Source organism: Rhinopithecus roxellana, chromosome 9, assembly GCF_007565055.1.
Source record: "Rhinopithecus roxellana isolate Shanxi Qingling chromosome 9, ASM756505v1, whole genome shotgun sequence".
NCBI classification, from domain to species: domain Eukaryota; kingdom Metazoa; phylum Chordata; class Mammalia; order Primates; family Cercopithecidae; genus Rhinopithecus; species Rhinopithecus roxellana.
In genome coordinates, this window is record NC_044557.1 from 45,155,976 (window position 1) to 45,228,064 (window position 72,089).

Below are 72,089 nucleotides of genomic sequence, written 5' to 3' on the forward strand. Positions count from 1 at the left end.
TGCTAAATTGGGCTTAGAGCCAAGGGACTTGGGAGGGTGCGTGATCTACTGAGATACCAGTTGTGGTAGCTAGGGGAGTGCTGGCACCACACCTCACCCAACTCCATGCAGCACAGCTTGTAGCTCCAAAAGAGACACCTTCCTTCTGCTTGAGGAGAGGAGAGGAAAGAGTGGGGAGGACTTTGTCTTAGAAAGACTTTGTCTTGCAAAGACAAAGATATGTAACCGTTTAGACAGAATTCAAAATATCTGTTTTGAGGAAACTCAACTAAATTCAAGATAACACAGAAAAAGAATTCAGATTCTATCAGATAAATGTAACAAGACATTAAAAATAATTAAAGAGACTTAAACAGAAATTCTGGGGCTGAAAAATTCAACTGACATACTTGAAGAATACATTAGAGTCTTTTAATAACAGAATTGATCAAGCAGAAGAATTTATGAGCTTGAAGATAGGCTATTTGAAAATACACAGTGAGAAAAAAACAAAAGAAAAAAGAATAAAAACAAGAAAGCAGGTCAACAGGATCTTGGATACCAGCTCAGCCTCAGCAAGACAGGGCACCAGTCAGCGTCATGAAATCCCGCTTCCAGGCCCTAGCTCCCAAATGATATCTGTAGACACACCTCGGGTCAGAAGGCAACCTGCCGCCTTCAAGGGAAGGACCTAGTCCTGGCATGATTTGTCACCTGCTAAGACGAGGCCTTGGCCCCTGAATAGTCAGCAGTGATACTTAGGTAGTATGCTGTGGGCCTTGGGTGAGACTCTGAGACTCTCTGGCTTCAGGTGAGACTCAGCACATTCCCAGCTATGAAGGCTATGGGAAGAGACTCCTTCTTCTTGGGAAAAGCAGAGGGAAAAGTAAAGGGGACTTCGTCTTGCACCTTAGGTACCAGCTCAGCCACAGAGGGGTAGAACACTAAGTGGGCCCTTGAGGTCCTTGATTCTAGATTTTGGCTCTTACACATCATTTATGGACCTGCCCTGGGCCAGAGGGAAGCCCACCACCTTAAAGGGTGAGTCCCAGGTCAGACATTTATCATAAGCTGACTGAAGAGGCCTTGGGCCTTAAGGGAACACTGGTGGTAGTCTGGCAGTACTCCTTGGGGTCCTATGGTGGTGGAGGCCATGAGGCAAGGCTCCCCTGCCTTTGGAAATGGAAGGAAACAGTAGGAAGCACTGTGTCTTGCGGTTTGAGTGCCAGCTCAGCCACAGTGCAATAGAACACTAAGCAAACTCCTAAGGTTTTTGACTCTAGTCCCTGGCTTCATCACAATACCTCTGGACCTGCCCAGGGACTAGGGGAACTCATTGTCCCAAAAGGAAGGACATAGACCTGGCTGGTTTCACCACCTGCTAATTGTGGAGACCCAGGACCTTGAGCAAACATAGGTGGTAGCAAGGGAGTGGTTACAGCAGCTCTAGGGTGAGACTCAGTGCTGTGCTAGCTTCAGGTCTGATCCAGCACAGTCCTGTGGTAGTGGCCAAAGGGGAGCTTATGTCACACCACCTCCAGTTCCATGTAGGTCAGAATAAAGACAGAGACTCTTCATTTGAGAGAAATTAAGGGAAACGAGCAAGAGTCTCCATCTGGTAATCCAGAGAATTCTTTCAGGTCTTGTTTAAGACATCGAGATGCTATCTCTAGTCTGCAAGAACCACAGTGTTACTGGGCTTGGGGTGTCTCTTAATGCAGATACAACTTAAATCACAATTCCAAGTCCTTTCAAATTTCTGGAAAGCCTTCTCAAGAAAGACAAGTAAAACAAGCCCAGACTGCGATGACTACAATAAACACCTAACTCTTCAGTGCCCACACAGACTAACATCCACAAGTATCAAGATCATCCAGAAAACATGATCTCACCAAATGAATTAAATAAGGCATTGTGGATCAATTCTGAAGAACCAGAGATATGTGACCTTTTAGACAGATAATTCAAATACCTGTTTTGAGGAAACTCAACTAAATTCAAGGTAATATAGAGAAGGTATTCAGAATTCTATCAGATACATTTAACAAATAAATTAAAATAATTAAAAAGAATCAAGCAGAAATTCTGGAGCTGAAAAATGCAACTGACATACTGAAGAATGCATTAGAGTCTTTTAATAGCAGAATTAATCAAGCAGAAGAAAGAATTTGTGAGCTTGAAGACAGACTATTTGAAAATACAGTCAGAAGAAACAGAAGAAAAATAATTAAAAAAATAAAGCACACCTACAGGATCTAGAAAATAGCCTCAAAGGGGCAAATTGAAGAGCTATTGGCCTTAAAGAGGAGGTAGAGAAAGAGATGGGGCAGAAAGTTTATTTAAAGTAATAATAAAAGAGAACTTCCCAAACCTAGAGAAAGATATCAATATTGAAGTATAACAAGGTTATAGAACAAGCAGATTTAATGCATAGAAGACATCCTCGAGGTATTTAATAATCAAACTTCCAAAGGTCAAGGATAAAGAAAGGATCCTAAATGCAGGAAAAGAAAATAAATAACATAGAATGGACCTTTGATACGTCAGGCAGCAGACTTTTCAGTTGAAACTCTACAGGCCAGGAGAGCATGGCATGACATATTTAAAGTGCTGAAGGAAAACAAAACAAAACTTTTACCCTGGAATAGTATATCTGGTGAAAATATCCTTCAAACATGAAGGAGAAATAAAAGACAAAAGCTCAAGGATTTCATCGACAGCAGACCTGTCATACTACAAATGCTAAAGGCAGTACTTTAATGCAAAAGAAAAATATGTCAATGAGCACTAAGAAATCATCTGAAGGTACAAAACTCACTAGTAATAGCAATCACACGGTGTTTAAACTACTCTTATCTTAAGTATGGTGTATAAACTACTCCTAAGTAGAGAGACTCAACAATGAACCAATCAAAAACAATAACTACAGTAGCTTTTCAAGATATAGTACAATAAGATATAAATAGGAACAACAAAAGGTTAAAAAGCGGGCAGATGAAGTTAAGGTTTGGAGTTATTAGTTTTCTTCTTGCTTGCTTGTTTGCTTATGCAAATAGTACCAAAAAAAGTAGGAATAGCTATAGTTATATCAGAAAAAATAGACTTTAAGACAAAAACTATAAGAAGGGGGTCAATTTAGTAAGAGGATATAACAATTGTAAATATATATGTACCCAACACTGGAACACCCAGATATTTAAAGAAAATAATGTTAGAGCTAGAGAGAGAGAGAGAGAGACAGAGAGAGAGAGAGAGAGGGCCCACTATGATAAGAGCTGGGGACTTCAACACCTCACTTTCGGCATTGGACAGATCTTCCAAACAGAAAATCAACAAAGAAACATTAGACTTAATCTGCGCTGTAAACCAAATGGAACTAATGGATATTTACAGAATATTTCATCCAATGGGTGCAGAATACACATTCTTCCTCAGCTCATGGATCATTCTCAAGGATAGACCATATGTTAGGTTACAGAATAAGTCTCAGAACATTCAAAAAATTGAAATAATATCAAACATCTTCTCTGACCACAATGGAATAAAGCTAGAAATGAATATTGAGGAATTTTGAAAACTACATAAATACATGGAAAGTAAACAATATGCTCCGGAATGACCAATGAGTCAATCAAGAAATTAAGAAGAAAATTGAAAAATTTATTGAAACAAATGATAATGGAAACACAATATACCAAATCCTATGGGATATAGGAAAAGCAGTACTAAGAGAAGAGGTTATAAGTGTCTACATCAAAAAAGAAGAAAAACTTCAAATAAACCTAACAATGCATCTTAAAGAACTAGAAATGCAAGAGCAAATCAAAATCATAATTAGTAGAAGAAAAGAAATATAAAGATCAGAGCAGAAATAAATGAATTTGAAATGACGAAAAAAATACAAAATATTAATGAGACAAAAATTTGGTTTTTTGAAAAGTTAAACAAAACTGGCAAACCTTTAGTCAGGCTAAGAAAAAATGACAGAAGACCCAAATAAATAAAATCAGGGATGAAAAAAAGACATTACAACTGATTCTGCAGAAAGTCAAAGGATTATTAATGGCTACTATAAGCAACTATATGCCAATAAATTGTAAAACCTAGAAGAAATGGAGAACTTCTTAGATACATACAACCTGCTAAGATTGAACCATAAAGAAATTTGAAACCTGAACAGACCAATAATAAGTAATGAGATAGAAGCCATAATAAAAAGTCTTCCAGCCAGCAAAAAAAGTGTGGGACTCAGTGGCTTCACTGCTGAATTCTATCAAACATTAAAAAAAAAAAAAAAAAAAGTAACACTAATCCTACTTAAACCATTCTGAAAATTGGAGAAGGAGGAAATACTTCCAAATTAATTCTACAAGTCCAATATTACCCTGATACCAAAGCCAGACAAATACACATCCAAAAAGACAAATAAAAAAACCATAGGCCAATATCTCTAATGAACATTGATGCAAAAATCCTCAACAAAATACTAGCAAACAAAATTCAACAACACTTAAAATGATCATTCATCAACACTTAAAAAGATCATTCACCATGACAAGTGGGATTTATCCCTGAGATGCAAGGATGGTTCAACATAGGCTAAACAACCAATATGACACATCATATCAACAGAGTGAAGGGCAAAAACCATATGATCATTTTAATTGACGCTGAAAAACATTTGATAACATTCAATATCCCTTCATAATAAAAACCCTGAAAAAACTGGGTATAGAAGGAACATACCTGAACATAATAAAAACCATATACAACAGATGCACAACTAGTATCATACTGAATGGGGAAAACCTGAAAGCCTTTCCTCTAAGATCTAGAACATGGAAAGGATGTCCATTGACACCACTGCTATTCAAACATAATACTGGGGGATCCATCTAGAACAATCAGACAAGAGAAAGAAATAAAGAGCATCCAAATTGGAAAGGAAGAAGCCAAATTTTCCTTGTTTGCAGACAATATAATCTTACATTTGGAAAAACCTGAAGTCCTTACCAGAAAACTATTAGAACTGAATAAACAAACTCAGTAAAGTTTCAGGATACAAAATCAACATACAAAAATTAGTGGCATTTCTATATGCCAACTGTGAACAATCCAGAAAAGAAATCAAGAAAGTAATTTCATTTACGATAGCTACAAATAAAATATCTAGAAATTAACAAAAAAGCGAAAGACCTCTACAATGAAAACTATAAAACATTGATGCAAGAAATTGAAGAGAACATAAAAAATGGAAAGATACTCTATGCTCATGGATTGGAAGAATCAATATTGTTAAAATGCTCATACTACCCAAAGCAATCTACAGGTTTAATGCAATCTTTATCAAAATACCAATGATATTCTTCACAAAATACCAATGATATTCTTCACAGAAATAGAAAAAATAATCCTCAAATTTATATGGAATGAAAAAGAATTGGAATAGCCAAAGCTATCCTAAGCAAAAATAACAAAACTGGAGGAATCACATTACCTGACTTTAAATTATACTATAGAGCTATAGTAACAAAACAGTATGGTACCGGTATAAAAACAGACATATAGATTAATGGACCAGAATAGAGAACCCAGAAATAAATCCATACATCTAGAATGAACTCATCTTTGACAAGCATTCCAAGAACATATACTGGGGAAAGAACAGTCTCTTTAATAAATTGTGCTAAGAAAACTGGATATACATATGCAGAAGAATGAAACTAGACCCCTATCCCTCACTGTATACAAAAATCCAATAAAAATGTATTAAAGACTTAAATCTAAAACCTCAAACTATGAAACTAGTAAAAAAAAAAAAAAAAAAAAAAATCTTTGGGGAAGCTCTTTAGGACATTGGAGTAGGCAAAGACTTCTTGAGCAATACCCACAGGCACAGGCAACCAAAGCAAAAGTTGACAAATGAAATCACATCAAGTTAAAAAGCTTCTACACAGCAAAGGACACAATCAAGAAAATGAAGATACAACCCACAGAATGGGAGAAAATATTTGCTAACTACCAATCTGACAAGGGATTAATAACTAGAAGAGAGTTCTGGGCCAAGATGGTCAACGAGAAGCAGCTATGGTGAGTGGTTCTCATGGAGAGGAATGAAAGGGGTGGGTAAATACAGCACTTTCAACTGAAACATCCAGGTATTCATATTCAGACTGATCAGAGAAACAGCTTGACCCATGGAGAATGGAGAAAAGTAGGGCAGGGCAATGGCCCACCTGGAAGTGAAATGGAGCCAAGGGATCCTCCCCCTGCCCAGGGAAATAGTGAGTGAATATGCAACCCTGAGAAACCATGCTTCTCCTGTGGATCTTTGCAACCCTCAGTCCAGGAGATCCCCTCATAAGCCCACTCCACCAAGGCCTTCCATTTGACACACAAAGCTGCTTGCAGTCTTGGCAGAGCAGTTGCTCAGGTATGCACAGGGACCCAGGAGCTTTACATACTCTGGCTCTGAACTCCCCAGCAAAGGTGACTGCAAATCAGCAAGGTGGGAGATTGGACCTCTGTACATACCCCTAGGAAGGGGGCTGAATCCAGGGGGCCAAGCAATGATGGCCTCTGGGCCCCACTTCCATGGCACTTCACAGGATAAGACCCACTGGCTTGTAATTCCAGTCAACCACCGGCAACAGTGTTGCACCTACCTGGAATTAGATGGATTTCCTGGAGTGAGGAGTGGGCCAGCATCTTTGGGGTTTGGGTGACTCAGCCTTTCCAGCCTGTGGGCTTTGGAGGGTCCAAACTGACTGGGGGCAGAAGAGATCCCCCAGCACAGCATAGCTGCTTTACCAAAACATGGCCAGATTGCTTCCTTAAGAGGGTCCCTGATCCATTCCTCTTCACTGGGTAAGACCTCCCAACTAGAGCCGACAGCCACTCCTGCTGATGTTTTCTGGCCAATAAAGATTTGAAACTTTCCTGGGACAGAGCTCCTAGAAGGAGGGGTAGGCTACCATCTTTGCTATTTGAGCAACTTAGCCATCCCAACCTCCAGATTTTGTAAAGCCCAAGCCAACCAAGGGTGGAAGTGGTACCCCAGCACAGCACAGTTGCTCTACAAAAGCTTGTCTAGACTACTTCTTTAAGTGAGTCCCCAATCCCATTTCTGCTGACTGGGTGACACCTCACATCTAGGGTTTCCAGCCACCTCCTACATTTGGGCCAGCAACCACTTTGTACCCCACTGGGATAGAACTCCAGAGGAAGAGGTATGCTGCCATCTTTGCTCTTTCCCAGCCTTTACTAGTGATACTTCCATGTATTGGAAAATCCAAGATGACTAGGGTCTGGAGCAGACCCTCAGCAAACCACAGAAGTCCTATGATAAAGAGGTCAGACTGTTAAAAAAAAAATCCAAAGGTCTACAGCCTCAAATATTGAAGGTGGATCATCTCACAAAGATGAAAAATAATAAGTGCAAGAATGCTGAAAACTCAAAGAGCCAGAGTGCCCTCCTTCTTCCAAATGAGCATCACCTCTCCATCAAGGGTTTAAAACTGGGCTGGGGCTGACATGGCTGAAATAACAGAAGTAGAATTCAGAATGTGGGTAAAAACTGAACTTCACTGAGCTCAAGGAGCACATTGTAACCCAATGCAAGAAACTAAAAATCATGATAAAACATTGCAGGACCTGACAGACAAAAAAGGCAGTATAGAGAAGAATGTAACCAATCTGCTAGAGCTGAAGAACACACTACAGGAATTTCATAATTCAGTTGCAGGTATTAATAGCAGAAAAGACCAAGTGGAGGAAATAATCTGAGAACTTGAAGGCTGTCTTTCTGATATAAGACAAGCAGACAAGAATAGAGAAAAAAGAATGACAAAGAATAAACAAAACCTGCAAGAAATATGAAATTATGTAAAAAGACTGAATTTATGACTGATTAATGTGTCTGAAAGAGATGGGGAGAATAAGACCAATTTGAAAAACATATTTTAGGATATCATCTATGAGGAGTCCCCAACCTACCTAGACAGGTCAATAAGAAATTTAAAAACCTAGTAAGATATTCCATGAGAAGATCATCCCCAAGACACATAATCATCAGATTCCCCAAAGTTGAAATGAAAGAAAAAAATGCTAAGGGCAGCCAGAGAGAAAGAGCAGGTTACCTACAATGGGAAGCCCATCATACTAACTGCAGACCTGTCAGTGGAAACCATATAAGTCAAAGAGATTGAAAGTCAGTATTCAACATTCTTAAAGAAAAGAAATTCCAACCCAGAATTTCATATCTGGCTAAACTAAGCTTCATAAGCAAAAGAGAAATAAGGCTCTTTCCAGACAAGCAAATGCTGAGGGAATACATTACCACCAGACCTGCCTTACAAGAGCTCCTGAAGGAAGCACTAAGTATGGAAAGGAAAAACAATTACCAGCCACTACAAAAACACACTGAACTACACACACCAGTGACACTGTAAAGCAACCACATAAACAAGTCTGCAAAATAACGAGCTAGCATCATGATGACAGGATCAAATCCACACATAACAATACTAATCTTAAGTGTAAATTGGCTAAATGCCCCAATTGACAGACACAGCGTGGTAAGCTGGATAAAAAATCAAGACCCATTGGTAGGCTGTCTTCAAGAGACCCATCTCACATACAGTGACACAGATAGGCTCAAAATAAAGGAATGGCAGGAAGTTTACTGAGCAAATAGAAATCAGAAAAAAAAAAAAAAGCAGGGGTTGCAATCCTAGTTTCTGACAAAACAGACTTTAAACCAGCAAAGAGCAAAAAAGACAAAGAAAGGCATTACATAATGGTAAAGGATTCAATTCAACGAGAAGAGCTAACTATCTTAAATATACATGCACCCAACACAGGAGCACCCAGATTCATAAAACAAGTTCTTGGAGACCTACAAAGAGACCAAGATTCCCACAAAATAATGGTGGGAGACTTTAACACTCTGCTAACAGTATTAGACAGATTATCAAGGCAGAAAATTAACAAAGATATTCAGGACCTAAACTCAGCATTGGACCAAATGGATGTGATAGACTTTACAGAATTCTCTGCCCAAAACAACAGAACATACATTCTTCTCATTGCCACATGGCACATACTCTAAAATTGACCACATAATTGGACATAAAACAATCCTCAACAAATGTAAAAAACCAAAATCATACCAAACACACTCTCAGACCACAGTGCAATAAAAATAGAAGTAAGCATATTAAAAATCACTCAAAACCATACAATTACATGGAAATTAAATAGCATGCTTCTGTATGACTTTTGGGAAAATGATGAAATTAAGGAAGACATCAAGAAGTTCTTTGAAAATAATGAGAACAAAGATAAAACATACCAGAATCTGTGGGACACAGCTAAGGAAGTGTTATGAGGAAAATTCATAGCACTAAATGCCCACCTCAAAAAGTTAGAAATATCTGAAATTAGCAACCTAACTTCACAACTGAAAGAATTCAAGAAGCAAGAACAAATCAACCCCAAAGCTATCAGAAGACAAGAAATAACAAAAATCAGAGCTGAACTGAGGGAAATCGAGACACACAAAAAACATTCAAAAGATCAGTGAATCCAGGAATTAGTGTTTTGAAAAAAAAAAAAAAAAGATAGACCACTAGCTATACTAATTAAGAAGGAAAGAGAAAAACATAAAAAAACACAGTTATAAATGGTGAAGGGAATGTTTCTACTGACCCCACAGAAATAAAAACAACCATTAGAAACTACTACAAACACCTGTACTCACACAAACTAGAAAACCTAGAAGAGATGGGTAAATTCCTGAACACACACACCCTCCCAAGACTGAGCCAATAACAAGCTCCAAAATTGAATCAGTAATAAATAGCCTACCAATCAACCAACCAAGGAAAAACAAAACAAACAAAAACCAAAACCCATGACCTGATGGATTCACAGGCAAATTCTACCAGATGTACAAAGAAGAGCTGGTACCATTCCTACAGAAATTATTCCAGAAAACTGAGTAGGAGAGATTTCTTGCCAACTCCTTCTATTAGGCCAGCATCATCTTGATACCAAAACCTGGCAGAGACTTCATGCCAATATCCTTGATGAACATCAGGGCAAAAATCCTGAACAAAATGCTTGCAAACTGAATCTAGCAGCACAACAAAAAGCTAATCCACCATGATCAAGTAGGTTTCATCCGTGGGATGTAAGGTTGATTCAACACATGCAAATCAATAAATGTGATTCATCATAAACAGAACTAAAGTCAAAAACCACACGATTATCTCAATGGATGCAGAAAAACCTTTTGATAAAATTCAACATCCCCCTATGTTAAAAACTCTCAATAAACTTAGTAGTAAGGGAGCATACCTCAAAATATAAAAGCCATCTATCACAAACCCATAGCCAATATTATACTGAATGGGCATTCCCCTTGAAAGCTGGCACAAGACAAGAATGCCCTCTCTCACCACTTCTGTTCAACATAGTATTGGAAGTCCTAGTCAGAGCAATCAGGCAAGAGAAAGAAAGAAAGGGCATCCAAATAGGAAGGGAGGAAGTCAAACTATCTCTGTTCCCAGATGACATAATTCTATATCTAGAAAACCCCACAGTCCAACCCCAAAAGCTCTTGCAGCTGATAAATAACTTCAGCAAATTTGAGGGATACAAAATTAATGTACAAAAATCACTAGAATTCCTAAACACCAACAACCAGAAAGCCAAATCAGAAAGGCAACCCCATTCACAATTGCCATTAAAAAAAAAATAGCTAGGAGTACAGCTAACAAGGGAGGGGAAAGATCTGTACAATGAGAATTACAAAACACTGTTCAAAGAAATCAGAGGTGACACAAACAAGTGGAAAAACATTCTATGCTCATGGATAGGAAGAATCAATATCATTAAAATGGCTATACTGCCCAAAGCAATTTATAGAGTCAATGCTCTTCCCATTAAGCTACCATTGACATTCTTCACAGAATTAGAGAAAACTATTTTAAAATTCATATGGAACCAAAAATGAGCCTTGAATAGCCAAGGACAATTCTAAGCTAAAAACCACAAAGCTATAGGCATCACTCTACCCAACTTCAAATTATACTACAGGGCTACAGTAACCAAAACAGCATGGTACTGATTCAACAACAGACACACAGACCAATGGAACAGAATAGAGAACCCAGTAATAAGACCACACACCTACAACTATTTCATATTTGACAAAGCTGAGAAAAACAAGCAATGGGAAAAGGATTTTCTATTCAATAAACAGTGCTGGGATAACTGGCTAGCCATATGCAGAAAATTGAAACTGGAATCCCTCCTTACTCCATATACAAAAGTTAAGTCAAGATGGATTAAACACTCAAACGTAAGACCCAAAACTACAGAAAGCCTGGAAGATAACCTAGGCAATGTCATTCAGGACAGGCATGGACAACGATTTCATGATGAAGACACCAAAAACAATTGTAACAAAAAGAAAATTTGACAAAGAGAATCTAATTAAACTTAAGAGCTTCTGTACAGCAAAAATCTATCAACAGAGGAAACAACCTACAGAATGAGATAAAATATTTGCAAATTATGTACCTGACAAAGGTCTCATATCCAGAATCTATGAGGAACTTAAATTTACAAGAAACAAACAACCCTATTAAAAAGTGGGCAAAGAATATGAACAGACACTTCTGAAGAAAAGACATACATGCGACTAAGAATCATATGAAAAAAACCTCAGCATCACTGATTATTAGAGAAATGCAAATCAAAACCACAGTGAGATACCATTTCACACCAGTCAGAATGGCTATTACTAAAAAGTCAAAAAATAGCAAATGCTAGCAAGGTTGAGAAGAAAAGGGAATGCTTATACACTCTTGGTGGGAGTGTAAATTAGCTCAACCATTGTGGAAGATCATGTGGCAATTTCTCAGAGACCTAAAGACAGAAATACCATTTGACCCAGGAAGCCCATTACTGGGTATATACCCAGAGGAATATAAATTGTTCTATTATAAAGACACACGCATGCATATGTTCATTGCAGCACTACTCACAATAGCAAAGAAAGGGAATCAACTTAAATGCCCATCAATGATAGACTGGATAAAGCAAATGTGGTACATGTACACCAAAAAATACTATGCAGCCATAAAAAAGAATGAGATCCTGTCCTCTGCAAGGACATGGGTGGAGCTGGAAGCCATTATCCTTAACAAACGAATGCAGGAACAGAAAACCAAATATGACATGTTCACACTTATAAATGGAAATTAAATGATGAGAACACATGAACACATAAAGGGGAACAACACACACTAGGGCCTATTGGAGGGTGGAAGGTGGAAGGAGAGAGAGGATCAGGAAAAATGACTAATGGATACTAGGCTTAATACCTAAGTGATGAAATAATCTGTACAACAGAACCCCATGACATATATTTACTTATGTGACAAACCTGCACATTCTGCACAGGTACCCCTGAACTTAAAATAAAAGGTTAAAAATTAAATAAATATAAAAACAACTAGATTATATACAAGGAGCTCAAACAACTCTATAGGAAAAAAATCTAATAATTCAATTAAAATATGGGCAAAACCTCTCAATAGACATTTCTCAGAAAAAGACATACAATTGGCAAACAGGTATGTGAAAAGATGCTCAACGTCATTGATTTTCAGAGAAATTCAATCAAAACTATATTGAGATATCATCTCACCTCAGTTAGAATTGTTTTTATCTGAAAGTTAATCTATAACGAATACTGGCTAGGATGTGGAGAAAAGGGAACCCTTGTACACTGTTGATGAGAATGTAAATTAGTACAACCACTATGGAGAACAGTTTGCAGGCTCCTCAAAAAACTAAAAATAGAGGTACCATATAATCCAGCAATGCCCCTCCTAGGTATACGGCCAAAAGAAAGGAAATCACTATGTCAAAGAGATATCTGCACTGCCATGTTTATGGCAGCACTATTCACAATAGCCAAAATGGGGGACAACTTAAGTGCCGATCAACAGACAAATGGATCAAGAAAATGTGGTACATATACAGACAAGAGTACCATTCATTCAGCCTTGAAAAAGAATGAGATTCTCTCATTTGAAACGACATGGAGGGAACTAGAGGTCTTTATGTTAGATGAAATAAGCCAGGCACAGTATATTAGTCCATTCTCATGCTGCTATAAGGACATACCCGAGACTGGGTAATTTATAAAGGAAAGAGGTTTAACTGACTCACTGTTCTGCAGGGCTGGGGAAGCCTCAGGAAATTACAGTCATGGTGCATGGGGAAACAAACATATCCTTCACATGGCAGCAGCAAGAAGAAGTGCAGAACAAAGGTGGGTAAAAACCCTTGTAAAACCATCAGATCTCATGAGAACACACTGACTATCACAAGAACAGCATGGAGGTAACCACCCCCATGATTTGATTACCTCCCGCTGGGTTCCTCCCACATGTGGGGATTATGGGAACTACAGTTCAAGATGAGATTTGGGTGGTGACACAGCCAAACCATATCACACAAAAAGACAAACATCACATGTTCTCACTTATCTGTGGGTGCTCAAAATTAAAACAATTGAACTCATGGAGATAGAGAGTAGAAAGGTGGTTACTTGAGGCTGGGAAGGGTAGTGAGGGTGGGAGGTTAGGAAGGATGATTAATGAGTCCAAAATTAGTTGGAATAAATAAGACCTAGTATTTGCTAGCACAACAGGGTGACTATAGTAAAAAATAATTTAAATGTGCATTTAAAAATAATTAAAAGGGTATAATTGGATTGTTTGAAACACGAAGGATAAATGCTTAAGGTGATGGATACCCCATTTACTCTGATATAATTATTATACATCTCATGCCTATATCAAAATATCTCATGAAACTCATACTATATGTCTACTATGTACCCACAAAAAATAATGCAAATGCAATTAATAAAAAATAAAGAAGCTGATTTAAAAATGCAATTTAATAATCGTATTTGATAGGCAAATGAAAAAACTTGGTATTTGATTGTAGTTGTAAGTAGTTGTAAGCATTAGCTTTCAGGAAGCTTATCAAATTCAAATTCAAGACTCACTACTTACTAGTTGTGTGACCTTGAACAAGTTTTTAACCACTCTATGCCTCAGTTTCCCTATCTGTAAATACAAATAAAAAAATCGACTTTCTAGGTTATTTTAGTAATTAAATAGGTAATACAAACAAAACACAAAGAATGGTGTCTAGCTTATAGTAAAAGCTCAGTAAATAGTGGTTAACTTTTTTTTATATAGGAAAGTGACATAGTAGAGAGTAATTGTCAACTGAAATGGAACTTTATGTAACTTAGAACTAAAGTAAATTTTCACAACTTTCCCCCAAAGAACTGTTAAACAACATTTCAATCCATTAAAAAATTTCTTTTCTCTCTCTTTCATGACATATATGCTGATATAGAATCACTTTGTTGGGCAATAGAGGATCAAATCATCTGAGTTAAACAGCTGCCTGAGCTGCTACTTCCCAGAGTGCTATGAATTCTGTCAAGGTATTTGCACTTAATTGCTTTAAACCCTAAGGCAGTAACAGAAATCTTTGTTTTGCTTTATCCAGTGCTTGACAATAGGATATAAAAGAAAATAATATAGTCATACACCGCTTAATGATGTCCCTTAGCATTACTTAGCTACAAGATGTTTTGAGACATGTCTTGTTAGGTGATTTTGTCATTGTGTGAACATCGTAGAGTGTACTTATGCAAATCCAGATGGTATAGCCTACTACACACCTAGGCTATTTGGTATAGCCTATTACTCCTCAAATCTGTACAGCATGTTACTGTACTGAATACTGTAGGCGATTGAAACATAATGGTAAGTATTTGTGCATCTAAACATAGAAAAGGTACGGTAAAAATGTCATATAAAAGAGGGTACATCTGTACAGGGCAACTCTCTTATAATCTTTTGGAACCACTGTCATATATGGGGGCTGATGTTGACCAAAATGTTATGCAGGGGCGTGACTGTATTTTTAAAACATTGAAAAAAAATACCAACTAAAACAACTTATTTTATATTGGTCTATAAAACAACTTTAGTTCATTTCCAGAACTTACCCTATGAATAAGGTATGGTGTTACCAAGGGATGTAGTTAACGTAGGTGTAGGTTTAAATTAAATTCTTTGGAAATTTTTAAAACATATTTTGCGATTTGGTTCAGCCTTCTTCAGACTCTCTCAATTCATGTCTTCCACTAGTCATGTGGACTATTATAAAAGAAGAAGCAGAATTTGACCTTTGTGTTTACATGGCTTTCGAGACAAAAGTAATTTGCTAGAAACAGCTAAGACCCGTACTGAATGTCATGAGAGCTTTTAGTTCACCACAAAATGGGAACTGCCAGATGTCCTCTTTTAACACATGAAGATTTTCTCACGTACCTTGTATAGCCTTTACCTTGCTGGACTTGTTTGATTATGATTGGCTACAACTGCCGACATAGTAAGAGATAATTGTGAGCATTAAGTCCCTGGTGCATGCTAGGCTATGGCTGTGAGCACAGGGCAGGGAATTTACACTGCTCATCAGACCTGCCTGGGCTACACCACACTTGCAGTCATAAGGGAAAGTTGATTTAAGGTGTATTATGGATGCTCAGGCTGTGGAAACGCCAATGATATAACTTATAGGAAGTCTTCCTTTGCCCTTCAGGTTAAATTCTTAGTGACAGACAGTGGATAATATAGCATGGAACCACTCCATATCCATGCCTGAGATCATATCCAGTGCCTTCCTTAAATCCACTGTCAAAGAACAGCACCAAATTCATTATATATATATATTTGTTGTTGTTGTTGTTGTTCACAGCATGTTTCTGTTCTCCACCTCTGATCTGGTCCCCCCACTTGATGGCAGGACCTGTTTTCACTCATCATTCTTTCTTAGTAATATTTATTCAGTGAAAGTCTCTGCCCATTGAATTAGGGCTGTGATTTGCCAAGCAAGTTACTTGTTTAAAGTGATGTTTAACATGCTTTTTAAAAATTATTTTTAACAATTACTGTGTAGTAGAAATAGTACGTTGTTTCCCACTCTATTTATTGGGATCAAGAAAGCGGGTAGCAGGGGAGTACAGCAGACCCAACTGATAGGAATAATTTAAGTATGCCCTGAGAATGCATATGCACCTGATCCTTATTAACTTTATGCTTTTTACAAATGGGAGTGGCTCTCCTGTCAAGCCCACTGCCACTGGACCATCTCTATGTCTCACTCGTTGGATCTGGGCCTCTTCTTTGGCCTCCTGGACATGCCATCCCTGCTGAAGTCTGTAGGGATTTCTCAGGACAACTGGTGAGCCAGGCAGGAGGTGGAGAAAACCCCAAGAGTACAGAGATGACAGGATTAGGGAAGGGGTAATCCCTGGGGAAAATCCGGGGTAGCTGTCCACTTCAATGTGGGGCCTGATAGCCACTATCCCTGATGGATGGGGCCCACCATGTGAGTACAGGGACACCCTGAAAATGCTGAAGTCTGGAAGAGCTGTTACAGGGGACAGATCTAACTGAGTGAAGGTCACATTCTGAGTTGACTGGTTGCTCCTGACTGTGCTCCAAGCTAAGGCTGAGCTCACAGTGCAGGCAAGAGTTCGTCAATTACAAGATGAGCTTTGACAAGATAGAGGTGCCAGATGAGTTCAGGCTGTAACATTGGAAATGTTACTGTCCTGCCTGAGGGAACAGGATGGCAAAATGGAGACCCTGGCTTATTGGCTAGCCTGTTTGAAGGGTCACCAGCTCCCATGCCAACAGGATGGAGCTATGATGACTTAAATCGTCCTGGGACCCTAAGTCCTGGGACCCAATGGAGAGCTCTAGTGGGGAGGAGAGTGAAGACTGGGAGGTGCCTATAGAGGTTCCTGTTCTCTCTGCCCACCCATGGTCACTACTGGAATGGAGGCAGCCTGGCCACACCTACAGGAAGTAGACCAGTAAAACTTGCCCCATCCTGGAAAGACTACACTGCTTGTGGAGCTGGTGGAGGTAAGAAGTGGGTTCAGGCAGTGGAGGAGGGTGTTGATCGTGGCGTGGCTTCTCCATCTGTGGGACATGGGGGCATAGGGTAGTGTACTCTCTTGATTTGAGATGAGTAAAATGGCATCTATCATAGATCACTTGGTCCTGAGGCAGGGCCTCTATAGTGCTGAAAATGAGGATCGGGCCATCCCCTTCCTCAGCTGGGTAGTTGTGGGTTATAAGGCAGCCTGGCCAAGTGAGGGGGACGTCCCCACATCTCCTTTGCTATGACAGACTATGGAGGAATTGCAGTACATCCCCTAGGAATTAGTAGGGGAAGCATATTATCTATGCTGACCATTGCTGAGGTCCCGACAATGAGCTTTCCACTGCTAGCGTGAAAGAGCCATCTTAAAGTCAGCACCCAACCAATGCTATGGTGCATGGGTACCCAACATGAGCCCCTTGGTAGAACAATCAGTGTCTCGAGCAGCCCTAGCGGCCTCTGACTTAGGAGAGATGGAGAAACTCTATGGGCAAAGGGTGCTTTTGCATCTGGTTGCAAGGCTTCTCTGCATACCTGGCCCCAGGGAAATTGCAGAATGAGTGAGAGGAATGTGAGGGCCATTCAAGGGTATGCTGGGATGGAGTGTCTGGCACCTGACAGCAATAGCTTAGCTTAAGCATACCCCGATAGTGCAGATGCACCTGATCTGTATAAATCACATGCTTTTTACAAATGGGAACAGTTCTCCTGTTCAGCTCACAACCACTGGGCCGTCCCTGTATGTAAGTCCTCAGTAAACCCTATGTGTTGTTTGCTGACTCTGGGTCTCTTTAACAGCCTCTTGGATCTGGTGCCATTTCTGTTGAAGTTTATAGGGGTCCAGCAGGACAGTGGTATTATTTAGTGTTCCTGTGGCTTTGAACCATAATTTTACTTTCTGGAGTAATGTCATAAATAGTGATAGCCCTGATTTAATATTTGATGGTATTGCCTTCTTTCTACTTTCTCCAGGGAGGAGAACCTTTCATCAGGATAGATTTACATTCCTTTCTGTTCACCTAGAAGTTATTTCAGTTTCTACCTGGGAATTATTTCAAATACTTTCCCTCATTTCTCACCCACTGCCATGCTGATGATCAGATCATTTTGGCCGAAAGCAGGCAAATGTGCTTTAATGTAGGCATTTGCTGACAGTAGAATGGTCTGAAAGTGATCTCACATTTCTACCAGCTGAATCTGCAAAGCGGATATAAATCAGCAGGAAGGCTGTGTGGATCTCTGATGGACCCCCCAGGAATTCTGGGATTCAATGAGCTATAAAGACGGTTCACAAACACGCAGAACCAAAGGAGTTTTCTAGCGTGCTTTTCTAATAATTCCCTGTGTCCTCCCTACCCAAATGTTTTTGCACTCCCATGAACATTTCAAAAATCTAAAACCAACATGAATTCTATGCAAGATAAATACAGAGATTACAATTGGAAATGATCTCAGAACTGCTGTAATCTATTTTGTTCGAGCAGAAATAAATCTTAATCATACTACTATTTCACAGACTCATTCATTCATCTGTCTTTCATGATTTTTAAATAAGAAAATCCCTGGCTTTCCTGTGGAATTATTTTAGGTACCATCTCTGGGCTATGCATGTGACTTACCAGAGAAACAGAGAAGCAGACAGATTTCCTGTTTATAGTTTAACATTTCAGGCCTAACCGTTTCAAAAGGAAAGAAGGGGAAAATTAGACATGACAGCATACTATAATGGCCTTTCATTGTTCCTCTTCATCTGAAATTTCATGGAAAAGAATTTACCTTGACTAACCTTTGGGAAATTTATCCATCTGTTTGTTTTCTGACTCAGCACGGATGGGCCCTCTGTGTATAGGATGCTGTGGCCAGAATTGGTGAACTGGTACTCACTCATGCATTCCTTTACTCAGCAAACATTTACAAAGACTCTTCTATAAATCGAACACTGTAGGCTGGAAATTTTTTAAATTTACAATTTAAATTTTTTTCAGTTGAGCTCTCATTCTAGTATTAGAGGTTTAAATAAATTGTTATATTGCAGTGCTAACAAAGTGAAGAGAATTATTAAATGTACCTACTTCTGTGCAGGTCAGAGAAGTCAGAAATGGAATTTTTGTCTGTTGAAGAATGATGATCTATGGGATGGGAAAGAAGGTGGGGTGTGAAAGGAAATATGTGAAATGCATATCTCTGTTCACATAGAACTTCTGGAAATGTTGGAAAGCAGACAACTATTAAACAGAAAAGTTCATAAAATAATGTTATTTCAATATCAAATAGCCAATTATATTAGATACAGCAGTATCACATTTATATCCACATAGAACTTCTGGAAGTGTTGGAAAGCAGACAGCTATTAAACAGAAAAGTTCACAAACAAAATAATGTTATTTCAATATCATTATTGAAATAGCCAATCATTATAAAAATAGCCAATTATATTAGATACAACAGTATGTAACTTATAACTAATTAGGATCTATCCAGATTAGCCCCTCCTTTAAAGATGGAGAATCTGGGGCTATGCAATGATGGAATGAGCTGCATGAGGTCACCTGGCTGGCGGGAAGCAGGAGTGGATAATAGAACTAAGGTCCAAGTCTGTGATTTCAGATACTGAATAAAACTCGATTTAACAGCATCTTACCTAATCTGTTTCCCTTTATTAGTCAGAACAAATCAAGGCTGTGTAATATATTTAATTTTATTCACTCTATGTTTTACAACCAATTCAGGAACCTGATAGACAGAAAACGCTCTATATACAATCATTATTTGGAGCACTCATACAAGAAAGCCACTCAAAACAAAAAATCTCCACGCTGGATAAAAGGGTTTGTATTCATGTGTGCTTAGAAACACAGGCATAATAATATTTTATGTACGAATAACATCTTACAGTTTACAAAGTGCTTTCACAAGCGTCATATATTTTTCTTCCATATCAACTGTGTGGGGTAGCTATTATGGCCCCATTGTACAAATTAGGAAATTGCAAGTTAGAGTTTGTGACTTAATGCCACACAGGTAATAAGTGGCAAAGCTAGAGTTCAAATCTTTGTTTTCCCACTATACTTTCAGTATTCTTGCTTCTCTAATACACAGAATAGGCAATAGATGCCATGCACCTTCCTGTGTCAGCCTGATATTTCAGTAATACTTGGGGTGACCTAGACTTTCCTGGGAGTTTTCATGGACACAAAGCAGTTTAGGTAGCTGTGTTCCACCTTCAACAGCACACAATCTATCTGAGGAAGATGTAACTGAAATGAATAAAATGAGGCATAATACAAGATAGTTTTCAATAAAAATCTGAATTTGTGCTGGCTTTAAGGGCAAGTGTTCCCCAGACGCCATATTACGTTAAGAAATAAAAGTCTATTGGTGATTTATTTTGGAAACCACCAAACTGAACTATCATCAATTTACACTATACTACTTAATTTGTTTAATGCAATTTATATGCGTTAATGACGCACTAATAATCTGGAAAAATGTAATTATAGAAGATCAAGAATAATAGTACTATAATGCCAAATGCCAGGTTGTGCAAAAAAATTTATGTCTGTCTTAAATTCCAACAAGGGAATAATACTGTCTACTTTTCTTAATGGATGAAAAACAGCCTTGTTGCAGATGGAGTTTTCAAAACCTTTCCTGGTAGAAACATCAATCCTTTGGTACTACTGGGAAATTCACTCTGTACCACTAGGCCAATTAAAAGAGTTGCACAGCAGTTAGCTGCAGGGAGGATCTCATGCTCCAGAAAGACTGCCAAAATTCCAACCCAGATAACTGGGACCTGAAAACTTTGCATTCCATTATTGATTTTTTTAAGTAGATAGCAAAATGTGGGAAATGCCTTTTAAATAATTAGTTCCATACTCCTTTTTTTTTTTTTTTTGAGTAATTTGACCTTTAAAATTCTGCTGAAAGATGATTTATATTTTGCTAAGGTGTATCATTATTTTATAGATCTGTTTTCCTGGTTGATCCACATTTGGCTAATTTTAAACTTTCACTTTTCCATATGCTTTGTCATGAGTAATGGCCAATTGTGTGGCTGCCTGTGGAAATAACAAAGATAAGACGCAAACAGTTGCTTCCTTAACAAAGGACTTGATTACATCTAAATTGCTTTTAAGGTAGTATTTTTACTATCTACTATTATTTAATATCACATTGGAAACCCTTGGTACTCCTGACTTTGATAACATTTTACTCCATTTTATTGATAGCAACACAATAGACTGTATTAAATTTCTAACTACGGAAGACTTCGGCACAATGGTGCTTACACTGGTCACACATTGTAATCACCTGGGAGATTAAGAAAAATAGTGTCAAAAATAGTAATTAGGAGGTTATTAAGCTGAGTGCTTTGGGTTCCTACCTAAGCAAACCAAAACAAATTTGGCGTAAACAATAAAATGAAACTTAAGCTTCTCCAATCAGAACTGCCAATTAACATCTAAGTAGAGAATCTACCAATCAGAAACCACGAAACCACAAACCAACCTCTAGATAAAACTAGAAATTTTATCAATAAGAAACTGCCAACTAATCTCCAGCTGGGGATGTTCTACTTTAACCAATTCAATATTTTCTGTCTTACTTCTGGAAATACCTTGTAAAAATTTTCCCCGATTCCTACCTGGTTAGAGCCCACACAACTTGTGGTTTGGGGCTGCCTGATTTTTGAATCACTGTTGGCTCAAATAAACTCTTTAAAATTTTTGTGTGCCTAAGTTTACCTTTTAACTATATTGGTGCCTGGGTCTCACCCATCACCCATAATTTGTAATTCAGTGGATCTGGGGTGCAATCTTGGTATTCATATGTTTAAAAACTTCCAGGGGATTCTAACGTGCAGCTACGCTTAGGGAGTTACAACTTGGACTAGAGAAAATCACTCTAAAAGCTAAGCAGAAGTGACTTTTTTCTTAGACAGAAGGTCTCACTCTGTCACCCAGGCTGTAGTGCCGTGACATAGCCATAGCTCACTGTGACTTCAAACACCTGGGCTCAAGCGATCCTCCAACCTCAGCCTCCCAAAGTGCTGGGCTTATCGGCAGGAGCCACCATGTCCTACCAGAAGTGACTTTTTAAGAAATTGTAAATTAAATCTTTAGTTAAAAATTAGTAATATTATGGCCAGCATGCAAATAGGACTCTTGTTAATGAAATCCAAGTACTATGCTACTTGTAGGTGGTGATGTGTTAGTAAATGTTTAAAACCAGCTCCCTAAGAAACAAAGCTATGTTTAGTTGTGTTTGTCTATTTCTCTGGTTCTGTTTGTCTGTTTCTCCCATCATAGCTGTTTCAAGCTACCAATGGTTTTACAACTGACTTGCCAAGTTTCTGAAAATTTAGCTCTTAAGCCAATTTTAGCCAGCTTCATTTTACTACCACATCTGAAAGAACTAGATCAGGTATGCCAATCATCACCTGATTAATATTAGATAAGTTATTTATTCTTTGGGGATAAAATGCATTTATTTAGGCCTTACCTAGATTAGAGAAGATAATAATCAATTCCCATTTTTTGAAGTTGCTTAGACTAGCAGTATTGTTGGTTTGTCTAGGATTCATTTTAACAAGTTTCTTGATTGTTTTTACTTCTGTGAAAATAATATTCTTAATAAATTTAGTCACTTGGTATGCGAATCACTTAAAACATCAACAGTTATGAAATCTTGTGATGTTCTCTTCATTTTGAGGTATAATAACATGTTCTACTTGAACATCATATATATTACTAGATAAACAATAATAACAAGACATTTCTATAATGTTTTTTCTGTGCCAAGAACTGTTCTAAGCACTTTACATATATTAACTTATATGTTAATATATGTTTAAGGTAACTTATAAGTTAAATATTTACTCTGTATTTAACTTATATTTAACTTATAAGTTAATTTAAACATATGTTAGACATATAAGTTAAATATGTCTAATTGATATTTAACATATAAGTTAAAATAAATATTAACTTTTTTTTTTACAGTTCTTTGAGATATATTCTGTTGTCCCCATTTTTACAGAGGAAGGAACTGGGGGTGAGAGAAGTTATGTAACTTGCCTAGTGACACACAGCTAGTAAATAGCATATTGGAATTAGAACTAGACAGTCTGTGGTTTTTTTAAATTAATTTTTTTATTTCAATAGGTTTTTGGGAACCAGTGGTGGTTTGGTTACTTGAGTAAGTTTTTTAGTGGTGATTTCTGAGATTTTGGTGAACGTATCACCCTAGCTGTGTACACTGTACCCAACGTGTAGTCTTTTATTCCTCCCTATACCCCACCCTTTCTGCCAAATCCCCGAAGTCCAGTGTATCATTCTTATGCCTTTGCATCCTCATAGCTTAGATCCCACATATGAATGAAAACATACAATGTTTGGTTTTCCATTCCTGAATTACTTCACTTAGAACAATAGTCTCCAATTCCATCCAGGTTGCTGTGAATAACATTATTTCATTCCTTTTTATGGCTGAGTAGTATTCCATGGTGTGTGTATATATATATATATATATCATATTTTCTTTATCCACTTATTGATTGATGGGGATTAGGGCTGGTTCCATATTTTTGCAGTTGCAAATTGTGCTGGTATAAATATGTGTGTGCAAGTACCTTTTTCGTATAATGACTTTTTTTCCCTCTGGGTAGATACCTAGTAGTGGAATTGCTAAATCAAATGGTAGATCTACTTTTAGTTCTTAAAGGAATTTCCACACTGTTTTTCATAGTGGTTGTACTAGTTTACATTCCCACCAACAATGTAAAAGTGTTGCCTTTTCACTGCATCCATGCCAACATCTAATATTTTTAAAATTTTTTTGATTATGGTCATTCTTATGGAAGATCTAGGATTCAAGGGCTGCTGTTCTTGCAAGAGTGAGGTAGTATTGCACTGTGGTTTTAATTTGCATTTCCCCAATAATTAGTGATGATGAGCATTTTTCCATATGCTCATTGGCCATTTGTATATCTTCTTTGGAGAATTGTCTATTTGTGTCCTTAGCTCACTTTTTGATGGGATTGTTTTTTACTTGCTGATTTGTTTGATTTCTTTGTAGATTCTGGACGTTAGTCCTTTGTCAGATGTACAGACTGTGAAGATTTTCTTCCACTCTATGGGTTGTCTGTTAACTCTGCTGATTGTTTCTTTTGTTGTGCAGAAGCTTTTCATTTCATCAAGTCCCATCTATTTGTCTTTGTTTTTGTTGCATTTGCTTTTGAGTTCTTGGTCATGAAGTCCTTGACTAAGCAAATGTCTGGAATGGGTTTTCCAATGTTATCTTCTAGAATCTTTATGGTTTCAGGTCTTAGATTTTTAAGTCTGATCCATGTTAAGTTGATTTTTTTTGTATAAGGTGAGAGATGAGGATCCAATTTCATTCATTTACGTATGGCTTTCCAATTTTCTCAGCACCGTTGGTTAAATAGGGTGTCCTTTCTCCACTTCATGTTTTTGTTTGCTTTGTTAAAAATCAGTTGGCTGTAAGTATTTGGTTTTATTTCTGAGTTCTCTATTCTGTTCCATTGGTCTATGTGCCTATTTTTATACCAGTACCATGTTGTTTTGGTGACTATGGCCTTATAGTTTGAAGTGGGGTAATGTGGTGTCTCCAGATTTGTTCCTTTTGCTTAGTCTTGCTTTCATGTGTGGGCTTTTTTTTGGTTCCATATGATTTTTAGGATTTTTTTTCTAGTTCTGTGAAGACTGATGGTGGTATTTGGATGGGAATTACATTGAATTTGTAGATCGCTTTTGTCATATTGTCATATTCACAATATTGATTATACTCATCCATGACCATGGGATGTGTTTCCATTTGTTTTTGTCATCTATGATTTCTTTCAGCAGTGTTTTATAGTTTTCTCTGTGGAGGTCTTTCACATCCTTAGTTAGGTATATTCCCAAGTGTTTTATTTATTTTGCAGCTACTGTTAGAGGGGTTGAGTTCTTGATTTGGTTCTCAATTTGGTTGCTGTTGGTGTATAGCAGGGCTACTGATTTTTTACATTAGTTTATATCCTGAAACTTTGCTGAATCAAGTTACCAGTTCTAGGAGCATTTTGGATGAGTCTTTAGGGTTTTCTAGGTATACAATCATCGTCAGCAAACAATGAAAGTTTGACATCCTCTTTACCAATTTCGATGCCCTTTATTTCTTTCTTATTGCTCTAGCTAGGACTTCCAGTACTATGTTGAATAGAAGTGGTGAAAGTGGGCATCCTTGTCTTATTCCAGTTCTCAGGGGGAGTGCTTTCAACTTTTCCCCATTCAGTATAATATAGACTGTGGGTTTCTCATAGATGGCTTTTATTACCTTAAGGTATGCCCCGTGTATGCCAATTTTGCTGGGAGTTTTATCGTAAAGGAATGCTGGATTTTGTTAAATGCTTTGTCTGGGTCTGTTGAGATAATCAGGTAATTTTTGTTTTTAACTTTTTTTATGTGAGGTATTACATTTATTGACTTACATATGTTAAACTATCCCTGCATCCTTGGTATGAAACCCACTTGATCATGGTGGATTAGGTTTTCGATATGCTGTTGGATTTGGTTTGGTAGTATTTTGTTAAGGATTTTTGCATCAGTGTTCATCAGGGATATTGGTCTGTAGTTTTCTTTTTTTGTTATGTCTGGTCTGTTATGTTTGTTGTTTGGTTTTGAAACTACGGTAATACTGGCTTCATATAATGATTTAGGAAGGATTCCCCCTTTGTCTATCTTTTGGAACAGTGTCAATAGGATTGGTACCAATTCTTCTTTGAATGTTTAATGGAATTTAGCTGTGAATCCATCTGGTCTTGGTCTTTTGTTTGTTTGTTTTGTTTTTGAGATCTGTTGCCCAAGCTGGAATGCAGTGGCACGATTTCAGCTCACTACAACCTCTGCCTCCCAGGTTCAAGCGTTTCTCCTGCCTCAGACTCCCGAGTAGCTGGGACTACAGGCGCCCACCCCCATGCCCGGCTAATTTTTTGTATATTTAGTAGAGATGGGGTTTCACCATGTTGGCCAAGCTGGTCTTGAACTCTTGACTTCAGGTAATCCACCTGCCTCGGCCTCCTAAAGTGCTGGGATTACAGGCGTGCGCCATCGTGCCTGGCTGGTCCTGGCCTTTTTTTTGTTGGCAATTATTTTATTACCATTTCTATCTCACTGCTTGTTCTTGGTCTGTTTAGAGTTTCTAAGTCAGCCTGGTTTAATCTAGGAGGGTTGTATAGTTCCTGGAATTTATCTGTCTCCTCTAGGTTTTTCTAGTTTATGTGCACAAAGGTTTTCATAGTAGCCTTTAATAATCTTTTGTATTTCTGTGGTATCAGTTATTATCTCCTGTTTCATTTCTAATTGAGCTTATTTGGATCTTCTCTCTTCTTTTCTTGATTAATCTCACTAATGGTCTATCAATTTTATTTATCTTTTCAAATAATCAGCTTTTTGTTTAATTTGTCTTTTATATTTCTTGTTTCAATTTCATTTAGTTCTGATCTAATCTTCATTATTTCTTTTCTGCTTTGTTTGAGTTTGGATTGTTCATGTTTCTTCTTCAATTCTGTGAGATGTGACCTTAAATTGTCATTTGTACTCTTTCAGAGTTTTCAATGTAGGCATTTAATGCAATGAACTTTCCTTTTAGCACCGCTTTTACTGTATACCAGAGGTTTTGATGGGTTGTGTCACTATTATCATTCAGTTCAAAGAATTTTTGAATTCCATCTTGATTTCATTGTTGACCCAATGATCATTAAGAAGCCGGTTATTTAATTTCCATGTACTTGCATGGTTTTGGGGTTTCCTTTTGGACTTGATTTCCAATTTTATTCCACTATGATCTAAGAGAGTACTTGATATAATTTTGATTTTTTAAAATTTACTGGGACTTGTTTTGTAGTCTGTCTTATGGGCTGTCTTGGAGAATGTTCATATGCATATGAATAGAATGTATATTCTGCAGTTGTTGAGTAGCATGTTCTGTAAATATCTGTTACGTCCATTTGTTGTCAGGTATAGTTTAGGTCCATTGTTTCTTTGTTGACTTTCTGTCTTGATAAGCTGTCTAGTGCTGTCAGTGGAGTATTAAAGTCCCCACTATTATTGTGTTGCTGTCTATCTCATTACTTAGGTCTAATAGTAATTGTTTTATAAATTTGGGAGCTCCAGTGTTAGATGCATATATTTTTAGAATTGTGTTATTTCCCTGTTGGACTAGTCCTTTTATCATTTTATAATCTCCCTCTTTGTCTTTTTTAACTGCTGTTGCTTCGAAGTTTGTTTAGCTTGATATAAGAATAGCTACTCCTGCTCACTTTTGGTGTCCATTTGCATGGAATATCTTTTAGCACTTCTTTATCTGAAGTTTATGTGAGTCCTTATATGTTAGGTGAGTCTCCTGAAGACAGCAGAAACTTGGTTGGTGAATATCTTTTTTTTTTTTCTGAGATGGAATCTTGCTCTGTCACTCAGGCTGGAGTGCAGTGGCATAATCTCAGTTCACTGCAACCTCTGCCTCCTGGGTTCAAGCAATCCTCCTGTCTCAGTCTCCTGAGTAGGTGGTACCACAGGCACATGCCACCACACCCAGCCAAATTTTGTACTTTTAGTAGAGATGGGGTTTTGCCATGTTCCCCATGCTAGTCTCGAACTCCTGACCTCAGGTGATCCACCCACCTAGGCCTCCCAAAGTGCTGGATTACAGGCAAGAATCACTGTGCCCGGCCAGGTTGGTGAATCTTACCCATTCTACCATTCTGTATCTTTTAAGTGGAATATTTAGGCCATTTATATTCAATGTTAGTACTGAGATATGAGGCACTTTTCTATTCATCATGCTATTTGTTACCTGAATACTTTGGTTTTGTTCATTGTGTTATTATTATATAGGTCCTGTGAGATCTGTGTTTTAATGAAATTCTATTTTGGTGTATTTCAAGGATTTGTTTCAAGATTGAGAGCTCCTTTTAGCAGTTCTTGTAGTGCTGGCTTGGTAGTGGTGAATTCTCTTGGCATTTGTTTGTCTGGAAATATTGTTATCTTTCCTTCATTTATGAAGCTTAGTTTTGCTGGATACAAAATTCTTGTCTGATAATTGTTTTTGTTTAAGGAGACTAAAAATAGGACCCCAATTCCTTCTGGCTTATAGGGTTTCTGCTGAGAAATCTGCTGTTAATCTGATAGGTTTTCCTTTACAGGTTACCTGATGCTTTTGCATCACAGTTCTTAAGATTCTTTTTGCCTTGACTTTAGATAACCTGGTGATTATCTTTTTGTGATGAATTTCCCAGATGTTCTTTGAGCTTCTTGTATGCGGATGTCTAGATCTCTAGCAAGGCCAGGGAAGTTTTCCTCAATTATTTCCTGAAATATGTTTTCCAAACTTTCTCTTCTTCCTTGGGAACACCAATTATTCTTAGGTTTAGTCCCAAACTTCTTGGAGGCTTTGTTCATTTTTTAAAAATTCTTTTTTCTTTGTCTTTGATGGATTAGGTTAATTCAAAAGCCTTGTCTTCATGCTCTGAACTTTTTTCTTCTGTTTGTTTGATTCTATTGCTGAGAGTTTCCAGTGCATTTTGCATTTCTCTAAGTGTGTCCTTTATTTCCAGAAGATGTGATTTTTTTTATTTATGCTATCTATTTCACAGAAGAATTTTCCTTTCATATCCTGTATCATGTTTTTGATTTCTTTAAGTTGGACTTCATCTTTCTCTTGTGCCTCCTTGATTAGTTTAAGAATTGACCTTCTGAATTCTTTTTCTGGCAATTCAGAGATTTCATCTTGACTTGAATCCATTGCTGGTGAGCTGGTATGATCTTTTGAGAGTGTTAAAGAAACATGTTTTGTCATATTACCAGAATTATTTTTCTGGCTCCCTCTCATTTGGGTGGACTATGTCAGAGGGAAGGTCTAGGATTGAAGGAATTAGCATATTCTTTTGTCCCAGGGGGTGCTCCCTTGATGTGATATTCCCTCACTTCCCCTAGAAATGGAGCTTCCTGAGAAGCAACCTGTAGTGATTGTTTTTGCTCTTCTGGGTCTAGCCACCCAGTGGAGCTACTGGGTTCTGGGCTGGTACTAGGGAGTGTCTGCAAAGAGTCCTGTGATGTGATCTGTCTTCAGGTCTTGCAGGTGTGAATACCAGCACTTGTTCTGGGGGAAGGTAGAAAGGAAGTGAAGTGGACTCTGTCTGTGCTTTTGTTTTTGTTTATTGTGCTGGTTTTGTGTTGGTTGGCTTCCAGCCAGGAGGTGGTGCTTTTGAAAGGGAGGATGCAAACTTGCTCTAGGAACCCCTGGTTAAGGGTTCAGGTTTCCCAGGTGGTGGGCAGGGATATAGGGCTCTTCAAAGATTATGACCTTTGTTTTGGACTACCAGGGTAGGTAGAGAAAGACCACCAGATAGATAGCAATAGGTGTGTCTGAGCTCAGACTCTTCTTGGGTGGGACTTGCTGTGGCTGCTGTGGGGCATGGGTGTGTGATTCCCAGGCCAATGAAGTTATATTTCCAGGGAGATTATGGCTGCCTCTGCTGAGTCATACAGGTCACCAAGGAAGTGGGGGAAAGTTGTCAGTCACAGGCCTCACCCTGTTCACATGCAGCCCACAGTCCCAAAGGTCAACCTCACTCCCCTTTTAGCCTTCCAGTAGCACCGAGTGTATTTCCAGGAAGCCTGTGGCCAGGGCTGAGAAGTTTTCCCAGACCACGAGCCACCCCATTGAGAAGGCAAGTAGACTCACAGTTTTTTGGCATCTCAGGGAGCCTGCAGTTCCTTCAAAGGGTCTGTGGATTCTCTCAGCTTTCCTGGTATGTTCCTGTGGTAGATCTTGAAGCAAAAGTCTTAATGCTGCTCTGTCCATTGGAGCAGGAGCTGCAAGCTAGTCCTGCCTCTAACTGTGTTCTTAACCACCATGTTATATTAAAAAAGAATTAGAGAATGAAAATTATATTCTGATTCTATTTTTGAATAATACAGAACCCAAGTACTATGGTCTGAGTGTTTGTGTACCTCTAAATTTATATGCTGAAATCCTAACTCCCAAGTTGATGGTATTAAGAGGCGGGACCTTTAGGGAGGTGATTAGGTAACGAGAGTAGAGCCCTCATTAATGGGACTAGGGTCCTTATAAAAGAAGCCAAAGACATCTCATTTTCCCCTTCTACCAAGTGAGGATGCAGCCAGAACATGCTATCTATGGACCAGGAAACCAGGCCTTGCTAGACACTTAATCTACTACACCTTGATCTTGGACTTCCCAGCCTCCAGAACTGTGAGAAACAAATTTCTGTTGTTTATTAGCTATTCAGTTTTTTTTTGTTTTGCTGTAGCGGCAGCCCAGATTTACTAAAACTTCAAATTTTGTTTTATTTTTCCCCTCTTATGGTTGTTTTAAAATCTTTTTCAAATCTAACAAATATACTGTTAGCTGAAATGATTATTTTGCCTTCCTTCTTATCAGTGCAGTTTGACATTTTCTGTTATGAAAATAAAAAGCACTCATAATTTTTGCATAATGGAGAAATTATCTTTATTGAGGAATGCATTTTATAACAAGTTGTATTATCACAAATCTCTAAAAATAACAATGCAGTTTTTAAACTCTTATTTTTTGAGTTGGAGCCTGGAGACAAAACAATAATAACAGCAAACAACAACAATAAACAAAAAAACCACTTAACACAGACATTTCTAGGCTGAAAAAGAGATGAAGTTGCCAAGGGCAAGGTTTTTTTTTTTTTTTCAATCATGTTTGGAAGTAAATTCCAACTTACAGAAAAAGTTGCAAGAATCAGACTATCTCAAAGAAAACACATATACCTTTTACTCAGATTACTCAATTGTTAAATTTTATCTCATTTGCTCTGTCAATTGCTCTCTTTCTCTATTTATGTGTATCATATTATTGTTAAATTTTACCTCATTTGGTTATCAATTGTTCTCTTTATGTATGTTTGTGTGTACTGTTGCACACACAAATGCACACAAATATATGTTTCTGAATTTTTTGAGAGTAGATTGCATATATTATGGCCCATTACCTCAAAATATTTTATTGTGTATTTTCCAAGAATAGGAATATTCTTTTACTTAATCAAAATATACTTGTTATCTGATTGACTGTCTATATTCCAATTTGCCAATTGACCTAACATTGTCCTTTGGAGCATTCGTGTTACCTCTAGTACAGGATCCAGTCTAGTATCACTTACTATGTTTAGTTCTTAGGTGTTTTTAGTATAATTTAATCTGAAACATTTCCACAACTTTTCTTTGTCTTCTATGGTATTGACGGTTTTGAAGAATTCAGTCAAAACTCCTTGTCTTTTTCTGCTGTTTTTGTTAAAGCCATGTTGTTTCCTTCTCAGTGTGTCACATTTGAAAGCACATGTTAAACATCCACGGTTTATTGGTGAGGTTAATTTTGATAACCCAGTCAAGAGGTTGTCCATTTTTTTTCCATTGCATAGTTATTTTTCTTTCCCCAGAAACTAACAAGCAATCTGTAAGGATATACTTTAAGCCCAGAATAATATCCTAATATCCTGCTCCTAATCAAAATTTCCCCCTAGCTTTAGCATTGATTGATAATTCTTGCCTGAGCCGTATTTACTGTGATGGTTGAAAAATGATGGTTTTCCAATTCCAGAACTCCTTTCACCCACATTTACCAGCTGGCCCATGACATTCTGTTGTAAAGGAGACACCTTCTCATTTGTCAGTCTATCTGTCTATCTATCTATCTGTCTATCTATCTATCTGTCATCTATTAGTCATCTATCTATCTACCTATCTATTGATTGTGTATCATTATATCAGTATGGATTCATGGATTTCTATTTTTTCCCAATGGTTTATAATTTATTATTTTTCTCAACTATTTTGCTCTCAAACTGGCTCAAGTTTGGCCAATGGGAGCCCCTTCAGGCAGGCTCTATGTTTTGGCAGTATATCTATTATTTTTTTGAACGTTACTTTCTGACATAACAAGATATTTCAGGCTCATCTTGTTCCTACCTTGCCCTTGCTTTGGAATCAGCCATTTTTCCAGGTAGCCCTGGTTTCTTTTAGTGGCAAATTATATTAGACAGGAAGATCTGAGTGCTAGGTGTATTCATTTCTGCTGAGGTGTTTTTGTGTCTAAGCCCTTTTGGCAGATAGAATTAGTAAATATATGCATGTGTATACACACACACACATATATACACACACATAGATGCATGTCTATTATCACACACATATATGCATGCAGGCATGTGTATGCAATTATAATACATATAAATGTACATATACATGGTTTAGAAATTATGAATGTATATCAATTCTATTCCATTTCCACATGGTTCTTTCTTGCCTTCCCTCATTTCATATTTGTATGTTCATTTTTCCACAGTGAACATCCTGACTCCCATCAACATCAACATCAACATGTTTTCTCATTTGCTCAATCATATAATACATTTGAAATAGTTTTATTATTACTTGGGCACAATGCAATTGTCCCCCATTCCTGCCTGTCACAAATTACTGGACCTAGTGATTATATGACTAGTTATTTATTTAAAATAAAGGAACTCCTATGTTTACAAAAACTCTTGTACAAAAATGTTTGTAGCAGCTTTATTCATAGCAGCCAAAAATTAGAAATAGCCCAATTGTCTTAATAGTAGAATGGATAAACTGTGATATAGTCATACAATGGAATAGTACTTGGTAATAAAAAAAAAAAACAAACTACAGCTGCATGCAACAATATGGATGTATCTCAAATACATTATGGTGAATTTTAAAAAGGCAAACAAGAAAGAATGAATGATGTATAATTCCCTTTATATGAATGGGCAAAATGAATCTATGTGATGGAAACCAAACCAGTACTTGCTTTTGGTAGGGGTGGAACAGAAAAGGACACTGATTGGGAAGGGGCAGAAAAAAATGTACTAGATTAAGAAAATGTTTTGTATCTTGATTGGGATGTGAGTTATATGGGTGCATGCATTTGTCACAGTGGACTGAACTCTACCCTTAATATCTGTGCATTTAACTATCTATAAATTATCCATTAATTTTAATATGTTGGCTGGAGTAGAGGCTACCCCTTTTAGCTGAGACTACAATTCTTTACATTAAAATAGCTCATTCTCCTAGCTTGCCTCATTTCTGATGCTCCTTCCCCATAACTCCCCTGGCCCCTGTCAGCATTTGAGTTTGCTACTGTGATCAATACTTTGATTTCCTTTTACTAACAAACTATATCCTTTTTATTCTCATTTCAAGTATACAAAGTTCAACATAGGTTAGAATTTTGTAGTTAATTAAATGACATCATCTACTGATCATGTCTGGCCAACATATATGCTTTAATGTAGTAATAACATGCATGCACATTAAAACTGTTTAAATAACACTGACTTCTAGATTAATTCTCAGTTTAGGCCTTTGCCTATCTGATATATTAAGACAAAAGCAAAAACAAACATTTGCAGTGTATTCAGGTTTTGTCAATGGAAGCAATTGATTTCCATCATTAAATGATCAAAAGCCACTTCAATGAGGAAACGATTTTTCAGACCTTCTCATAGATTCTGGTGCACACCACGCCCTTCATTTTACATTCCTTAAAAAAGAGAGAGGTTAATTGAGTATCTCAAGTTCAAACCAGAGAACAGAAAATATGTAATAAAAATAGAAATTCAAAATAAATTCATAAGATTAATTTAGAAAGGAATAAAATATTAGTTTGTTAGTCTCCAGTAATTCAGAATTATGACCATTGAAATAGAAGAAACAATTTAGAAGTTGATCTATGGTACTGTAAAGGAATTTTTTTAAGTGGCAAGTTTTTATGTATAATTCACTTGCATTTAAATCTAATAAGACAGTGATTTTCAAAAATATCTACATATTTGTGTTACCTGGGGAACATTTAAATATAGTGATGGCTCCTTCTCCCCCAAGAAATGTACATTCAGTTATCTGTTTGGGGGCCTCCATATTGGTATTTACTCCCCATGTAAATCTGTTGTGCAGCAAGGGGTAAGAACCACTGTACTAAAGAAAGAAACATTCGGAAGAGTACATGAATCTGTTTACATTCAATGTATGTGTTGATTAGTGAACATAAAGCCTTAACTCTTAAAAAAAATCGTCACAGTCATCACACACAAGCTTTGTCATTATTTTCATCTGCCAACTAGAAGTCTCCAATGAGTTCAGCTTGCTTTATTGATATGATTGATTCTAAGTTAGTAGGGGCTCTTGAATGAAAAATGTGGGTTATCTGCAAATAGTCTACAAATGACTTTGCAAATAGTCTACAAAATACACCTTGCAGAGTGTATTTTGCTTTTAAAATTTAGACTTGCCTTCTTCTTTGTGAGTCCAAACTAGTAAGATTTACCTAAACTTTGTCTAACCTTACTACCATTTTTAGGTATTTTTATTTGTAAAATAACAAATGGCCTTTTTTATTTCTAAAATCTTGGGTCAGTACTTGAAGATGAGTCTGTAATAGTTTAAATATCACTTAAGCATTAGCTATTACTTTATTCTTAGTCATTTTTATCCATTCATATTCCAAAGAACAAAGAATGTTTTGAAAATAATATAATCAAATTATTTATATAGCATGATTTCTCTATTTAGAAGTAAAAATACTCTTACCACTACCATTTTCCCATTCACTAGCTTTCTCTTTATGGTTGTCTCTTTGCCATCCCATCTCTGCACTTGATTCAGTGATCCTCTCTGCAGGGTTACGATGCTCTGCAAAGACAAGGTCATGCAATTGACTTGCCTGAAATTTGTTGATCAAAGAAGCAGTTCTTTCAGTACTGAACCATTTTCATAATAGATGTCTCAGGAGATACACTCCTTTTCAACAGAATGGAGTTTATCCTTTTAAACACTGGCAGGAATATTCCTCTCTCTCAAGCAGCCTACTGGGCCAACTTTGAAGAGAAACATTAAATATTACCTTGGCCTTTCTATTGTCAGCTGTGGTTTCTTCAAATTCCTGGCCTAGCTTGAAGGAGATCTCTGTATTTTTAAAGGTGCTTTCAGTTCGTATAGTTATAATATCTCCTTTCTTGCTGATGATCACAGTAGGTTTGGCCAAATTTCCCAGTTTTCTGGTGGCTAACCCCACACCTAAAAATTGAGATAGTGTTAGAACTATGGTGACCAAGAGAGCATAGCCAAACAGACTGTGGTGGCCACATCCTTTGCTCAGTGCTGCCCCAGGTGTGTCGATGGCAGGTAATATCACTTACTACTAAGCGTCTCCTTCTATGTTTCACTTCCAATGGAAATACATGCCCAGGACTCATACATTTTAGGTTTTGTTGTTCCAAAAGTAATGTCTGCAGATTTTCTTTTCTTTTGTTTTCTTTTTCTTTTCTTTCTTTCTTTCTTTCTTTCTTTTTTTTTTTTTTAAGATGGAGTCTCACTCTGTGGCCCAGGCTGGAGTGCAGTGGTGCATCTCGGCTCACTGCAAGCTCCGCCTCCCAGGTTCACTCCATTCTCCTGCCTGAGCCTCCCGAGTAGCTGGGACTACAGGTGCCCACCACCACGCCCGGCTAATTTTTTGTATTTTTAGTAGAGACAGGGTTTCACCGTGTTAGCCAGGATGATCTCGATCTCCTGACCTTGTGATCTGCCTGCCTCGGCCTCCCAAAGGGCTGGGATTACAGGCGTGAGCCACTGCACCTGGCCAATGTCTGCAGATTTTCAAGAGTAACAGTTTCCAGCTGAAATAGCTAGTGCAAGTCATCTATTTTTATCACATCCAATCCTATTCCCCATTGAAAATTACTAATTATAGATTTGCATAAATCATTTTAGAGATTTTAGTTTGTATGTACAAATGCTCTAGATATATTTTTTAAATGAGATTATAGCATATACATATTGTTCCATGATATTTTCCCTCAATACCATATTATGGATATGGAGAAGTATTCCCCTCATAGTTTTGATGGAATTTCACTTCTGAAATTTTGTGGCTTCTTTATCTAGCTGGTAGGAAAAAAATTATCCATCTACCTTTGAGATCTATACTATTATAAATGATCACAGAGAAATAAAATATTAAAAAAAAAACTCTTCTACGTTTCAAAAATGAAACACAATTAGACTCTTAAGTTTACTACCATTATTACCAAGACTATAAAATATATGGAAAAAGGAAAATGTCAAATTAAAAAAATATGAAAGAAAAACTAGTTTTCCAGGAAGTCTCAATGCTTGGATATACTTTTTCCGGTTAAAACGATCTCAAATTTTTATATACTGAATAAGAAGTTAAGAGTTATAGTCAATAAACTATAAACTATATTCTTTCTTCAAATTCTGATTAATCTTTTGTTATTTTATACAGTTTAGGACAATGTTTTTCAAGTTAAATCGTAATCTCTGGGACGGAGCCTGAGAATTTATATTTACCAAATCCCAAGGTGTTATTTTGCACACTAAACTGGAAAACAATGAAATTAGAGAATCCTTCACGGAGACTTTCTTTTATTTGGCTTCTTCCTCAGCTGTAAAGTGAAGTCTTTAAATCTAACTGGTCTCACAGTATGAATTCATCCCCATAAGTTCTCTTAGTGTTCCAGGCAACAATGGCATGACTTTGCTCATTTTATCTAAAATAGAACGTTTTATACAAGCTTTCTGAACAGTTAAGTAAAGCTGTAGGCACTTTGACAAGCACAGCAACCTCAGGTCACTGGCATCACTCTTTGTTATATTCATATAGTTCTGAAAATTCCCAAAGACTCTTCATATCTATTGTGTTTATATTGATGGGACATACTCTAGAAATAGAATAAAATAAAGTTGTTGTAACTAATGACTCAGTTTTCCATCTCCATTCACTGCTCCAACTCCAGAAACATCTGATGTTAGTGAAATTGAGTTTGAGTTTACTGCCACAACTCCAGTTCTTTTTCTCTCAATAACTTCCCTAGGCTATGAACATAGTATTTTAGGAAGTATTTTTGTTTTTCAAACTCTCTGTATCTACATTTGTGTAATAAAGGACAACCTAGAGGTAGAGAGAAAAAACTATTAGTTTAGCTAAAAATTAAAATTTTAAATTAAGGTTTTCTAGGATTTGCAACATATTCAATTCCTTATTTTGTGAACACTTTAGTTGCTATGAACATAGCTCTCAGAAAAGCCAGAAAATGGGTTGACTATGCTTTTAAGCTTTCTTTCCTCTGGATCTGCAACCAAAATTCTCTTGGTATGAAATTGCCCTTGAAATCAGTGGGAATTCCATGCATTTAAGCAGGTCTCTCATTTAAGTTAAAGTCTATTAAAAGTTACCACAAATAAAATTCAAATAAATTATCTGAATGACACAAAGAAGATTAATCCTAAAAGAGGAATGTACTGTGGCCTGTGCAAACCCCCCAAGTCTCCTGTTAAAGGTGTTAGATGAAAATGTCATGTAGCTTTCTTAAAAAGGAGCTTTTCAGCAGAACAACAAAAAGCATTTCTTACCCAGAGCTTTCATGTAATCGTCAAAGTGCTCACTAGAGACAAGTTTCCAGGTGCCCAGGAATTTGTTGCTCATCTTGATGGGTGAGAGCTCAACGCAGTTCTAAGTGAGATTCAGGAGACTCAGATAAGATGCTGAGGCCTGAGAAGATTCTTTTCAAGGACGCCCAAAGCATGTGACTCTTACAGAGACCCAATGGGGAAAGGCAGTGTCGGGACTAAGCAATGAATGGCTCTTCAATGGCCAGCTGCCCGCCCAATAGGATAAAAGAAAACCCCACATAATACTCCCTTTTGTCTCCAAAAAAATTTATAAAATGAATGAGATTACTATTTGAATCTTCAAAAAATTTTTGATCGATCTTAATTTATAAGAAGGCTTAGGCCCTTCATGCTTTGGAAAAGACTGCATGAATTATGTGATCGTGTATGAATGTGTGTGTGTTTAGGCATGTCGGTCACTCTCAATCCTGAGTCTGCACAATTAAAAATTCTTATTGAAAGGGAAGAAAAAGAGGAAAATGTCTGTAAGTATTATGATAACAGTCACAAATATGTTGTGGGAGAGAAATGTAGGGGAGCAGTGTGAGGAAGTATTCATAGGTAAGAAGGCTTGGCATAGTTCACATATCCCAGGCAGGCAGAGTAGGCAGACAAAGAAGTCAGTCTATTGCAGCAGAGCACAGAAATTGTATTCATGTGATGAAACAAGAAGTAGCACTATAACATGTTCTTTGAGCACAACAAAGATTTTCAGCTAAAAATACTCAAAATCTGAACTAAGCAGGTTCCTGGATACTATAACCATTTGTGTTTAAGTCATTTAAAATGAATCTACAATTTTATAAAGAGGATTTCCTATAGAAAGAGTACTAATGTATATTCAGAACTCGCTATGGGCCAGACACTGTGCTAAGTGCTTAATACAGGTGATCTCATTTAATTATATCAGTGACTCCAAGAGTTAGGAACTATTATTATATCCATTTTACCAATGATAAAAATGAGCTTGGGGACATTAGGTAAATTGCTTCCAAAAGTTGAATAAGAAGAGGACGGGTCTGAACCCAACATTACTGCCAGTGCCTGGGTTCTGAACCATGATCTTAACCTGCTTCTATTATGCTATACCATACATGCTACATGTACAGAGGCCCTGGCCAGAGATCACCTGATGCTGATAGCACCATGATTGGCTAGAAACACTCTTGCTCTTCTCAAAAATCAAGTGGGGTAAAAAAATCAAAAGATCCAGCCTACTATATTACATCAAAGCCCCAGTCTTTGGCCAAGGGGAACAAATGTAAATCCACTTAGAACGTAAGTGTTGCTCTTGAGAATCTCTAATTACTGCTATATCTTTCCTAGCAGGTTTTTTTTTTTTTTTTTTTTTTTTTTTTTTTTTTTTTTTACCTTAGCATGAATTCTGACTGTGAAACAACTGATTTTACCAAGTTTTATACATTTAGTAAACAGGTTGGTACTGTTTACAACAACAGCAACAACAAAAAAAACAAAAATATGATGAATTTGGTCATAACAGGTAGAATCATTGGTAACAAGGGCTCGGGAAACCCAGTCCCATAGCTGTGACATAACTATTGCAGTTATGTAGTTAGAGTTCAAGCTGAGCAAAACATGTGAAATCATTTACAGTGTGCTGAAGTTACATTTACATTCCCAGTGCCTGAATAGCTCGAGGTGGGAAAGAAATAGTGAATAGGAAAATTCCTCAGCTAACCAACTAACCCAAATCTAAACCCAAGAAAGTGTATAATCCCATCGTACTGGGATAGAAAAAACAACTATGAAATAAAGAGCTTTTGATTAGTGGATATGTTTTTTGATTTTCCAAAACACTTTACAAAAATGATGATATCATTTGTACCTTCAAAACTTTTTTTTTTTTGTCAGCTGTACACTATTAAGGAGTACAGCATTCCGCATTTAAGTTTTCTGCCTAAATAAATGAAGGACCCTCAATCCCTCACCCTCACACTAGAGCCGAGACTTGTATTCAGTGGGACTGCTCCAAGAAAGCTGTGTGAAGTTTAAGCTGACTCTGTATTGCACATAGGAACAGCAGTGGAGTTTAAAATGTAAACATTGAGCCATATATTTCCAAGACAGAAAACTTATAACTTTGAAGCAATATTAGACTAAGAGAAAAATTTTCTACTTAAGGCTTATCAGCAATTGTACCTGACTGCTATTAATAGAACTGACCAGACGAGTTTGGACCATGATGAGATTCTGAGGCCAGTACATGGGCCAAAGGCACAGATTAAAGCAATAAGAGAAGACACAGACTGAACCAGGCCTGACACATTACATCACTCCTAGCTAAGAAAGTCATCAGTGTCCTAACAAGAAAGAATGCACAGAACCACATTATAACTAGATGTATATTTAGACTGGACTACATGTTTGTAAAATACATATAGTCTCTCTATGATGTGTGTTCAGTTCTTCTCTCTTCACCAATTTATTGTCCATGTAAATTCTCAAGATACGGCAAGTTATTTGAATCATATGCTGAAAGGAAGATCCAAAGGGCCAAACAAAATAAATAAGGAAATCTTACTCTATATAACACACCATGTAAGTGCTCCTTATAGATTGTCTTCAAGCTAAATCCAATCATATATTTGAAAAAGAAATAAGATAGTCAATCATTACATAGCAAATGAACAAAGAATTTCTGACCCTCCACTTGGATGCCAAAGATCCAACTCAATTTTTGTTGTTTACTCAATTGCAAAAATATTTTTTGAGAGCTTATTAAGTGCTAAGCACCATTGAAAGTGCTGATTAAACATTACTGAATCAAATTCCTTGCCTTCATGGAACTTACATTCTACTCATGATTTGATAAAGGCTTGAAGCAAGAAGTTTTAATGGTAATGAATTCGAAATTATTTGTAAAGTAGAACTATTCTGATAATAATTGATTACAGGAGAAGCATACCATAGAATACCAAGATAAATAATCAACTTAAAAGGCTCACTTAAAAATTGTGGGTTCATAGTAGGTGTATGTATTTATGGGGTACATGAGATGTTTTGGTACAGGCATGCAAAGCGTAATAACCACATCATGGAAGATGGGGTATCCACCCCCTCACACATTTATCCTTTGTGTTACAAACAATCCAGTTTTACTCTTGCTTATTTTTAAATGTACAATTAAATTGTTATTGACTATAGCTATCTTGTTCTGCTATCAAATACTAGGTCTTATTTATTCAATTTTTTTGTAACCATTAACCATCCCCACCTCCCTCCTACTCCCCCACAACTCCTGCACTACCTTTCCTAGCCTCTGGTAATCATCCTTCTGTTCTCTATCTCCATGGGTTCAAATGTTTTGATTTTTAGATAAGTGAGAACATGTGATATTTCTCTCTTTGTGTCTGGCTTATTTCACTTAACATGTGCTCCAGTTCCATCTATGTTGTTGCCAATGACTGAATCTCATTCTAAAAAGTGTCGTTTTTAAATAAACAGTTGGGAAGAAAATAAAAATAGACCTTAGAACTTTCACTTCCAGTCATGATAGATGAGGAAATTAACCCATCTTTTCAACTGTAAAAAGATGAACAAAATTAGAAAAAAAATCTTCAAGGCATCAGAGATAAAAAGGCAGAGAAAAACTAAGAGCTTAGGACTTGGGAAAGAAAGGCAAATCCAGAGAGACAAATCCAATATTTGGAGCTTCTGCTCCACTAGGGATCTGTGAATTCTGCAAGAGGCAGGTTAGAGGTAAAAAATCCAGGGAACATTTATGACAATGCTACAGAGTTAGGGGAAAAGTGAAGAAGAATCCTGGTTGATCATTACACTTTGTCTTGGGACTCTCTTGCAACACAGGAGTAAGGATAAGCTTGAAATATACCTGTGCTAATATGAAGTCAATTCTTAAAATTAGATTAATGTGATCTGGGATGGCTAGTGAACCAAGTTACTAGTCAGAAATAAACATAAACCCTCTTCAGAGAAAGAAGATAATGTCACCCGAGGTCTAAATTTATTTATATAATTTTTATACATATTGCTAATCAAAAATAAATAGAATAAAAAGAGAAAATATACTTAAAAGGTAAAAGAAACAATAGACAATAGAAATAGATAATTCATAGAGCAGATAATAAAAACAAACAAGATAGAAAATATCAACAGACCCAAAAGCATTTTAATGACTAGTAAGATTGATAAACTCTTAGGAAGATGGATTAAAAATAGAGAAGACAAAATTATTGAGTGCAGGAATGAAAAGAAAGCATATTAATATATCCTACAGATATTAAAAAGATCATAAAAATATAAACTACTTCATGTCAACAAATTAAAATTTGTTAAATAAAAAAATTTAAAAGAGACTTACAGGCTTCTTAGAAAACACAGTTTATGAAAAACAATGCAAGAGAAAGTAAAAATCCTGAATACTCCCAATTCTATTAGCATTAAATCCATATTTAAAATCCATCTCATGAAGATACCTTATGCCCATAGGCTTCATCAATGAATTCTTACAAATATTTGAGGAAAAAATAATACCAATGTTACACAAACTCTTCTAGAGAATAAAAAAGGTCCCAGTTTCCAGCCTCCACCAAGATCTCTGTACGTGTCATTCTCTTTTCCTGCAATACCTCCCTTCATCTCTTTCCCTGTAATACGTAATCACTCCCATATGTTTAATCCTTAATTCTCAGCTCAATCATCCTTTCGGCCCTTTAGAGTGACTTTCTCTTGATATTAACTCAACCATCTTTCCTAATAGTTTCTTTACCATGTATATCATCATTTAACAGTTACTGCAATGACGATGTTTATAAATTTTGAATATAACATGATAAATAGCTTAACTGACATCTTGATTCCATGTGATCAGGGACAATGTGTGATTTTGCTCATGTAGTATCCCAAGTGCAAAACACCATGCATGCCACACAGTAGGTAATGAATAAACATTTGTTGACTGAATGAAGAAAATAAAAAATTTTGTGGTTTTTGTTTGCATCATATCAGATAATAAATGTTACGAAAGCATCAAAAACTAGTGCTTATGATCAGTAGTATTATTCTTCTAAACTTCTTTCTCCCCTCTCTCTCCCCTGCCTTCTCTTTCTTTTCTTTTTCTGGAGATACAGAAAGAGCAAGACCTGGGAGATAACTAAGTGACACTCATTCCTTCATTTGGTCTTTCCTTTAGTCAGCAGTAAAAGCAGGCAATTGTTTCCATGTTCAGTATGACATAATCTTATTATGATACTAGGAAAGTGCACGTAAGATGAATCTAAGATTCACTGTACATTATCTCACAAGCATAAACGCAGACAATTATTCAACATATATTTCTTGAACTGTGATAGTACTAGAGATAATATGATGAGTGAAATAGCACCAACTCCTTCCCTCATGAACCTTATACTCTAGTTAGGAAGACAGACATTAAGTAAACAGTCAAGACACATGATATCTGATTATTATTTTTTGCCATTTGCAGATAGATACTGTGAAAATGCCATTAAGAGCCCATTGACCATTACTACCTAGGAAGATACTTTATGAAATTTCTTAGACACCATCATGAGACTAATGATCTGATTTATCTTCAGAAGTCAGTTAACTAGAGTAGCCAGTACCTTTCCCAGACAGCTATTTAGCATAAGGTGACGATGGCACTTCCGGGCTGATAACCTCCTCTTCCATGTTTCAAATAAGTGTTTTGCTCTAAGTTTAACAACTTCAAGATTAAAATTGCTTTCTTAATGCAAACGATTTCATGCAACTTTCTCATCTCCCAGGGGATATTTGGTCTTTTGGTTACTATGGTGACGATTGCATTTACGCAGCCCCAAAGTAGTTAATAGTTTTTCTTTTTTGTTGAATGGCAGTAAAGAAAGGAAAGAAGTGTTTGTGATTCCTCTAAATAATTCAATTAGCGGTGTTTGTTTGTTTTTTTGCTAGAATCTAACACACCGTGGCCTCTTTTCCAAAGGCTAGTCTAAGATTTCACATCATTATTGCTAATGGAAGACCTGAGAATTGGAGTTACTAACACACTGGGGAGTAAATAAAAGACAAGATTTGTGCATCTGAGTTTCTTTCTCTGGTCATGATAACATATACTGAGCTTTCCCCATTTTTCTACTTATTTGCATTTCATCTTAGAGAAAAGGTGATATTAACACTTTCCAGATACAGGACATCCAAGTAGATTGTACTATTAGCACAAAGAGCTGTAGGAGACACTCTTTAGGATTTAGCCATTTGCTCCATATTGCTATGAAAAAAAGGAATCCCTTAAAAATAATTCACTTGCAAAACATAGTAAAAAATGTGTCTGTGCCAGGCATGGTGGCTCACACCTGTAATTCCAGCACTTTGGGAGGCCCACGCGGGTGGATCATGAGGTCAGGAGATCGAGACCATCCTGGCTAACACAGTGAAGCCCCATCTATACTAAAAATATAAAAAATTAGCCGGGCGTGGTGGTGGGAGCCTGTAGTCCCACCTACTGGGGAGGCTGAGGCAGGAGAATGGCATGAACTCGGGAGGTGGAGCTTGTGGTGAGCCAAGATGGTGCCATTGCACTCCAGCCTGGGTAACAGAGCAAGACTCCATCTCAAAAAAAAAAAAAAAAAAAAGAAAAGAAAAATGTGTATGTGCCTAGCTTTATTTCAGCAGGAGAAAATACAAACTCAAAACCTCAGGTTATTTTCTAATCATGTGGTATCCAGGTAGCCTATTTTGTGTTCTACTTTATTTCTTTGATTGTGTCTTACAATTTTTTTAAACAATTAAGATGGTATGATGGCTTGAAAGTATAATGTACATATGAACTTTTTACATCTATATATATATTTCAGACTAAGTAAAGTTAGATCAGAGAATCAATTAAATTCATGTTTAAACAGTGTTTTTTTTTTTAATTCATGCCAATCCATTCCTTATTTCTTCAAATAGCTGAAAACTAGTTTTTTTTTTTTTAGTTAAATTCCAGCTTATAACATGTTCATGACTGGAGATAAACTGTAAAAATGAAATCTCTTAAATTTCACACTTATTCAGAGCAATATTAGCTGCTGTAATATACTCCAGGATTTCAGTGGCTTAGCCTGGAAGTTTATTTCTTGCTTGATGTCCAGTCCAGTATAAGTGCTCCTGGTCTATGGGGAGCTTTTCCCCATGGGGTGACTCAGAGGCCTTGGATCCATTCATCCTGTGCCTACACCATGACCTCAGGTATTCAGAGACCTCTCCTCCAAGCAGGCAGGCACAGATGTCCTTGACTCAGAAGTGGCCATATCACTTCTACTCAGTTTCTAATGCAAAATTGTCCTAAGCCCCTAGGGAGACAGGGGAGGGACTGGGCAATGCAGTGCCTGGCTGGCAGACTCTTTCTAACAACAATGCTATAATATGGAAGCATAACCCCAGATTTCTACTGGGTAATTAACCGTCTCTGTCACAGTGGATTTCAAATTGTGGTACATCATGTTCTGACATTATTTCTTAATTTAGGAAGATAGAATGTGATAGTGAATTTGGAGTACTCATTTAGCTTTATCACTTACTCTAATACATGGATTTCATTTGGGCTGAAGTTTTATTATCTGTAAAATAAAAATAAAAAAATCTTTCTTGAGGATCAAGAAAGATAACTTTTGGGAAATTGCTTTGTAACTTATGTACTTATGTATGAAAGATATTATTTTTAATAAGCATCTACTCATATTCGAACTCTGTTTTACAAAGTAAACTAGAATCCATATTCCCTGCTCATTTTTCTCAATTAGTTGCTCTAAGCTTACCTCTGCTGAGACCCTCTTGATCTCTTTTTCTGCTCACTGTTTTAGTGCACATGTTCAACAATTACATTGTTCTTATTCTTTGCATTCTAATTTCCTTATAACCTCAGAAGGGGATCTGGAAAAAATGAGAAGACCTGAGGAATTTTCTATGTCAGTCCTTATTATAAGGCTTCATTTACCCTCACAACCCTGAGAAGTAGATAAGTCTCCATTTTGCAAAGGAGAAAATTTAAGTGATTAAGCAGCTCATGCATGCTCATGTAGCTGCCAATGGCAGAAGCGGTATTCCAGTCCTGGTCTGACTGGTCCTCCAACCCCATTCCATTCACTGCATGCATCTTTGGGTCAACAGGTGAGTTCTGTCCTATCAGTGGGGCTGGTAATTAGATGGTCGATCCCCACCTTCCTGGAAAAAGGCACACAAGGACCTGGATACCAAACTCCAAAATGAATAGATAAATTTTTGGCCTAAATATTCAGGACAGAAATCATAAGAGTGTATGTTTTGGGACTAGACTATGTCCTGATACTTCATCCTTATGTTTCATCTACTTTTGGTTACTATCTTTGGGATAGTCCATTGTCTTTTTATAGCCAGTGAAGAAAAGTATGTCCATTATGTTTATTGCATTTTTGCGCAAAAAATATAAAAATTAAATATTACTAAAAGCGCTTAAAACAAATTATTTTAATTTTAGTAATGAATTATATTAATGATTTATTATATTACTATATTAATAATATGTAACATAATATAATACATAATTAACAATATAAATATTTGTATGTTAATATATAATATAATTAATATAATATATAATTATTGTGCATATTATTATAATAATTTCTTTTAATTAATTAATTTTAATAATTATTATTCCATAATTTATTAATAGTGTTAAGTAGCAAGGAAACTATGGTGAACAATTCTTGACTCATATATTAATGATGGCATTAGCATGATTGATCTTTAAATAATTAATACTTTCCTACAAACCAGTGTGGATTTGATGTACAATAATATAAATATTCAGAATAAAATATATTTATAAATTATATTATAAAAATATTCTGAATATTATTTATATTTTATTCTGAATATTTTTATGTGAGAGAATAAAAACTTCTCTCACTTTGTTTTATTTTAAACCTGCTTAGAAAGTAAACAAATAATGACTTTACATTGATTCACTCACTATAATGAAAAGTCCCTCTATTATCTTTCTTCCATAATAAATCTAATACAAGATAACAAATATCATGTTATTATTTACTTAGAGATAGATGATAATTTTTGAAGGCAGGTCAGATGTACCGAGAGACTGATTATGTGAGTTCTTAATAAAGATCAATGATTCTAAGTATACCTTTGAACATACTTTTAAAAGAAAATTTTCACAGGATTTGACTGAAATTAAAAGGATTCATGTTTCAAGATGACTCTGCTACATCAAATATAAAAGGGAAGTTGTGAACACCATACCTAAGTCTGATGTTTTCTAGTCCCTGAGACAGCATCAGATGCTCAGTGATCACTAAGAAGAACTTGTTGAATGAATGAATGAATGATTTCCTCAGGAGTAGTATCTTTGACTCCACCTACTAAAATACTCAACATAGGGGTTTTGTTTCTCATTCAGGCTCATTGTGCTTTGAGCTGTGACATACATAAAAAGAGAAATATCCTGAAAATTAGGAACAGCAGTATTATTTTGTTAATCGTGCCTGTGTGAAGTCAAAGATTTAAGTGGGTAAGTGTTTAGTGCTTTTTAGCATAATTTCTTCTCCCTAACAGTTGTGGAAAACTCTCTGACCCTGCTCTGAGACGTCACTAAAGCAGCTGTCATTTCCAGCTCCCTTGCAGAGGCTGATTAAGGAGGAATTGGTCCATGTTCCCCTTTGTGCAAGACATCACTTCAGGGGCTGAACACCATCTTGACTTCTGGAACATAGGCATGTTTACATTTTGTGCATACTCAAGTCATGAGGAAGGAGGAGGACATGGCATGCTGGGATGACCATCATTGTCCACATCCAGCAGCTGCATAGCCAGCACCAAGCCCATCACTTCCAGCCACAGTTGAAATCTCAAAGGTCTTCAGGGTTTAATGTGACAACCCTAGTTTCTTTCCTTGGCCAGGGATTCAGTTCATGTCTCAACCCCGTGTTGTAGTCCTTTTGTTCATTACCCTTCAGTTTCACCCTTACTAAGGTGCCAGTAACCCCCAGTTTGCCTCCAGTAGCCCCAGGTTGTGCCTACTCTCCAGGTGTAATTGTTAATAGTGCCCCTTTTCAATTTTAATTTCCGTCCAATTTGGATGACAAATTGCATGGTCATTCTACTCTAGTGAATAGGCATGACTCTAAGGACTTACATTTGACCAAATATTATCTATGTTTAAATTTAAGGCAAAAAATGATTATTTACAAAATTCCTCCTCTTTCTTTCTCCTTTTTCCACTGCTATAGGTACACACAGCATTTTAGGCTTTGTCCTTTAATTTTACCTCCATTAGGCTGTTTTACCCTGAGCCATGAGAACATGAAGTTCTACTAACAGCCTTTGGTGAAACTATTAAGGGACTCTGTGCAGCTCTAACAATTATATTCTTACTAGGCATTTAGAAATTCAGGACTGGCATGTAATAAAATGTCATCCTGCAAAGGCCAGGTTGTAAACAGTTGTGACAGATGCACCAGCCTGATTATTTTAAATGGATTTATGGAGAAACGAGATGACTGTTTTAAATGCTCTTTTATAGCAACTTATCCATAGTGTATGACATCCATCTATTTAATAGATACATCCATAGTGTATCTATTAAATAGATATTTAATGCTATCTATCTGTCTATATCACCATCATTTAATCTATGTATCTGCTTTAAGTGGGATAGACTTGCGAAAAAATAAAAAGTCAGCAATGTTGGTTTTTAGAATCTGTGCTACCTAGGAGGTCACCTGAATTTCCACATGGCTTTGATAGAATGCCTTAACCTAAACAGAGTGGGTCCTTCAGTGAGAGCTCAAGGACTATGGAAGTCAGGTGGGCAGAGGACAGAGGGGACTTTGGTGCTGTTACAATCACACCACAGGCAAGTTGCTTCTTGCCTCATCAATTCATTGGTCTGTTCCTAATCCTCATTATCAAATAGCTTCAAAACTCTGCTTAATTTGATGTTTTTATTGAGCAAATTTATATTGAGACATTTTTTAAAAAGTCACTAGCCCTGAGGCATATCTTCTTCAAGTACCAGTTCCCTGTCAGTGAACAAGTTTTCATTGCTGTGGACCTTTCTTCACACCTTTTCATAGATTCTGGTGCTGACAATATTATTCATTTTACATTCCTAAAAGCAAAGAGGAATCTATTAGAGTTGGTAGATAACAGGCTAAACTCACCCTGCCCCTTTCTCCTCAGACCAAACCCTTAATTCAGGATGCAAAAACAATTGAGTAACTTGAAAGGCATGTATCAAATCAGAACAATTTAAAGAAAACTTACCACTACCATTTTTTCACCCACAATTTTTCTTTTGATTGTTGTCTCTTTGCCAAGCCATTTTTGGACATGAATCATTGAGCCATTCTCTAATGTTATGGTGCTCTACAAATGCATAAAGAAATCAGTTAGAAGTAGCAACTCACTACCTTCTAACCTGCATGAGAGCAGATATCTACTTTTTAATTTCAGTTCTGAAATTCTTTCCTTAAAATCCTCACTTTGGTTGTCATGATTTAGTACTATCCAACTAGAAGAAGTCTCAAGAGATTATTCAATTAGTGCTCTTTCTAAGGCAAACAATGCATTAGCTATTTGTGTTTGTTTCTTTCTATGTGCTCTTTCATAGAATGACAAAGAGATAAGAAAAAATAAAGCGAAAACAATTTGAATTTTTAAACCCTGTTGTTAACCATCAAAATAATTAGCAAAAGGATTAACTTTGGAGATGTGAGAATATCAACAGAACAAGCCCAGATGGACTTGGTGATAAATCAAGTTACAGAGTAAACCATGCCTAACCACCTTCTAGCTTTTTCCTGATTGTTGAACACCAGGAAGAATTAGTTCTGACCTTTACTTTCCGGTTGTCTGCTGTGGTTTCATCAAATTCTTCCCCCAGCTTGAAGGAGATCTTAGTGTTCTGGAAAGAACTTTCCATTCTTATGGTCATCGTTTTCCCATCAACACTAATAGTTACTGTCGGCTTCACTAACCCTGCCATGCTCTGGACTGCAAAATTCACTCCTGTAAGACAGAGATAACCTTGGACCTTATGAAGACATTGTTAACAATCACTTTGGAAGTCAATTTTCAAAGAATGCTTACTTTACCTATTTTGAAATTTTGGATAATGTACAGTAACTTATTTCATGTTCTGTGTGATATCTGGGTTGAGCTAGATCCTCCCAGTCATAAGGTGTATATGTGACATTTTGAAAAGCTAAATTCACTCTCTGAGACTATTACACTTCCTCTAAATTGTAAATTTGTGTGGTGCCTTTCAAGAGATCAAATGCTTGCACTTCACCTTGTGGAGTGTTACAACAACCGTGTGGGTGTGGGAGGAGTTTGACTTAGAGCCTGGCCCTGTTGTTCTGGTTGGGAATTTCCCATTGTCAAACTTGACTCCTGCAGTTGGTGGGCAGAAGAGCTGACTCCCTCTCTGTCCTGATATCAAGCTCCATTTCACATTTAGATTCTGGAACTGATATGACACATCTCACTGCAGAGAAGCAGTGTTAGACATTTGCATCACAAAGAAGAGTGAGATGGTTAAAACCCAGGTTCTAACTTAGCCACTTGCTAGCTTGGGCATATTATTTACCTCTCCTAACCTTCAGTTTTCTCAATAGTAAAGTGTGGATAACTGTATACTTAACCTTGCAGGGTTTTGTTTGTTTGTTTGTTTGTTTTTTGTTTTGAGACAAAGTCTCGCTCTGTTGCCTAGGCTGGAGTGTAGTGGCACGATCTCAGCTCACTGCAACCTCTGCCTCCCAGGTTCAAGCGATACTCCTGCCTCAGTCCCCCGAGTAGCTGGGATTACAGGCACATGCCACCACGCCCAGCTAATTTTTGTAGTTTTAGTAGAGACGGGGTTTCACCATGTTGGCCAGGCTGATCTCGAACTCCTGACCTCAGGTAATCCGCCTGCCTTGGCCTCCCAAAGTGCTGGGATTACAGGCATGAGCCACTGTACCCAGCCAGCAGATGTTTTAAAAGGTTAAATGAAAGGGCTTAGCGTGGTACTGGCATATAGAAACTGCTCAGCTGTTATTCCTGCTTGTATTATGCCTAAACCCAGCTCCCAGTCAATACAAGTGCTATTCTGGCCATAAGGCCCAAGTTTTTTATATACGCCCCCAATTTTAATTCAAAACAAGTGAGTCTATAAATCTGTGAAGAGATAGAAAAACTTGTTTCTTATGACCCTCTGAGAAAGTTAATATTGACTACATCAGAGGAACAAATATTACATTTATAAGCACATTGACTTATTATGGGGATAAGGCATTGTTATTTCATTGTCTAGAATGAGTGAACATAATTAATAATTGTAAGCATCCATTGAGCATTTTAAGTAAGTTAAAAAAAGTAAAGATAAGAAAGTCCTTGGCTTTGTATACAGTTTACTATTGCAAGGGAGGTTTCTCTTAATTAAATGTGAAAAATATTAAATAATTGCTGTTCTTCTATTAGTAAAGAACAGTTTAGTTATTATACACCCAAGTCATTATAATTAATGTGTAACTATATGACTTGAGTTAGAGATTAAAGGACAGGTAGAGTTTTTAATTCTGAGGAATATCAGGGTGAGACATTCAATGAGTAAAAATGTTCTGTTTCTTCAGATTTGTAATTCTTCAAAATCATGTTTGTAAAATATCTCTCACATGTATGAGAACTGTAAAAATTAACCAGCTAGAAATTTTGTTTGTTGATACTGCTGTTTTAAAGCTATAACTTAAACCTTGAGACAAATTTAATTGATCGATTTAATTGTAGGTAGTGATTACTATCTATAAATTTGAAACTGGGAAAAATGTTATTAAATGAAATGACCAAGCTAAAATGAAATTCTTTCTAGAAGTTAGGATGAAGTATTTTCAAAAAGGATAAATGGGCTTAAATATATGGATTATGACGGGACAGAGGTATCTGTGGGCCTAGTCTCCCAAAAAGAGACAATTATTACTTAGTAATTTAAAAAAGCAAAAGTAGATGCAGAAATTATGTTAGTCTACAGGAATATACCCTAGGATCACAAAAGAAAGATAATTGTAGGACAATTCATGGTAAAGTACAAACCCAACCACATCACAAAATGCTTTGCCAATTTCCAAATTTGTAATGGTATTTCTCACCCAGTTCTTTCATGTAATCCTCAAAGTTTTCACTGGAGACCAGCTTCCAGGTTCCCAAGAAGGGCTCGACCATCATGGAACACTTGCTGAGAAGAGCCACTTGTAATTGAACACCAAAAAAAAGACAGGCTTTAAGGTGCTGCCAGTAGCTTAATTTAAAGAGCATCTTCATCACATGACTCTTCTGAAATGGCCAACGGGCAATAGCAGCAAGACTAAAGATTCTGGGTACCAGTATTTGACTCATTTTATTTACCTCCAAATTAAGAGATAGAAAATTAGCATGTAAAATTAAATTCTGGTCAATGATTTTAGCTTCTAGCAAAACGATTTGCACCCGAGTCACCTGATAAATATTACTTGTGGAACGGTGACAATTTTCAATAGACATCAGCTTTTTGAACAATGAATGCTGAGTCAACCCTGAAGGAATATCCTAACAAATTGATAAACACCTGGCTGAGATGTTTTCCCACCTAGGACAAGAAATCCTTTCTTGATCCACCTCAGCTGTTTTTTGTTTGGGTAAGTCACAGTGCTCAAACATCCTCTTCATTAAAATAATATCTTCCCTTCCCTTCCTTACAGGGTTGATGGGCTGATATTAGTTAATGTGACTGAAATACCTACAATTGCTTGGAGGGAAGTAGAAGGTATTATTAATATATTATCATTGTTGTTAATCAAAGGTAATTGAGGACAGGAAAAAAAGGTGACAATTATCATTGAGTAATGGTGTGTGGTTTAAGCTCTAAAAAGGAAGCAGAGCTAATGCCTAGAAAATTTGTCTTTCAGGCTTACAAAGTAAACTCTATATTAAAAGATATTTTAAATTATAAGAAAAAATTTGGGGAAGTTTCATGTAGAAAAAGATGTTTGGAATCTGCGTTCTAAAAGAAAGACAAAGGCAGCAAATAATTTAAATCTCAGTGCAATTACTTCTGAAACCATCTTCTGTAACTCCAATAATGGAAGTGGACTTTGCAGGTACTGAGTTTAGTAAGAAGGATTAGATTCAGTAGCTGTGGATTTACATTACAGTTTTGAACTCCAGTTAAGTTTAGAAGATGTTGGAAAGTTAGTGTCAGGGACCAGAAGAACAATAGTTATATTTTTATCTGCTTTTATAAAGTATTTATTTAGTTCAGAAAATATTTATTCAAACCATGTCTTTGTGAACAAAATAAACAAAAGGTTGATATTTTGGTACTGTAAAGCAGTAACTTAAGTGGAATAAAGAATTACTTTTGATGAAAACATATAATGTGATATCTTTATAGATGGAACAATTATTAAATTATCTATAGTGCAAAACAGGGTAAGTGAAAATCCTGGAGTTAATTTCAGGAAACTAAGACCCAAGCTCAAAATAAGTGCCTCAGCAGTTGAAAGTGCATTTAGAGCTGATGTTCAAATATACAGCAAGTTGTTAAACATTTGCTTAACTGGTTCTAGATGTGTATTCACTCTCTGCTTTAAAGATAGCAAGCATACATTGCTATGCCTGTTGGCCAGCTGGATCGTGTAGCAAAGGTCTCCCATCAGCATAACCTTCCTTGTTGTTTTGATTCTCCTGTCATAGAATGATATTCCCATAGTCCATTTTAGAACTCAGTTGGCCCTAACATCAGATTTCTGGTTTCAATTATCCTCAGCAAATTAACACAGGAAGAGAAAACCAAACACCTCATGTTCTCACTTATAAGCGGGAGCTGAACAATGAGAACACATGGACACAAGGAGAACAATACACACTGGAGCCTGTTGGGGCCAGGGCTATAGAAGAAGGGAGAGCATCAGGATAAACAGCTAATGCATGTGGGGCTTAATACCTAGGTGATGGGTTGATAGGTGCAGCAAACCACCATGGCACACATTTACTTATACAACAAACCTGTACATTCTGCACATGCATCCCAGAACTTAAAATAAAATAAAATAAAAATTCTGGCTTCTGTAAAATTCCCCACCCCAGGAAAGAACCAAAGGGAGAGACAGTCTCTCTCGCCTCTACACATTTTTCTATCGCACGTGATATTTACAACTGCTGCATCCATGTGTTACCTCCTCAAAGATGGGGCCAGAACTGAGGATAGCAGAGCAGAAATGTGGAAGGAACCGAAGGTCACTTTATTTCAAAAATTCATATTATGTTAGTTAATAAATTCCACTCTTATAAAGAATTTTGTCTCTGAGCTCTTGTTACTTGCAGAACAAGTATTCATAATTACTATGCCTTTGTAAATAGCTTCACCAAAGGGTGAATTTGGACCTTCACAACAACCAGTTGCATGAATCACATAGAGCTGGCCTCATGACAGCATATACCCATCTTCCCAAACCAACTCAAACATCTCTTTCTCTGAGAGACTGGTTCAGAGCTAGATAATCCCCATGGTGTGAAGATAGAAATAAATGTTTAACAGAAGTATATTAGACAGCTTATTTCATAGTACGGCAAATTGCTATTTCCCAGCTGTCTCCTGAGCTATTCTATGAGTATATCAAAAAAAGAAAATATTTTCCACTCACTTCTGTATCCTTAAGACACTATCTGGCATATCATAAGTGTTCAATAAATGTTTTATGGATGAGTGACCAAAGAAATAAATAGTATTTTTTTAACTGGCAATTCTCATTAGTGTTCTTTATCTCTCTAACAGTGACTGAAGACAGGGTTTTAGTACATTATTCTCTCCTGACCTGGTCCTGTGACAGGTGTTTTATTCTGGCCATTATCAGATGGTGGAGGGATGCTCAGACTCTCTTCATCTTTCTCAGTTACATAGCACAAGTCTCTCTTCTCAACTAAGAATATTCTCTGCTATTTCTGTTGCTACCACCACTAGCCTTTGGCACTTTGGTTTGATCATAAAAAGAAAAGTGAGCACCATTTCCTCAAGTAGAAAAAAATTAAAATTAGATTGTTTCTAATGTTAATCCTAGTAAAGGAACTAGAATACTGTAATTTGTTATAGAATAGTTACATGTCTTGTTTTTATGACAGTTTCAAGACTTATTTCTCCAATATGTCATTTTTCTATGATCCTTCAACATCTCATTTTCTATATTGACTTTCCTGTGACATTTTAAGACATCAAGTAGTTTTTAATAATTTTAAATTTTAAGATGCTACGGTTGCCACTGATGATGGATACTGGTAAAGTTAAACATATACTGGAAGCTACACAAGTATTCAGAAATATGTCTGATAATTTATTGCTGCACATACAGTACTTTAGCTGGATTTGATAAAGCATCTCAAGATTTTTATTTCCACATGCAGTGACACCTCTAAGTATCACATTCCTTACTGTGTTCATCATTCAATTTCAATTTTTATAGATGCAGTAATATAATAACTTTTCAAAGTGTACATTTAATCTAGGAATCTGAAAAGTAATTCAGTATTTAAAATTTTTCTTTTTAAGATGATATTATAATATCCAATAAGGAAAACAAGTATTTTGAAATTAACTTTGGTTAATAAATAGTCTGAATGTGATATTTACCATTGAAACAGTCCTCTATTTGCTAGTATTTTCTACACTAGAGAAACTGATGTTATAATTTCAAGAGACAATTTGCTTAACATAAATATTTTTAAAAACATCACTTTTTCCAATAAGTTTTTATATATGGGGATTTCAAGAGAATTTTTACATTGTTTTTACTCCTGGATCACTTCACTTATAATAAAAATTTTTCTTAAAACAACCATACCAAATTAACTCTGAGCAAATAATTTTTTTAATAGGACAACTTCCAGTTTATTTTTACTAGTTACAAAATAAGTCCATTTCTTATCTATTATTTACTGCTTAATAAGTATATATAAAAATGGCAATTTCTTTCTTTTGTTTTTGGTGAAGGTTATTTATTTGAAGTGCTCACTATTTAAGAACATACGGAGGCGGCTGACTACCTTGAAAATTCACGTGTAGTAGGACTGTTCTTTTTTATTTTTATTTTTACTTTAAGTTCTGGGATACATGCGCAGAACGTGCAGGATTGTTACATACATATGCATGTGCCATGGTGGTCTGCTGCACCTATCAACCTGTCTCTAGGTTTTAAGCCCCGCATGCATTAGTTATTTGTCCTGATGCTCTCCCTCCCCTTGGCCCCCACCCCCCGACAGGCCCAGGTGTGTGATGTTCCCCTCCCTGTGTCTATGTGTTCTCATTGTTCAGCTCTCATTTATGAGTGAGAACATGCAGTGTTTGGTTTTCTGTTCCTGTGTTAGTTTGCTGAGAATGATGGCTTCCAGTTTCATCCATGTCCTTGCAAAGGACATGAACTCATTCTTTTTTAAGGCTGTGTAGTATTCCATGGTGTATATGTGCCACATTTTCTTTATCCAGTCTATCATTGATGGGCATTTAGGTTGGATCCAAGTCTTTGCTAAAAAATAGTAATTTCTTTCTAAGGAGTTATGCATATCATATTTATTGACATGTAAAGAATTTTTAGGCAAATTCATTTTTTGGCAATTGATACTTTCTCTTGTTTCATGCCACCTCCTTCCCCAGACTTTATTCTATTTTGTTGGTTTTTTTTTTTTTGTTACCTTTTAATTTTGAAACAATTACAAAAACACTTCCCGAACAACACAGAAAACTCCCATATATACTCTTTGCCCAGATTCCACAATTGTCAACATTCTGACACTTTTGTCCCCACCTCTCTCTCTCTTTCTCCCTCCCTCCCTCTCTCTCTTCATAAGAAGCAAGCTGTTTGTTGTTCAGTCATTGAGGGTAAGTTGAGAAATGTTGCCCCACTCTTCTCCAAACAAGGATTTCTTCTAAATTGCCCATCAAAATCAGGAAATCAACACTGATGACAAAACTGCTATCTAACGCACAGACCCCACTCAAACCTTACCAGTTGTCCTGACAGTTTTTCCTTTTCCTACTGAAAAAACAGGGGGAAAAAACCCAGCCTTTCTGACCCAGAATCCTATCCATGATCATGCGTTGCTTTCAGCCATCATGTCTCTTTAGTCTCCTTTAATCAGGAACAGATCTTTAGTCATTCCTCGTCTTTTAGTACTGGAGACACTGGGAAAAAATTCACTGTTCTAAGCAAGAGGCTGGGTCATCTGCTGAAAGCTGACAAGTAATTTTCACATGAAAACTGAGGTCAGCATTGCTTCAGACTTTGAAAGGAGTATTTCTAAATCAGAAGTTGTAGCCCTATGATGGCTACAGTGGGAATTAGGGAAGAGGGGATAGCCAGCTCATTACTTAACTTGATCCTGTGTTTCTAAAGATGAAGTGGCTGGCTTTTTGGATTATTCATATCTGCTTCAAAATATAGATGGACTCTACGACCACACTGTGTGTTTTGGAGAGATACCCACTTAATCCTGCCTCTCTTCCTTTCAGAGTACAGTGTCCTCTATGCCTCTATGTAAGTATTGATAGAAACAATGTCAAAAAGTGGAAAATTATATGAGCTTCACAGAAATTCCAGGCAAGATAAATGGGATAAATTGGGGAGCTGTTACTTGAAGATCTTTCTTGGATGTATCTATGGACTTAGTTTTATGGTGAAAATACAGGAACGTGAATTTGATTATCTATCAAATTTATATTGAACTGGATCTTCTTACTCTATGATTCCACACCAATTGAAAAATAATAATTAGATTCGAAGACTCCATTTTCAAAAATAACTAAATTCACAAAGATACCTACGTAAACGGACTTTGTAAAGGATTAGCACAGAGGCACCATTAGAGATGAGGAAGGCTCGAGAAGAAGGGAGTGGGAAAAAATGAATTCGGCCCAGGAAGAAGCAGAAGGTAAAGTACAAAACAAACAGAAACCTCGAGGCAAAAAGAAGATGCAAGTTGGCATGATGGAAGCCAGAAATGTGAAGAGAACAGAGACTTGATAAAACTGGAGAGTTAGATAAGGAAAGGCAAGCATAAGACAGTTTCCACATGCCATGCTAACGGGATTGGACCTTTTCTGCCTACAACGAGAGTCACTAAAAGGTTTTAATCAGTGAGTGTCCCAGTCAGATTTCTATTATGTAATCATTCATAACATCTCCAGGGCTTGGAAAGACCGGAGGTGATAGAGACCTAAAGAGAGAACTCTGAAGTAATTAAAGAAAAAATTACGGTACTATTGGCTGTGGGAAGAAGAAAAGCAAATATAGTAAATAAGTTTGAAGTTAATATAATCAATATTTTAAAAAATAAAATAAATGTTATGGAATGAGGAAGGAGGATTGTTCAAGAATGATTTTCAGATTTTTGAAATGAAAAATAAGATGGAACATTCTGATATTGCCGAGACGTGAAAAAGAGGGTGAGGAGCAAGTTTAAGGGAGAGGGTGGAAGGAAGTGCTCATGATACATTTGGGGTTAGGGGCCCGGGACATCCACTTGTACACCTTCAACTCTTTTTTTAATTCTCCCTTCTCCTTTGGTTATAACATCACCCTTTTTTTTGGTGTGAGAGTTATTGTGGTAAAATACACAAAATATTTACTATCTTAACCATTTTAAGCATGCATTGCAGTGGTGTTAACTACATTCACATTGTTGTGCAACCATCACCACCAACCATCTCCAGAACTCTTTTCATCTCACAAAACTGAAACTCTATGCCTGTTAAATAGCAACTTTCTATTCCCCTTTTCCCACAGAACCTGGAAACCATGGTTCTATTAATACTTTTTATCTGTGATTTTGACTACTCTAGGTACCTCATGTAAGTGAAAAAATACAGTATTTGCCCTTTCATCACTGGCTTATTTTACTTACCATCATGTCCTCAAGGTTCATCTGTGTTGTAGCATGTGTCAGAATTTCCTTCTTTTTAAAACTGAGTAATAATTCATTGTGTCTATATACTACATTTTGCTTATCTATACATCTGTCCATGGATGCTTGAGTTGCTTCCATGTTTTAGCTATTGCAAATAACCTGCTGTAAACATGGGTGTACAAATATCTCTCTGAGACCCTGCTTTCAGTTTTGGGGGTATACATCCAGATGTAGAATTGCTGGATCACATGGTAATTCTATTTTTAAATTGTTGAGGAACTGCCATACTGTGTTTTACAGTGGCTGTACCATTTTACTTTTCTACCAACAGCGTACAAGGGTTCCAATTTCTCTCCATCCTTGCTAACACTTGTTATTTTCCAATTTTTAGTAATAGTAGTTATTCTGATAGGTGTGAGAAGGTATCTCATTGTGGTTTTGATTTGCATTTCCCTAATAATTAGTGATTCTGAGTGGAAAAAACACAAACTATTTTTCCTCTGCTCTCATACTACAACAATCAACACTGAAAACTTCTGTGACCAAATATGTAGGGATTTCTCCCCACCAATAAGCTAGTAATGGGTTCTACAGCAGACACCAGCTGAGTGTCCTCTAATTCAATTCAATTCTGACACAATCTCCCTGGAGGTAAGATCAATCCCACAAGACTGCCCCCAACTTCAGACACCAGTAGCAAGTCCAGGCCGCTGGAACTTCTGACCAACGAGGTTCAAGTTGGGATTTCCATGACCGCCTCCTGGGGTTTGATTAATTTACCAGAGCAGCTCACAGAATTCAAGGAAACACTATGTTTACTGGTTTATTATAAAGGATATTACAAAGGATACAGATGAAGAGATGCATAGGGTGAGGTATGGGGTCAGGAGCATGAATGCCTCCCCAGCTGCTCCACCCTCCAGAAACCTCCTGTGTTCAGCTACTGGAAGCTCTCTGTAACCCATCTCTTCAGACTTTATGGAGATATCATTGGGTAGTCATGATTGAAACATAGACAACAATGTAGAAATGTAATTGGACCAAAAAAGTATGATTATAATACAAAAGACTGAGTGAGGAAACCCAGTAAGGCCTACCTGTTTAGTTCTTCTTGGTTTCCCTGTGCAGATTTCCTTCCTCCAGGGTGTGGAACAGGACCCCTTTCTTGTAGTGTCTCTGACTGGCCTTACTATCAGGATAATACTGGCCTAGTAGAATGAATTAAAAAGGGTTTCCTTCTCTTCAACATTTTGGAAAAATATGAGAAGGATTGGTGTAGTTCTTTAAATGTTTGGTAAAATTCACCTGTGAAGCCAAACGGTCCAGAGATTATCTTTGTTGTCAGATTTTTTATTATGATCACCTACAATCAGACAAGGTAAGTCAGAGCATTTTTTTCATGGCCAACTCCAACACAGAGTGGTAGGGTAAGAGGAGAGTATATTTTTAGCTTTTATGACCTGCCTTGGGGGGAAAAAATGTTCCTGGACCAAACTGAAGGTTGAGCTGCTGTTTCTTGTGGCCCAATAACAAGATGCAGAAGTGAGGAGGAAGAAAGTTTTTATTTCTGTAACTGGTTGCAGGGAGAAGGCCTGGAAATTATTGCCAGACCAACTCAAAATTACAAAGTTTTCCAGAGCTTCTATACCTTCTGAGCTTATATGTCTATGTGTAAGTGTGCATTCCTCTAAAGACATAAGTGATCAACTTCTTTTAATCTGTAGCTAAGGTCTGAGTCCCTTCTGGAGCTTCAGAAAGTTTACTTAATCTAAATGGGTCTAGGTGCTGGGGTGATTACCTTTATCTTGTCTCCTGCTAAATCATAAAGGTTTGGGGAGTTCCTTTAGACACCAATAAACTTGTTTGTGGAGGCCTGGGGAGTTTCTTCAGACACCCAATGAAACTTGTTAAATCCTAAGAGTCCTATTAATAATTCCTTCGTTATCTTGTCATGCTTCAAGGCCCAGGAAAAGACTAGGCAAAAATTCTTGGTGGGCTCGTTGTTGCACTCCAGCTTTTGTATAAGGGCACTGGCTCAGTCATCTTTTAATGTTTAACCTTGTTACTCAGTCAGTGTTGGGACAGTTGTAATGGAGGCCCGCATTAGTGAGACCTAGCCTGTCACAAAGGGAGCAGATGAAAGGCGGGCAGGAGAAGGTCAGAGAGAGAGACAGAGATTCTGTTTTCTGAGGCCAGTATTATAACAAAAGGCTGTCCTTCACATTTATTGCTCTGACACTTTTCTGAAGCTGCTTCAGGGATCAAAGACAGAAGGCCAAATACCTAGCTACTTAAGAAATAAGAAGGCTGTGGGAGTTCTGAGCCAAGAACCATGGACAAAAATAAATTTATATATATATATATCATTTTATTCATATAGTCACAGGGATGTTGAGCATCTTTTCATGTACTTATTGGACATTTATATATCTTCTTCTTCTTCTTCTTCTTTTTTTTTGTGAGACAGAATCTCTCTCTGTCACTCAGGCTGGAGTACAGTGGCATGACCTCAGCTCACTGCAACCTCCGCCTCCCAGGCTCAAATGATTCTCTTGCCTCAGCCTCCTGAGCAGCTGGAACTACAGGCATGCACCACTGTGCCCAGCTAATTTTTTTGTATTTTTTTGTAGAGATGGGGTTTCACTATGTTGGCCAGACTGGTCTCAAACTCATGGCCTCAAAGGATCTGCCCTCTTCAGCCTCCCAAAGTGCTGTGATTATAGGTGTGAGCCACCACACCCTACCTTATATATCTTCGTTGGAGAAATGTCTATTCAAGTTCTTGGCCCATTTTGTAAATCAGATTGTTTGTTTCTTCTTGTTGAATTTTACAGGTTCTCTAGATGTTCTTTTTTTTTTTTTTTTTCCTTAGTGATGAGATCTCACTCTGTCACCCAGGCTGGAATGCAGTGGTAGAATTATAGCTCACTGCCCCCTCTAAGTGAGTAGCTGGGATTATAGGCATGAGCCAGTGTGCACCACTATTCTGGGTATTAATCCCTTCTCAGAGATATGATTCACAAATATTTTCTCCAGGTCTACAGATGGGTTACCTTTCCACCTGTTGGTAGTGTCTTTTGATGTACAAAATGTTTAACTTTCATAAAGTACAACTTGACTATTTTTTCTTTTGTTGCCTGTCCCTTTTGTGTCATATTCAGGAAATCACTGCCAAATCCAATGGCATGAATATTTTGCTCTATGTTTTCTTCTTTACTATGGTCTAAATGCTTTTGTGCCCCCAAAATTCATATGTTGAAATCTTAACCTCCAAGGTGATGGTATTAGGAGGAAAAGCCTTTTGGAGTTGATTATATCATGAGAGTGAAACCCTCTTGATTGAGATTCAAGCTCTTATAAAGGAAACCCCAGAGAAGTAGCTTATTGCTTCCACCATATGAGGACACAATGAGAAGGCAGTAAGTGGACCCTTCCCAGACATTGAATAACACTTTAGTCTTAGACTTCCCAGCTTCAAGAACTGTGGTAAATAAATTTCTAATATGTGTAGCTACCCAGTTTGTGTCGATTTATTATAGCCTAAATGGACCAAGATAGTCCTTGTGTCTACCTTTCTGCCAAGACCACACTGTTTTGATTATTATAGCTTTGAAATAAGTTTTGACAGCAGAGAGTTTGATACCTCCAAACACGTTCTTTTTCAAGATCATTTTGGCCATTTGGGGTCCTTTGAAATTTTATGAATTTTAGTATAGATTTTTCTATTTTTGTGAAAAATGTCATTGAAATTTTGAAAAGGATTACATTAAATCTGTAGATTGCTTTGGGTAGTATTAACATCTTACCAGTATTGAGTCTTCTAATTCATAATCATGGGATGTCTTTCCATTTATTTGTGTCTTAATTTATTTCAGCAAAATTTTGCAGTTTTCATTGTACAAGTTTTTCATCACATGGAATAATTCCCAAATATTTTATTATTTTTGATGATATTATAAATGAAATTCTTTTCATAATTTCCTTTATATTACTTAGTGTATAGGATTATAACTGATTTTTATGTTAATTTTATGCCTGAAACTTTGCTATTCTTTCTAACAGTAGTTTGTGTGGAATCTTTAGGGTTTTTACACATAAGATCAGATCATATGCAGAGACAATTTTACTTCTTTCTTTCCAGCTTGGATCACCTATATTTATTTTTCTTGACTAATTGCTCTAACTAGGACTTCCAGTACTATGCTGAACAGAAATGGTGAAAGCTGGCATCCTTGCCTTGATCCTGATCTGAAAGAAAAAGCCTTCAGGTATTTCACCATTATGTATGATGTTAGCTATGGGCTTGTCATAATTGGCCTTTATTATGTTGAAGTAGTTTCCTTTTATTCTTAGTTTTTTGAGAATTTTTTTTTTTAATCATGAAAGGGTGTTGAATTTTGTGAAATGCTTTTTCTGCATCAATTGAAATGACTGTGTTTTTTGGTCCTTCACTGTATTAATAGAATGTATTACGTCAATCTTCACTGTATTAATAGAATGTATTATGTCAATCAATTGTTATACTTTGAGCCATCCTTGAATTCCCGGAATAAATCCTGCTTGGTTGTGTTGCTAGTACTTTCTTGAAGATTTTGCATCAATGTTCCTAGGGGATATTACTCTGTAGTTTTATTTTCTTGTAGTGTCTCCATCTGGATTTGGTATCAGAATAATGCTGGCTTCATATAATGAGTTAGAAAGTGTCTCCTTCTCTTCAATAGTTTGAAAAAACTTTGAGAAAAATTGATGTTAGTTATTCTTTAAATAGTTGGCAAAATTCACCTGTGAAGCCAGGAGGTCAAGGGATTTTCTTTATTGAAATATTTTTTGATTTAATTTCCTTGCTAGCTATGGATCTGTTCAGATTTTTAAATTTATTTCTTTATAATTTAGTCTTGATAAGTTTTGTGTTTCTCAAAATCTGTCCATTTCATAAGGTTATTTCATTTGTGTGCAATTTTTCATAGTTCTCTCTTCTAATTATTTTTATTTCTATAGAATTGGTGGTAATATGCTAACTTCCATTTCTGATTTTAATAATTTGAGTTTTCCCTCTTTTTTATTCTTAGTCCATTTATCTAAAAATCTGCCAATTTTTTTTTTTTTTTTTGAGATGGAGTCTCACTGTCACACAGCCTGGAGTGCAGTGGTGTAATCTTGGGTCACTGCAACCTCAGTCTCCCAGGTTCAAGCGATTGTCCAGCCTTAGCCTCCTGAGTAGCTGGGACTACAGGTGTGTGCCATGCCTCCACACATGGCTACTTTTAGTATTTTTAGTAAAGATGGCATTTCACCATGTTGGCCAGGCTGGTCTTGAACTCCTGACCTCAAGTGATCTGCCCACCTTGGTCTCCCAAAGTGCTGGGATTACATGCATGAGCCACTGCACCTGGCTCTGTCAATTTTTTTTTAATCTTTTCAAAGAACTAACTTGGTTTCATTGATTTTTTTTCTATTGTTTTCTGTATCTCTATTTTGTATATCTCTGCTCCAATTTTTATTATTTTCTGACTTCTGCTAGTTTTGAGTTTATTTTGTTCTTTCTCAGTTCATTAAGTTGTAAAGTTACATTTTTTATTTGAGATCTTTCTTGTTTGCTAATTTAAGTATTTATAGCTCTGTATTTCCTCCAGAGCACTACTTTCACTGTACCCCATAAGTTTTGGTATGTTGTGTTTTCATTTTTATTCAATTCTAAGTCTTTTCACACTTCCCTTTTGATTATTTGATTCATGTATTAAAAGTGTGTTGCACATGGACACATATAGGGGAACAACGCACACTGGGGCCTTTCAGAGGATGGAGGGTGAGAGAAGAAAGAAGATCAGGAAAAATAACTAAAGAGTACTAAGCGTAATATCTAGCTAATGAAATAATCTGTTCAACAAACCCCAATAACACAAGTTTACTTATGTAACAAACTTGAACTTGTACCCTTGAACTTAAAAGTTTTTTTTAAGAGTGTTGCTTAATTTGCACAATTTTGTGAATTTTTTAGTTTTACTTGTGATTGACTTCATGAAGATACTGTGCATATTATCTATCCTGTAACATCTATTAAGACTTAGTTTATGACCTAACATATGGTCTATCTTGGAAAACTTTCCATTTACAGTTAAGAAGAATGTGTATGCTGCTGTTATTTGGTGGAGTGTTCTATATATGTCTGTTGTATCTAGTTGGTTTATTGTGTTGTTTAAATCCTCTATCTATTTACTTGTCTTCTGTCTGGTTGTTGTATCCATGGGGGTTGGAGGAGGAAGGTATTATTGAAATCTCCAACTATTACTGTAGAAATGTTTGTTTTTCTGTTTGGTTTTTATTGTCATTAGGTGAGTAAATATTTATAATTGTTATACCTTCTATATGTACTGAAACTTTCCTTGATATATATTGCCCTTCTTTGTCTCTTGTGTGTAATTTTTTTTTTATTTGAAGTCTATTTCATCTGATATTAGTATACCAATCCCTGTTCTCTTTTGGTTACCATTTGCATGAAATTTATTTTTCCATTGTTTTATTATCAATCTATTTTTGTCTTTGGGTCTAAAATAAGTCTCTTGTGTACAGTTGGATCATTTTTTAAAACTTTATTCTGACAATCTCTACCTTTTGATTGGAAAGTTTAATCCATTCACTTACTTCTGTCATTTGCTGTTTGTTTACTATATGCATTACAACTTTTTGCATTTCGTCTTCTGCATTACTGTCTTATTTTGTGTTTACTTGGTTGTTTTATATGAACACTTTAATTTGCTTCTTATTCCTTTTTGTGTATATTCTATAGCTATATTTTTCTGGTTACCATGGGGATTATATTTAACACCCTAAAGTTATAACACTCTAATTTGAATTTATACCAATTTAACTTCAGTAACATATAAACATTCTGCTTATTTACAATTCTCTCCTATCTGGTTCAATTATTCATGTCACAAAATTACAGTTTCATACATTGTGTCCAAAGACAAAAACCATAATGTTAAAAATGCATCAGTTTCTTTATGTGAAAAACAAAATATAGAGCCAAAAACCAAAGCTAAAATAATGTTAGTTTTTAGACTAAAAATCTAAATATTTTCAGTTTTAGACTAAAATTGTATAGTCTTTTAAATAGTGTAGAAAATAAAAAGTGGAGTTACAAACTGTTGTTACTACAATACTAGATTTTAGAATTGCTCACATATTTACCTTTATCAAGATCTGTATTTCTTCATATGGCTTTAAGTTACTATGGAGTGTTCTTTCATTTCAACCTGCAGGACTTCCTTTTGCATTTGTAGGGCATCTTGTAGGGTAGGTCTAAGAGTAACAAACTCCTTCAGCTTTTTTTTTTTTCTGGGAAAGTCTTAATTGTACCTTCACTTTGAAAGATGGTTTTGCCTAATACAGGATTCTTGGTTGACAGGTTTCTTTTATTTTAGCATTTTGAATATATTATCAGCCTAATGCCTTCTGACATCCAAAGTTTCCAATAAAAAAATCTGCTGATAATCTTATTAAGAATCCCTTGAATATGGTGAGTTGCTTCTCTCTTGCTGCTTTCAAGATTCTCTCATCTTTGGCTTTTTAAGTTTGATTAGAATGTATCTCAGTATGGGTCTCTTTGAGTTCATTCTAGTTGAAATTTGTTGAGCTTCTTTGATGTTTATAGTCATGCCTTTCACCAAATTTGGGAAGTTTTTGGTCATTATTTCTTATTCTCTCTGCCTCTTTCTGTCTCTTCTCCTTCTGAGACTCTCTCAATGCATATGTTGGTCTGCTTGATGGTGTCCCACATGTTCCTTAGGCTCTGTTCATTTTTCTTGATTTTTTAAGAAATGTTCCTCAAACTCAGTAATTTTCATTGCCCTGTCTTCAATGGCACTGATTCTTTTTGCTATCTGCTCAAATATGTCTTTGAATCCTGCTAGTGGATTTTTTATTTCCATTGTTGTACTTTTCAGCTCTAGATTTTCCATTGGTTTCCTTTTTGGTTTTCTATTTATTTACTGATATTTTCTTTTGTCTATTCCTAATTTTCTTGACTTTCTCTACATCATCCTTTAATTCTTTGAGCATATTTAAGGAAGTAATTTTAAAGTCTTTGTCTAATAGGTTACCATCTGGTCTTTCTCAAGAAGAGTTTTTGTTGGTATATTAATTTATTTCTTGAATGGGCCATACTTTCCCATTACTTTATATGTCTTGTGATTTTTTTGTTGTTGAAAACTGAATATCTGAATCTAATATTGTGATAACTCTGGTAATCAGATTCTTCCCCACCTGAGGAACTGCTGTTTTTGTTTTGTTTAATTTTTTATTGTTGTAGGCTATCTATCTTTAGAGTTAGCCTAAGGAATAAACTTAAGGTCTTCTCAGGTTCTTTCTGAGCCTGTGACTTCCTTACGTATGCATACTGACTTTTTAATTTTCCTCATATATGTGGTTACTTGAATGTCCTAGTCTTTAATGTCTGGAGCTTAAAAGGAAAAAAGAAAAACATATATGATGTGGGATGTAGGGAGGGAGCTGACTTTTCAAATACACTTGAAGCTACTTCAGCCCAAGAAGAAATGACTTACAACAATAAGGGGTGTTTTGTGTGTGTGTGTGTGTGTGTGTGCGTGCAATAATAGCTGCTGGCCAATGTGTCTGCACTTCTGTGATGAGAAACAGCAATCATTAATCAAAACACAGATCCATAACATTTGGGAAACTTGGTTCTTACTTCCCATCCTAGTTCCTGCAAGATGACTGCAAGCTGCTCCAGGAACATGTGCACAGCTGCCTCCTATGAGGGTTGTGGGTGGGTATGAGTATCTGCAACTGGGTTATGAGCTGAAATTGACCAAAATTAACTGCAACTTATCATCCAAGACTTCCCCTGAATATTGCAAGGATTCAATAGATTTCAGAGTTTCAAAATAGATGCATTAGACAGATTCTGCCTGTGCATTTTTTGTCTAGGTAGGAAGACATATTCCTGCTCATCCTACTCTGCCATCTTCCAGAATCCTCTTCAGATTCACTTTATTACATTTTCTGACTGAAGTTACCACTTGGACACTTATGGCTTCCAGGTCTATATTCAAGACAGGATAGCTCTCTTGAATTTCAGATTCTTATATCTATTTCTTACTTGGTTTTATGATGTTAAGCTCTGTGCCTCAATTTCTTTATCTGTAAACAGAAATCCAAATCCTCCCATCAGATTATTTTGATGACAAATGATTTAAAGCTTGCAAAGTGCCTGGCACCATCATTAGTGCTTAATAAATATTTGTTTACCAAGAATTGTCCTAACATATGCTTATACATCTTCTCTATTTAAGTTCCTCAAACCCAAAGTGAGAGTCTAACTCTATGTTCTTATAAAAAAAAAATGCTTATCGTCAGGGAACTAGTCCACCTCTTCTGGCCTCTCCATATCGTGGTGTTATGTATAGGATAAGTATGCAGAAAATGAAAATCTTTGGACTTATTTTTAAAGAGAGAATCACAAACAGAATTATATTAGCAGCAACATACACTTCGGCAGATTTTGTCTTACTATAAAATGTAAGCATGTGATTTGTAAATTTCAGTCTATGTACAGGAAATCTCAATAATCTGGAAAGGTGTTTCGTAACTTCTACAAGAGGTGGGAAAAACATACAGATGACACATACACAGACATGCACATTCACACACACAGTACCTTGGAAAACTCATGATCACTTTTGTGTATTTTATAAGCTGAAATTCCTTGGATATTTTATTTGAATCAAAAATTTTACTGGTGAGAAAAATAAAAGTTTGGAAACCATGGCAATAAAATTTGAATCTACTCATGTACAAGACTATTGTCACTTTTCTGAAACGAATATGATGGAATTATTTGCACTGAATTCTGGAGAGATATTCAAAATATTTTGAGAGAGAGAGAGAAAGAGAGATCACATATACATAACTTTCATTATAGTATATTGTTATAACTGTTCTGTTTTATTATTAGTTATGGTGCCTAATTTAAAAATTAAACTTTATTGTAGGTATATATGTATAGAAAAAAACATAATATATATAGGATTTGGTACTATCTGTGGTTTCAGTCACCCCCTGGAGGTCTTGGAATGTACCCCTGTGGATAAGGGGGAACTACTGTATATACTCCTCTCATGCAATGCACTAAGACAGAGCAGGTATAAAACGTGAGCACTTGGGCCAGCTGGCTGTGGACAATTTCACTACGTGTGAAACTACCTTAGGTTTCTGAGATATACCTATTTAACTGTAGCTATGACAAAGAAGGATTTAATATTTAGTAATGGTACATACTTGTTATCTCCTACCTAGGGAAATTCATAGATATCCCTCTTTACCTTGAATTATTATGAAATATTTTATTATTTATATCAGAACAAAACAATAATGCAAATTTCCCATTTCCTTCACTCAATTATGACTAAGAATATATCATAAGCACAATGAATACATCATTATATCACCTTCTAAATCTAAAAAAAGTTTATTTAACTAACATAACCATATTGAATAAAATCACCTTGGGAGCAAATTAGTTGCTTGCTAAATCATGGAAAACAACAACATCTTTTTGAACAATATATCCAACAGAATGTTGTAGAGTTCAATGCAAACTTCAGTCCAGGTCAACGCCTCTTGGCTTATGCTCTCTCATAAACTCTGGTGGAAGTGACGCCTTTCATGATGCATTCCTAGACACAGAAAACAATTCTTGGTCAATCACCACGACTAAACTATGGATTTATTTATTGGATCTCTCAATGTTGGGAATAAAACAATATTCATTCAAAAGATATTTATTTCTGGACTTCTATGTATGTACCCATATGTTGTAATAAGATAGGGAGATACAAAGACCAGGAAAATGCAAGTTTTCCCCTCCAGGTGCCTTAAAATCTGTATGGTGAGTGAGAAACATAAGCAGAGATAGATAATACAGTGTGGTGGGGGCACCACTGGAGACAGCCTTGGGATGCCTGGAAGCAGGCAGAGAATGCTTCCTAGAAGACAGCATGCCCTTGTTGAGCTCAAAAGCATGAACGGCAAATGACAGAGTGGAAGCATAATTCCAATAAAATCATCTTTCTGTTTTAGATAATCAAAAGGAAAATCTGTTTCCTTAAGTGGAATAGTGATCATGAGATTACCTAGCAGTAAGATCCAGAATTAAGTAGCCAGAAGATACTCACGATCACCAGTTTGTCATCCTCTCGTTTTCTCTTTATGGTGGTTGATTTTCCATCCCATTTCTGCACATGTACCAGGACACCTCCATCTAAGGTTATGGTGCTCTGTAGGCATAAGAAAACGTGATTACAATTTGCATATGGAGGCAGAAAATAAAATTGAAAGTGCGGTGTCTTTGTTCAAAGGAATATTTTGAGGTAATTAGTAATTCTAAATGACAAGAATATATTGCAACAAGAAAAAAAAAATGAGTCTCAAAACCAACAACGTAACCACTTATAGATACGTTATATCCAGAGTGTTATATAAATTACATAATTGGAAAAATACTGTGAAGGAATATAAAAAAGAAATTTACATTGAGATGGTAGTAGTATGGGTGGTTTCTCTATTTCTTTCTTCCATTTTTCTAAACATTCTCTTACATTATTGTAATATTTTAATTCACTTGAAATACTCTATGTATTGTATGACTCAAATAAATTATGTTAATCATTTTTTGTTAATATGGAGACAGGTCAGGTGTGGTGGCTCACAACTGTAATTCCAGCACTTAGGGAGGCCAAGGCAGGAGGATTGCTTGAGGCCAGGAGTTTGAGACGAGCCAGGACAACATAGTAAAACTCTGTCTCTACAAAAAAATTAAAAAATTAGCTGGGCGTGATGGCACACAGCTGTGTTACCAGCTACTCAGGAGGCTGAAGTGGGAGAAACACCTGAGCCCAGGAATTCAAGGCTGTAGTGAGATATGATTGAGCCATGTCACTGCAGCCTGATTGACAGAGTGAGACCCTGTCTCTAAAAATAATAATAATTTTTTAACATGAGGGCAACTTAAGAAAATGGGGAAAAATTCACCAACGCTATATGTAAGGAAACACGGTTTAGATGTAGCAGTTCAGGGATCTTTGGCTTATTATAGAATGGTTTTCCTCCTTTTATCATAAAATGATTTCTTATAAGCAGTGGCGATTTAGAAACCAGGCATGTACTCTGTGCCAGTTCCTTATTTCTCACCTTGACTTTCCTGTCATCTGCGGTGACTTCGTCAAATTCCTGGCCCAGTTTGAAGGAAATCTCAGTATTTTTAAAGGTACTTTCGGATTTAATGGTGATCACATCCCCATTCACACTGATGATCATGTTAGGTTTGGCCATGCCTGCCACTTTCCTGGTGGCAAAGCCCACTCCTACAGTTAGGAATAGAAAAGATGTCAGGTTGACACGTACTTAGCCAAGCCAGACAATGTGTGTCTGCCCACAGGTGTGTGTGTAAGAGGAAAAAGACACAGTGAGTTTCTTAAAGGCCTAATTTAAACAGTGCCTGCAGATAAAATCACGTTAACACTTAAACACACACACACACACAGACACACAAACACAACCTCTGAGAAACAATAAGTGTAGGCCTATTCTTTAAATTTCCCTTTCTTTGGTCTGGATACACCTTCTCGGGAGACCCGTTGTTTATTTTCAACAAAAATATGTATAAAGGTTAAATCTTTGGGAAGATATATATTTAAAATGTTAGCCACTATTGTTTTTCTCTCTTAATAAAATACTTGACCAGTTCCATCTTAGATACTCAATATTACATTTAAGAAGGCACAAAGACAGAATTTTCAACAGAATTTTGGGGATTAATGTAGAGTTATTTAGTTAAATGTTTGTCAGTTTTGAGTGTACAAAAGTCACATTTCATAGCATTTGTTGCCAAGTCTACTTTTCTGTGCTTCTTTCTCAAATTACTCCACCATGAGATGAAGATTTTGATGAATTTATACAAAAGGCAAAATGTTTCCTACATTTATAACATTTTAGAATGGTGCTATCATTCCTAATAATTTATAGGGGATATTTAAAAAGGGACTAGTCATCAAATTGTGAAAACTTTAACATGTAAGAAATCAATGTTTCTTAGTTTAGAATAGGTTAGAAGCCAATACTTAGATTTCCAATCGCCTAAGTTGTGAACTTTTCTTTCTTAAAAAGGAGAATATATTTTCTTGTGCAAGGTATGGAATGAATAATTTACAGCCAAACATAGCAGTAACTTGCTGTCACTGTGTATGTCATGTAGAATTTATTAGTCATAGATGTGTTGAATTTTTTAAACATGTGCATGTAAATCTAAACTCTTTCTTTGACTAAAGGCAACCAAAGGTTAGAAATTGGGAAGAACTGGGAGAGACACATGGTGCAAAATAAGTAATTCTGAGGCTCTGATTTCACTGTCTGTCTGAAAAATGGCCACAGGTGTGTCTTCAAGTCCTGGCTCTGTTACAAAATATAACATTAAATGTATGGAGTGAGTCCGCTTCATGAATGGAGGCAAAACTGAATGTGATTCTAGAATGGCTGACCTTGGGAAAAACCATAGTCTCCATT

The 72,089-nt window shown here is 36.5% G+C and overlaps 3 protein-coding genes across 6 annotated transcripts in view; all 3 read right to left on the reverse strand.

The window, feature by feature from the left end:
• Positions 1 to 30,545: 30,545 nt before the first annotated feature.
• Positions 30,546 to 37,754, reverse strand: PMP2 (peripheral myelin protein 2). 3 transcript variants are annotated; one of them, XM_010378478.2, is made up of 4 exons: positions 37,545 to 37,754; positions 35,017 to 35,189; positions 34,704 to 34,805; positions 30,546 to 33,657 (listed from the first exon to the last, which is right to left on the reverse strand). In XM_010378478.2, exons 1-4 carry the CDS (start codon positions 37,615 to 37,617, stop codon positions 33,607 to 33,609), a joined length of 399 nt encoding a protein of 132 aa, XP_010376780.1. In that variant the 5' UTR covers positions 37,618 to 37,754; the 3' UTR covers positions 30,546 to 33,606. The 3 variants fall into 3 exon arrangements, with proteins under 3 accessions (XP_010376780.1, XP_030793989.1, XP_030793988.1); XM_030938128.1 differs by having other exon boundaries at positions 33,366 to 33,657; positions 34,710 to 34,805; positions 37,545 to 37,746; XM_030938129.1 differs by lacking the exon at positions 35,017 to 35,189 and having other exon boundaries at positions 37,545 to 37,675.
• A 10,775-nt stretch (positions 37,755 to 48,529) lies between these two features.
• Positions 48,530 to 59,657, reverse strand: FABP9 (fatty acid binding protein 9). Of its 2 annotated transcripts, XM_030938107.1 has the most exons (5): positions 59,606 to 59,657; positions 51,728 to 51,826; positions 49,438 to 49,610; positions 48,867 to 48,968; positions 48,530 to 48,711 (listed from the first exon to the last, which is right to left on the reverse strand). In XM_030938107.1, the coding sequence occupies exons 2-5, from the start codon at positions 51,801 to 51,803 to the stop codon at positions 48,661 to 48,663; spliced, it is 402 nt and encodes a 133-aa protein (XP_030793967.1). In that variant the 5' UTR covers positions 51,804 to 51,826; positions 59,606 to 59,657; the 3' UTR covers positions 48,530 to 48,660. The 2 variants fall into 2 exon arrangements, with proteins under 2 accessions (XP_030793967.1, XP_010376779.2); XM_010378477.2 differs by lacking the exon at positions 59,606 to 59,657 and having other exon boundaries at positions 48,537 to 48,711; positions 51,728 to 51,833.
• Positions 59,658 to 68,973: 9,316 nt separating this feature from the next.
• FABP4 (fatty acid binding protein 4) overlaps positions 68,974 to 72,089 on the reverse strand; it is a 4,544-nt gene continuing 1,428 nt past the window's right edge. Inside the window, exons 2-4 of the mRNA XM_010378475.2 lie at positions 70,719 to 70,891; positions 69,704 to 69,805; positions 68,974 to 69,205 (exon numbers count right to left, since the gene is read on the reverse strand). Of these exons, the coding sequence (XP_010376777.1) occupies positions 69,155 to 69,205; positions 69,704 to 69,805; positions 70,719 to 70,891 (326 nt within the window). The 3' untranslated portion in view covers positions 68,974 to 69,154. The remainder of the gene's footprint in view (positions 69,206 to 69,703; positions 69,806 to 70,718; positions 70,892 to 72,089) is intronic.

Coding starts and splice junctions, on each gene's coding strand:
- PMP2 (XM_010378478.2), bottom strand. CDS start 37,617: ATGAGCAACAAATTCCTGGGCACCTGGAAACTTGTCTCTAGTGAGCAC. Junction 35,190..37,544: donor CGATTACATGAAAGCTCTGG/GTAAGAAATGCT, acceptor CTCAATTTTTAG/GTGTGGGGTTAGCCACCAGA. Junction 34,806..35,016: donor CTGACAATAGAAAGGCCAAG/GTAATATTTAAT, acceptor TTGTCTTTGCAG/AGCATCGTAACCCTGCAGAG.
- FABP9 (XM_030938107.1), bottom strand. CDS start 51,803: ATGATGGTCGAGCCCTTCTTGGGAACCTGGAAGCTGGTCTCCAGTGAA. Junction 49,611..51,727: donor GGATTACATGAAAGAACTGG/GTGAGAAATACC, acceptor TCTGTCTTACAG/GAGTGAATTTTGCAGTCCAG. Junction 48,712..48,866: donor TGGGTGAAAAAATGGTAGTG/GTAAGTTTTCTT, acceptor CTTTGCTTTTAG/GAATGTAAAATGAATAATAT.